This window comes from Chamaea fasciata, unplaced genomic scaffold (assembly GCF_029207755.1).
Source record: "Chamaea fasciata isolate MVZ Bird 193981 ecotype frontalis unplaced genomic scaffold, bChaFas1.0.hap1 SCAF_6, whole genome shotgun sequence".
NCBI classification, from domain to species: Eukaryota; Metazoa; Chordata; class Aves; order Passeriformes; family Sylviidae; genus Chamaea; species Chamaea fasciata.
Window position 1 is genome coordinate 8060122 of NW_027094091.1, and position 64951 is coordinate 8125072.

General features: G+C 43.4%; 2 protein-coding genes across 4 annotated transcripts; one reads left to right on the forward strand and one right to left on the reverse strand.

Moving 5' to 3' along the window:
• Positions 1 to 2832: 2832 nt before the first annotated feature.
• On the forward strand, positions 2833 to 17370 carry LOC136290930 (histamine H2 receptor-like). 3 transcript variants are annotated; one of them, XM_066185381.1, is made up of 7 exons: positions 2833 to 2875; positions 3538 to 3812; positions 5291 to 5447; positions 8476 to 8987; positions 12095 to 12271; positions 13428 to 15246; positions 17292 to 17370. In XM_066185381.1, the coding sequence occupies exons 4-6, from the start codon at positions 8731 to 8733 to the stop codon at positions 14098 to 14100; spliced, it is 1107 nt and encodes a 368-aa protein (XP_066041478.1). In that variant the 5' UTR covers positions 2833 to 2875; positions 3538 to 3812; positions 5291 to 5447; positions 8476 to 8730; the 3' UTR covers positions 14101 to 15246; positions 17292 to 17370. The 3 variants fall into 3 exon arrangements, with proteins under 3 accessions (XP_066041478.1, XP_066041479.1, XP_066041480.1); XM_066185382.1 differs by having other exon boundaries at positions 5335 to 5447; XM_066185383.1 differs by lacking the exons at positions 2833 to 2875; positions 3538 to 3812; positions 5291 to 5447 and having other exon boundaries at positions 8273 to 8987.
• Positions 17371 to 17411: 41 nt separating this feature from the next.
• Positions 17412 to 59022, reverse strand: EIF2AK3 (eukaryotic translation initiation factor 2 alpha kinase 3). Its single transcript, XM_066185384.1, has 17 exons — positions 58715 to 59022; positions 51937 to 52066; positions 37131 to 37325; positions 35369 to 35499; positions 33474 to 33708; positions 33058 to 33220; positions 32045 to 32182; positions 31379 to 31501; positions 30614 to 30834; positions 30171 to 30283; positions 29029 to 29151; positions 27658 to 27807; positions 25864 to 26632; positions 21801 to 21968; positions 21162 to 21263; positions 18860 to 18922; positions 17412 to 17806 (listed from the first exon to the last, which is right to left on the reverse strand). The coding sequence occupies exons 1-17, from the start codon at positions 58975 to 58977 to the stop codon at positions 17630 to 17632; spliced, it is 3264 nt and encodes a 1087-aa protein (XP_066041481.1). The 5' UTR covers positions 58978 to 59022; the 3' UTR covers positions 17412 to 17629.
• Positions 59023 to 64951: the final 5929 nt, after the last annotated feature.

The window sequence follows — 64951 nt, forward strand, 5'->3', positions numbered from 1 at the left end:
CCATTACCCTCCTTGTTGCAAAGGTCAGAAAGGTAAATAAACTCCATTTTCCCTCATTGCTCCCTTTCCAGGTAGCGCTGAAAATACAATGTAAAACCTGAACACCAGCAACCCATGAGACGACATCCCAGGAATCCCTGCTTGACAATATCCTTGAATTTCTAGTAAATGTTAAATTTTGTCATGGTTTTTTTGATGGTTTGTAACATGCTTGCAGGTGAAATGATCACAGATGACATTCACATGAGTGGCTGACACAGCATTTGCAGCACTCTGTCCAGACTACTTCTTCTTGCTGTTATCTCTCTCCTTTGTAATGTCTTTTGAGTTTGGTGTTTTGGAAGAGCTGCAGGCCTTTGCTATTATTCTCTACTCCATAAAACTCAGTTACTGGGGTCTGACAGCCTTCCTGGAGTCCAGGAGGACAAAGAAGGATCCGGCAAAAGGAAAGCCAGGACCCAGCTGTGCGACCCTCTGGTACCACAGACGGTGACACAGGCCACACCCACCCCCCAAGAACGGGCAATTAACGTTAATTAGAGAATGAGCCAGCTTCCTTTGGGGTTCTGGACTATTTTTGTGGTATGAATTCAAGGGAAATAGAGGAGGAAAAGTGGGTTTTGGCAAGGCCAGGTGCTGGTGCTGAACCTGGGTGGATGCAACTCCATTATCAGTCCAGGCTGGGAGATGAACAGACCCAGAGCAGCCCTGGCAAAAAGGAGTGGGGGTCCCTGTCCACGGCAGGGGTTTTGGAACTACGTGACCCCGAAAGGTCCATTCTGTGATTCTATGAGTCTACGAAAAAGTATGTTTTAGGAAGGGTCTGTAAAAGAAAAAACCAAAAGAATCCAACCCCTGCACCACCCCCCCCCCCAGAAAAAAACCAACCCAAAAAAACCCCACAAAACCCCCCAACAACACACAAAAAACCCCACAAAAAAAACCCCAAAAAACCCCACACCATCAATTAGATATTATTAAAATCACTATTTTTTCATATTTCTGCAATTATTATATTTATTATGCTTTTAATATATTCATATGATACAAAATATAATTGATATAAAATGTGTATATAATATATATTATTTAATTCTACTTGTTGATGTTTGTTTGTCAGCAAATGAGGAGATAAAAGAGCTTGGCACAAGCTTTTAAATAAAACTTCTAACCCTTTGCTTATCTTCCCTGGTCAGATACTCCTGTTTGGCTCAGTGGCATTAATGGAGTGAGGAAGGAGATCAGAAAGTGGCTTCAAGAGCTCAGCTTGCAAAGGGGCTGGTGAACCTTTTCTTCAGGTTTGAAAATTGTTCTTTTTGATCAGAAATAAAGCATTTTTGCTCAACTTTTGAGTTATATAATTTTTTAAAAATAATGCAAATTAGAAGATAACCTTAAACAAAATAATTTAAAATATTTTACATTGAAGTGGTCAAGGCTGTTTTTTTTTCAGAAAAAAATGGAAGTTTATGTTGACTGAAGTCAATGGAAACAATCTAAATTCACAGAAAACTCTGGTCCACACATTACTTATTTCTCCTGCTTTATAGAAAATATTTTGTTCTTATTAAAAGAAAATACAGGGATGAGGTTGCATTTGACTCTGACACAATTATTTCTTCTTTCTTTCTTTCTTTCTTTCTTTCTTTCTTTCTTTCTTTCTTTCTTTCTTTCTTTCTTTCTCTCTCTCTCTCTCTCTCTCTCTCTCTCTCTCTCTCTCTCTCTCTCTCTCTCTTTCTCTCTTTATTTCCCGCTTTTGCTCTTTCTTTCTCTCTTTTTTCCTTCCTTCCACTCCTGGAGTGGAAAACCCATCATTTAAAGTAGATTTTATTTTGTTCAAAGGTGAATCTGCTATTTCTGAAGCAATAAATATGACACAAAACGATCCAAACATGCTCTTCCATCACATTTGGTTGTTAATGTCAAAGACAAGCCTGAAACCTGAGAGGCCAATTGCCAGCCAGGAGCTGAGTTGTTCCAGGGAGAGGACAGTAAATCTAAGTTTCTTTATGTTCCACCAACCCTGATCAAGATATTTCCTCTCCACACTCATTGAAAAAATTCTCCGGTGTCATTTTTGGTGGTGGGTGAAGCCAGCGTTCAAAACCTTTGCAAAAGTTTCTGGAAAACAAGTGGAAAAGGAGACTGCCATGCTGGCGACAGCAATTCAGTGAGAAGAGCTGATACCTTGGGGAGTGATTTGGGGGTTGTTTTAGGACAGGAGCTATGGCCGAGGGTTACACACGCCCATCCTTGTGTGTGACATTCACCCCGGCACTCAAAGAACGAGATTTCTGCATCTTTTCTTGCCGAGTTCATTTTCTGCCAGCTGAGTGGCTCCCCGAGGAGCCCGAGAGGTGCCGGTCGCTCCCTGAGCCCGGACCTGCAGTTGGGAAGAGGGAATGCTCTTTTCTAGGCAGCCAATTCAGCCGGGCTCTCCCATACACGTGCCTAAAGAACCCAAAATCCAACACCCACCATCCCATCCCATCCCACCCAGACTCGGGCACAAGGCAGAGAGGGGCTGGGCAGGTGACATCTCACCAACATCGTGACCCTGGTTCCTCTTCCAGCCCGGGATTTTTCGGATTTTTTTGTTTAGTTTATGAACAAAACGCCCTGTTTGGCAACAGCAGAGCCAAACCCACGGAACGCCTCTTATTTTTTTATTCTTGTTTTCATGCATCAGGTCTCCGTGTGCCTGTAGCTGCCGACGGGGAGTGGGAAGGGTTGGTTCGAAAGCCGGAGAAAAGATAGCACAGTTTCCAGGGGGAGCCCCGTTTCCCGGAGGGCAGGAAGGTTTCCCGGCTGGAGCGGGGAGGAGCGGGAGCTGCGGGGCGGAGGAGAGAAGGGGGCGGCTCCTCCGCCTGCCTCGGTAAGTGCCGCCGGCGGAATCCCCATCCCCAGGCAGATCCTGACACCCCTTTCCCGGGCAGGGCTCCCCACGGACAGGGCTCCCCACGGGCACGGCTGCTGCTCCCCGCTCCGGGTGGGACCCCCTCTATCGCGGGCTCCCCCGAGGCACGTCCTGAGCCCTGTGCCCAGAGGACATCCCCTTCGAACACTGTCCCCCCCCCGGGAAGGGTCCCGCCCTCTTCTTCCCCACCTCGAAGGGAGATCTCCTCGGCGGGCAGGACCCGCAGCCCCTCCCCGGGCGGGTCTCCGCTGCCCCGGGCTGATGCTGATGTGCTCCACAGCATCCTCGGCGTCTTGCCCTACCTGGGGCTGGGGGTTGTGCTGCCCTGGGGGTTGGCGCTTTTACCCTCAGTGGTTTGGCGGGTTTGACCGAGGAAGGGTGGATTTGGTACCCCGGGGTAATGTCTTTACACTCAAGGGTTGGGTGCCTTTGCACCCCAGGGTTTGGGCGTTTTGCACCCCAGACGGTGAGAGTTTTGCCTCCCCAGGGTTTGGGTTTTGGCCCCCCGGCTCAGTTCCTAAGGCCAGTGAGCCACCCCAGTGTTTGCAGCGCGGGTTTAACTTCGCCTGGAGTTTTACTGCTGTGATGTCGCTCCGGTCTCTCCTCTCTCCCCGGAGCAGGCAGCGGCTGCCGGAGACTTTCTGTGGCTGTGGAGGAGCGTTCACGTCTGCCGAGGGGAGATCCCGAGCCGCTGTGGTGCCTGTGGATGAGGATTCCGTGTCCTGCTTCGCGGCAGGAACCATCAGCTCCACGCAGGCGGGCTGGGAGCAGCTCCGAGGGGAGGGATCCGGGATCTCTGAGAGCTGGCCCGAACCCCCGGTACCCTGCAGCCGGGAAGGCACCGCGCTCCGGGCTCGGCGACACCGCGGAGCTGCTTCAGCCGTCGATTCCGAAGGTAAGGATGTTGTGTTTTGCTGTGTTCCCAGCCCCGGGGCTGTCAGAGGGGCTGTAGGAGTCGTTCCATGCTGGTTTGGGGGTGGAAAGAAATCGTGCCCTGAGAAATGCTGCGCTTCCAACGGGAAAGTTGGATTAGAGGGAGAGTGGGGGAGAGAAGGGAACTCAGTGCAGAGGCTCACTCGCAGCACGGCCTCCTCGAGTGCGTGTTGTACTGGTGGAAGCATCCCCAGGCATCCTCCCCCTCCTTTATCACCACCCACAGCCTTCCACAGTTCAACAAACTGCTCGCATTGTTCGACAATCCCTGAGCTGTTGCAGTTTTCTCAAGGGGAGGAGGAGGGAAAGGTGTGTGAGGTAAACTCCTGGGGCAGGTGGTGTTCCCTGCTGCCATGGTTTGTACCTGATTCAGCAGAGCAGCAGAGCCTGGCAGCAAATGTATTCCCAGTAATATATTTCCGGTTTTCATCATTCTACTAAGATTTTAAAGTGCAGTCAGCCTTGAGATTGCAGAGCTTTTTTTTTTTTTTTTTTTTTTTTTTCCTTGCCATCAAAATATACCTTTTACTGATGAAATTAACCTTTAGCTTGGGATTTGTCTGCTGAATAAATTAGGTCAAACTTCCTGGATATGAAAGGGGAACTGAAATGGTGCAGTTGCTTTCCTCAGGCAGCCTCAGAGCAGAATCCATCCCATCCGTTTTTTGAAAGGAAGTAAAACTATAATATCCAAAAAAGAATAGTGCAAACCCTAAGGCATCTGAGATCCCCAGGAAACCTGGGAAGATCCCACATCATGGTACAACTGGGCATTTATCCCTTTGGTTTTACAGGAAAGACTGAAAGATTGACGTTGTAGGAAGACTCTGGTCTATCTCAGCAGTGGGCTGCTCCAGCTCATGGGAGAATTTAAAAGCTCAAATATTTTAAGCTGAGGAAGTGCATCCCTGGGAAAGATGGCATATCCTGCTTTGTCCCAATAATTTCCACAGAGAGGTTAAGATGGTATCATTCTCTGCTTTCCTATGTTAACAATTCTCCAGGTGGCTTGAGAGCAGCACTTCTTAGTTAACTTATTTAATTTAGCACACTTTGGATAAGGGTTGGCTTCTCAGTCAGAGCAAAAGAATCCAGACATCCACCCGGGCTCTGACAGGGACTATGGGTGAGCTTCCAGGGACTCTGCCTGGGGATTCTTAAAAGGGATCAGGAACAGCAGGATCCTGTTTTCTGCACCCTGAATTAGAGTTCAAATTCAAACCTGAAGTTTCAGGAATCCATCATCCCTTGTTTTTATTGTTGGAGTAATGGATGTCAAATAATGACAGCCTTATTTCCAGTCCCTCAACCTTTGTGTTGATAAAAAGAAAAAAAAAAAAACTACGACAAAAGGGTGTTTCTATAGTGTTTTGTGAGTGTGGGCACATCTGCCTGCTGGTTTTGTGCACTGTCATACTCCTGGATGTATCTTGCATTCAGGAGCCTGCTGTGAATTTTTCACTTGAGAAGACCTTTTAACCCAGGCTGGTGGCTGAGATGGTACCTGAGGAGCACAGAGAACTTGCAAAGAAGAATTCTAACAACCGTGTCCTAATTCTGCTCAAAGTTTGAGAGTGGTGTGCGTTCACAGAGCAGTGTGAGTAATGATTTCTTTAATTAGAGTCGTTCTAACACTGATACAAACTTAACGACTGTGTGGGAACAGTCATTCTTTGCAGGAAGGTGCGTCTTCAAAACCTTCTTTTCTCAGTGTTACATCTAAAAAAACCCCAAATAATTAATCCAGAATTCTCATCTATCATTCTCATCTACCAAGGAACAAAAATTTGACACTCATTTTTTTGCTCTTCATGTCTTATGACCAGCATGCACACCTGGGAGAACCTGGGGTTCACTGGGTGGTACTCAAGTGTTTAAAGTGGTCCGTGTGGTTTTCCCAGCTGGCTGTCCCCGAGCTGTCTGTGTGGAACATGCAGGGAGGAGAATGGCCTGAATAGTTATTTCTGCCAGGAAATGTGGCTGCATTGAAATCCAACTGTTCCTCAGGAGCTCATCCAGTCTGATGACATCCTCAGTGGAGCTCTTAGAAAGAACGGGACAGATTATCCTCTTTCCTGTGAATTATGGAAGAGCTGGAGACTGGATTTTTCATTTTATTTTTATAGGGTGTTTGTTACCAGGATGTGGAGTGTTGTCCAGGGAACATTTTCACTAGGACTGAGGCACTTAAGACGCCCTACAGACTTTTAGCAGTGCTGGCCCAGTGCTGTCCAAAAAACCTGCTTGTTCTCAGTGCTGGAGGAGCAGGAGAGCTTCAGGTCTCAGACAGTGACTCCCAGCTCCAGTGAGGAAGAGCTTTCCTTCTTTATTTTTTTTTTTCTAGACAGCTTGAGCTTTCTCCTAATTTTTTCATTTTTTATTTTTAACTTGAAAGAAAGGAAACCACTAAATCCAGCAAATAAACAGAAGTCAGGGGACAGATCTGAGGATTTTGAAGGATGAGTAGGTGCATGAACACACAATTACCTCCAAGGACAAGGTCACTATTGCTTTCAGAAAATGCAGCCCAGCTTCACAGTTGTATAGGAATGCTTGGAAGAAGACAGCAGGTGGAAAAGAAACACCTGGGTGGTGTGGGCTGCTTGGAATTCTGAAAGGTTTTCAGTATAGTCCCTCATGGTGGGGGGTTTTAAGGAAATGTAATAGTCCCGAGTTAAGAAGGAAGTTCCCTGTGTGAAACAATACTTGTCTGAAAGCTGACATGCAGGAGGGGCAAGTGCAGGGTGAGTTACAGAGAGGTCAGTGGCGCTCTTTACAGGGATAGGGGTTGGGATATGTGGGGTTCTAGAAATCTTCAGCTGGGAAAATCGTGAATCATGAAGTGGTGATATTTACAGGCAAAAGAAAGTTTAACCAGGGCATGAAGGATAATGTCTGACTTAATGAAGTGAAAAAACGTTTTTATGAGACTCATTGAACATTGCAGTGGAAGAAAGAATTCAACTGTGAAGTGATGAGGTTTTGAAAAGATGAGGTGGAGTTAATTTCCTAATTTCATGGTTTTTTCCCATCTAAAGCAGTGGACTCTCAGTTCCTGTTGCTGCCCAGATAGAAGACCTTCGGATGGCCACAGCCCAGTGGAAAGGTCAGCTCAGTACCACTCAAATCAGCAAATCATGGCAGGGATGGTGGTGTAAGGGGAGTAGGACAGAACAGAGATCATTCCCTTAGGTAAATCCACAGAGCATTTACCTCTTGGAAACTGGAGTTTTGGTCCATCTCAGAGGATCAGAAGAGCAGCAGGGATGGGCAGGAATCCTCTGTTGTTTCCCTGTGAGGACTGAGCAAGCTCAGATGGGGAGGGAGCTGGCAGGGCGTGACAGGGGGTGAAGAGCCCACCAGTGGCACTGAGGGAGTGGATGGGGATGGGTTGTGTGATGTCTCTGCCAATGCAAGGACCAGAGGCACTGAATGAAGCTGGCTGGTGACAGGCTCAGAACAAGCAGAAAGAGAGGTTTCTTTGCAGGACACAGACCTGAGCCATGGAAGTTGTTGCTATACGAGGTCGTAGATGCTAAAAGTTTGCTGGGCCAGAGGGGAAACAGGACAATTTCATGATTCAGAAATCACTGAAACCGTCTTAGGAGGTAATTCTGGATCAGAAGCTGCAGGAAAGACAAAGAGATGTTGGGAATATTTTGCTGCCTTGTTCTTACACTCCTCCTAAGACAAAGTTTGGCCCCTGTGAGATGAGGCAAGTTGGGCTACAGGGATGTTATCCAGGCCCACCCTTACACTTCACTCAGTAGGATGCCCTGGAGATGTGGAATTGACCTGAGGGTACTGTGGAAGCAGATCCTGGTCACAGGAGAAGTGATGATATTTAAATATAACAATTTGTCATCAGGAAATATTTCCATAATTCTCTTTTCCCCACAAGTTTTGTCTTTGTGTTTCTTCAGCTACACCAGTGAGCTTTGAATTGCTGTAGTTTTTGCAGGGTATCATTCCCACCTTCCCACCTACCTGTGACATCGCTTGGTCAAAGTCTGGGAGCTGAGATGTGGACACAAGAATGTGGATTTCCTCAAGAGAAAAATCCCCAATTAAGGAGTTGGGAGCATCACCTCCCATCTGGGCACAGAGGGAACATGAGTCTGGGGTCAGGGCTGTACCTGAGACACCACAATTTTATGATCTTCCAACCCAAACCATTCTGTGATTCCAGGATTCTGCTCCCTGTGTGCTGCTGCCAGCCCTGCTTGGCCATTCAGACTGGAGGATGGAGCTGCCCTCTGTGGTAGCAAAAAATCTCTAAACTTCAGAGCCTAAAAAAGCACCAGGACAACCAAGGGCATAGCACGGACTGAACAGTGGGGTTATGGAAACAGCCAGCCTGGGCAAGCAGCCCCAGCTGCTCTGGAAGTGGCAGAGATGATAATGAGAATATAAACCACAGAATGGTTTAGGTTGGAAAGGACCTTAAAGATCATCTAGTTCCAGCCCCCACATTATGTGGACTTGGCATGCTCTTCAGTGGGATTTAGCCCAGCTGCTTTAATTTTTTATTTCAGTTGTTCTCTTTCCCTCTCTCTGCTCTCAGTACATTTCTATTTTTTTTTCCTGGTCTCATGCTTCATCTGATGATGCATTTTCATTCACAGGAGGGCTTTTAATTGCCGTGAAGGACTTCAGTCAATGCTGCACATTTATCCTCATCCTGAGGATTTCAGACACTTCTAATGGGCTGCTAACCACGGGACAGTTGTGGCAAAGGCACAGCAGAGTTTGTGGATTTTTACTGGAGCAAATGAAGCATTAAATATTATTTCCGTCCGCCCTTCTGCACACCCACAAATCGTCATTAAAGTAATTCTGGTTCTCCCCTTTTGCCTCGCTGAGATTTTAACAGTGGGAAGATGCTGATGGACAGGAATGGAACCTGGCTCTCTAATTTCTCCTCTGCTGCCCCCTCCTTTGCAAGGGGAGGGGTGGGGCTGCAGGAGGTGCTCATCGGGCTGGTCCTCACCCTCATCGACGTGGTCACACTCCTGGGAAACACCATCGTGTTCCTCTGCCCCGTGGTGGAGAAGAGGCTGCGCACCGTCACCTACATGTTCATCATGTCCCTGGCCATGGCAGACTTCCTCGTGGCCTGTCTGGTGATGCCCTTCAGGTGAGGAGCGTCCCTGGGGTGTGAGCAGAGGACACATGTCCTTTCTCCCAGCTCTGCCTCCGCTCTTGGAGCAGGGCTGGGCTCTCCGAAGGGCTGAACCCTTTGGTGGCTCTATGTGCTTCCCTGTCTGCTCTGTTATGGATCCCCTGGTAATCCATGCAGACACAATTCCCAGAGGTATTTTTCCTGTTGGACACAGGGACCCTGGATGCTGATCTGAACTTGATTTCCAGCTTTGCATGTGGAGCTCCAGTTGTTGAACCCCCTCTTCCAGGACTAGCCCTGCATTTGGAATGTAAGGAATTTATTCAGGATAAACAGAGTAATTCAGGCTTCCCCTGTATTTCATGGAGGCAGAGGCACTTCAGAGGGCAGGTGTCCCTGCATGAGGTTTAGATTTATGGGAGCTTTACTACCTGGCTAAAAGAGTGAAACAAAACCAGAAAGCAGCTGACTTGTGGTCCTGGCTGTCTTGTCCTGCAAAGCACCCATAAGTTTGTGTAAATCAGGGAACTGCACCCTGTTTTGAGTTCATGGGGCAATATGAGGAAGCTGAACTCTTTTCCATTTCTATGCTTCAGTTCTCATAGGGCTGCCTATTCCTTTGAATTTGACACTGAAAAATATTGTCCCAACGAGCAATTACAAACTGACTTAAAAGTTCATGGTATCAGGTGAAAAAAAGCAGTTAATGATGTTCTTCTAAAAAATATTACTGCTAACTTAAATTCTATGCTTGATGAATTTTAAGTTCAGGTTCTGAAATTATCATGGAACCATAGTGTGGTTTGGGTTGCCAGGGACCTTTAGGGGCCATCCAACTTGTGCACTGAGGAGGGACCCAGTCAACTGAACCAGGTTGTTCAGAGCTCCATCCAACCTGGCTTTGAACACTTCCAGGGATGGGGCAGCCACAGCATCTCTGGGCACCCTCACTGTGAAAAAAAATTCTTCCTCCTATCTATTTTGAATCTAATTTAGTGATGTTTTACTTAAACAGCAAAAATTACAAAGGGGAGCAAAGATCAGAGCATGGTTGGTGCTTTGTGCCCCTCCTGAATGTCCCGGTGCTGCCTGGTGGGGAGACGTGCCAGCTCCTGGTGGGCCCCTGGTGAGGAATGGACCCTGCTGGCTCCACCAGTGTTGTCCAGCCCTGCCAGCACAGTGGCTGCTGTTTCATACTTTCCCACTGTTCTGACTTCACATCTATGTTGCTCTTTTGGATTTCAGTTTGCTCCTTAGTTGGCAGGTTATTACGTGCCAAAGGGAAAGAAATTATCTTAGGAGGCAGTTTGGCTCAGGAAAATATGACAGAAGGGAAAAATAACTTTGTCACTTGGTGTCTTAATTTCATAAGAGTGAGACTTTTGCTTTGTTCCTGGCTTGGCTGGTTTGCAGAAGTGGTTCAGCTGAGCTTAGCTTGTTGTCTGAGTACTCCAGCCAGTCTGTCATTTCCAAGCTGAATATTTCCAGCTCTTCTTTTCTCTGCAAGCAAAAGGGCAAGGTAGTGGTGACTTAACTGTGTGGTTTTTTGGTTTTTACTACTGCTTCTTATCCAGCATAATTTCCAAGCTGCAGAGACTTTTTACCTCAGAGAAGAGGGGTCAGGTATCCACTACCCCATGCTGTGAGAGTGTCTGCAGGTCAGGTGCATCCCACCAGGTGTATGCAGGTGAGAACTGGGCATCTGCTTACCTGGGATCTGTGTGCAAGGGTGTCCTGACAGCAGCACATCTCCTCCTGGGAGGCCAGGGCACCCCACAGGCTCTGGAGCACCTCTGGGGACAAGGAGGGCTCTGAGGAATGGCAAAATGGCACCCAAGTCCAGAACTGAACCCATGCTCCAATTCTAGTGCCTCATTTCTGCCCTGTAAAAGAGCCACGAAACCTTTCCATGTGTGTGCTGTGGGATCCTCCAGGCTGCCCAAGGTGCAGGGACAGGCTCTGCTGTAGTTTGCTTGGATTTTTGCATGGAATCCCACATAACAAAGAGCTGCTGAGGGCTGGGACCCTTCAGCAGCACTGCACCCACCTACAGCAGTTGCTGTGCTCTGGAACAACCCTTCACAAGTCGATTTAGTGAACTGGTGCTGATGAGATGTAGATCAGCCATTGTTTTCAGACATCAGGTTGAATCTTTCTCCCTTGCTGGACACCTGAGGACTGCAGCTCAGCAGCCCTGATCTCACTGCATTCAACTACCAAGCTGGGAAGTTACAAGATAATTAAAGCTTTGCAGGACTAGGGAGTTACTTATCAAATTCACTCACAATTGTGATTTCAGCAGCCTCAGGAGCTGCAGAAAGCTGGAGAAAGAAAAGAGAAGCAAATGGCATCTCATTGAATGCTATAGAAACATGCATCAGCCTTTCTACAGCTGCCATATGCTCCTTCCTTCGCTGCTCACTTCTCACAGGCCCCTCTTGACTTTGTTGGAAGTATTTTTAGTACTATGTCTGCTTTCTGCTGGTGTGTTTACCTTGCTGAGGCATTTATGAGCCACATAATGTACAAGCTGCATGGGCTTCCTCCTAGGATGTTGTTGTTTTGTATTTTTTTAAACCAAGAGTGTAAATCCTTTCTGGTTCTGAAGCATTCAATTTGATGTGAAGTGAGTTTCTTGGGGATGCTCCATGCCCCAGGAATTGGGGAGAAATCACAAAAGACTGCTGTGTCAGGCACTGGGAAAATGCTGTGATAAGGCCGTACAGATGTAAATTTGGGGAGCTTTGTGGGGCAAAGCACCTCTCTCAAGACACTTAGGCTGCAAGAAGCATAGGTTTTCTCTTGTTCAGCCATGCTCCAGCTGTGGGGTGCTCCTTTCTTGGGCTGTGCTTTGAGGAGGAATCCCTGCTGTCTGAGCTGCATGCCCATCTTTAGTACCTGTATGACAAAATAGTGCATTACCTCAGCGCAGTCACAAAGCAATAGTCACAGAATGGTTTGGGTTGGAAGGAACCTTAAAGATCCTCTTGTTCCAGGCCTGGGCAGGAAAACCTCCTGCTAGACCAGGTTGCTCAGAGCCTCACCCAGCCTGGCCTCATACACCTCCATGGGCTGCACAAACAGCCCTTCCAGCTCTGATTTCCAGCTGTTTTCTCTCCCAGCATCATTTACGAGGTGACGGGGATGTGGCTGTTCGGGAAGCTGTTCTGCAAAGTCTGGATCTCCTTTGATGTCATGTTCTGCACTGCATCCATTGTCACGCTGTGCTTCATCAGCCTGGACAGGTACTGCTCCGTGGTCACCCCCTACCACTACTCCAGAAGGATGTCCCGTGGCAGGTCAGTGCAGTTTCTCCTCATTTTGGGTCCCTCCATGGCCTACGTTGATCTGAGGCTGAATGAGCTGTTGACAGGTGCTGCTCAGAAGCAGAGATCTGCCAAAAGGAACTTTCACCATTTAAAACTGCAGAAAATGCTTTATGTGGTACAGGAGAGGAAAAGGAGGATGCAGCTGAGGGGGGTTGGATAGTGCTCCTGGGAGAGTATTTTTTGAGCTAAGGAAGGGTTGCAAAATGGGGTAGAAACCAGTGATATGGGCTGAGTTGGACCTACAAGTGACCCTTTGTAATCATTTCACAGAATCACAGAAAGGCTTGGGTTTGAAGGGACCTTAAAAGTTATCTTGTTCCATCCCCCCTGTGAGCAGGGACACCTTCCACTAGACCAGACTGCTAAAGCCTTGGCCTTAAACATTTTCAGAAATGGGGAAGGACTTTGAAGAACTTCTAAGGACTAGGTGAAAGGAGACCCATAAGGATGCATGTAACAATAGTCTTCCCTCTCTTAAACTCACCATCTTTTCTGAAGTGACATTCAGGGAAAACAGTTTCTGAGCTCCCATAAGGGTTTCACATGAAAGGCTGAAGTGAGGATTGCAGGATGGGGAAAGTCATCTTAGGGTGGGCAGAAAGGACACTGGGGTGATTTATAGGGTGGGTTCAGGCTCTTCTTAGGCATGTTTTTCCCACTGTCACTCTTGCTGTGTGTGATTTGTGGATCACAGGCAAAGAGAGGAGGGGGCTGTGTGGGCCCCCTTGCAGATTCTGTCATCTGGTGTCCATCAGCTCCACCCTCATCAGGCCTCAGAGGGTGAGATAATGGCCAGATACTAAAGCTGAAAGCAAAAAAAAAATCTACATGCTGTTATTTCAAATACTAACAAACATCTTCTGTAAACCTTTCCTCATCTTTTCTCAGCCAGCTCTGAGCACTCCTTCAGCTGACCCCAATTCTGTCAACTACACACCAATTACCCACTTGTTAGAGATATGCATGTCTGGACTTGTACTCCAGCTTTTTCCCTTCTCCACGCCCTGCTGGACTGCTCAGCAGCGATATCCCACACAGGTTACCATGGGGATTGAATCGTACTGGATGTTCTCAACTCAAAATTACTCAGACCCTCTCTCCCCTCCACATCTCTTTCTTTCTGCAGATGCATCGTGATGACCTGCACGGTCTGGGTATATTCCTCCCTCATTTCCTTCCTGCCCGTCATGCAAGGCTGGAATGAGATTCCCGGGGTGGACTTTGATGCAGGCAGAGAATGCATCTTTGTCACCAACTGGGTTTTTGCCATCGTGGCTTCTGCCCTGGCGTTCTTCCTTCCCTTTGTGGTCATGTGCAGCATGTATTTTTTCATCTACCGCGCCTCCCGCCTCAAGGCCACCCGCATCATGTCCCAGACGCTGGAGATCCACTACCACCCCAACAGCAAGCGGCAGAACCACCTGCAGCTGGAGAACAAGGCCACGAGGACCATCATCATCATCATCTCCGTGTTCGTGCTGTGCTGGCTGCCCTACTTCGTGCTGAACGTTTGGCTGGCGGCCAGAGGCGCCAACTCCACCAGCACGGTGCTGCTCGGCACCTTCAAGATCATCACCTGGCTGGGGTACTGCAACTCCACCATCAACCCCCTGCTCTACGCCTTCCTCAACAGGGACTTCCAGCACGCCCTCAAGAAGCTGCTCATTTGCAGGCGCAGGTCTCAGGTGGATGTTGGGGAGGACATGGTTTCCATAGCCACCTTTGCCAAGACTGCTCCAGATCTGGAATACAGCGTGACGGTGCCCAACGGTGCCCCAAAGGGCAAACCCAAGTCATAGGGATTCGGGATCAGTCACTGGAGGTGGTGATAGAGAACGTACTGGAGCACATCCCAATGGAAAAACAAATGGGTAGGAAAGTAGGGGAACAAGGGGCTGGAATATTACAGCTGGGGACAATACAACAAAGATGCATTTCTTCACACTCCATAGTTTCAACAACAAGGAACTCAGATATTTTAGGGGCAATTTGTTATATTAATGGAACTAATTAATTCCTGGATAATTATTTTTCTAATGAGCATTTCCCAAGACAAATTCAACCTCCATGTTGGGTAAAAAAACCCAAACCAGTATGGTATAACATGATCATAATATTTGTGCACATCCTGGTCCTCTGTGTCAGATGGGACAGTGTTTCTTATCAAGCCACTGTAGCTTCTCATCTGGAAGTTTCATTACAGATTTGACCAGTTTTAATAGCTCCACGTGTGCCAGTCTGTGTATGGGAATTAGAGGAGGGATGTGGCCAAAGAGCAGAGCTCACTTTCTAAAGAGGCATCATTCTGCAGCCTGGGCTGTTGCTTAGGGTTCAGTTCACTGGCTTCTGCAACATCTGGATATTCAGAGCTTTCTGTGAATTTTCTGTGGGTTTCATTCTTAATTCTGGAAGGGGACATTCCATGTGGCAGACCCCAGGAGATGACAAAGGCTTGCTGTAACACCAGCAGCACAGTGGTTTCAAAGCAACAGGTGGCTGACACCATCTGAAGATGGCATGTGAACAGGAATTAGTACTTGGGATGTGAATAGGAAGTAGTACTTGTGTGTACACTGTGGTATCTACCACAGAGACATTAAAAAATCATGATAAATGGAAATTATTATTTTTACTACTCCCAAGTGCTTGTCTGGACTTCCCAACTGCACTGGCTCCCTGCAGGAAAGCCACAAGTGCCTCACTGAAGTGTTACTCTGAAAAGGTAGCAGGGGACTGTCCTCAGAGGCAGCAAAATGCAGTAGGACCTGCCTGGAGCAGCTGAGCTACTGAAGATGCCAGCACAAGGGTCAGGAGTTCTCTATCAAGAGCCTGGGAGAAAAAACAGCCATGACCTGGGGTTCAACAGTGGTGCTCCTCTGAAATGACTCTCCAGGGAGAGGGTGAGGTGTCCCCGACCCTATGACTCCAGCAACAACATGGAAGTGGTAAGTAACTACACCTTTATTCTGGGGGAAGCCTCCCATGGGCACGAATGTGGACAGGGCAGGAATCCTGCTGCTGCCACCCAGGTCATTTTGATAAAACAGGACAAGGAATGGGGTTTCATTCCCAAGAGCTATGGGGGAGGAAGGGAGCTGAGGGATAGGCAACACCCTGTGAAAGAATGGGGCAGGACCCTGATGCTGCACAGCACAGCAGAACACCAGGCCAAAGCCCCTTTTGCAGGGCTGTGAGCTCACAGCTATTGCAGTTTGGGTGTTCCACAAAACACCTGGCAGGAAAGTACAGATCATTCAGAGGAAAATCTCTCAGATTAGAGAAGAGCCTTTCTCTGTCAAACCCTGGAGCAGTAAGGGACAAAGACAGGAACAACACACTCCAGTGCTTAGAGAAGCAAAGACTGACCAGGCAATTCAGAGCTGAGCATGGCCAGATGGTTTTGTGGCTGGGCAGGGACCCCGCAGGGGAGGACTCATCCACACCTTTGAGGGCAGGTGTAACATCCCAGAATATGCAGACACACCTGGTATGAACATATATGCAGGTTGTAGTACTAAAATGCTGCAGGGCCCTTGGAATAGGCAGCTACCCACATCCAGATATACAGCAAGTCAAAAATACCTTGTTCCTCACTTCCTGTGTTCCATCTGTAATCACTGAGCTGGCAGGGAAGGCAAAGAGGCTCCACCTGTGGCCATTTCACTGGGCAGCTGTAGCCGATGCAAAGAGGGACATCCAAGGGAAGTGAACACACTTAACTATCCTGCTTTAACCCAGCTAAATACAAATCCTGTTCCTGATCAGATATTCACTGCAGCATTCTTGTTTCACCTGGACAAGCCAGTATGGAGGAGAGTTATCCACAAGGACATGTAAGACAATCATTGTAATCTACTTCTGCCTTATCATAAAGCTGCAGGGTGTCAGCAGGTTTAATTGCTGGTCAGTGTCACACCACAGTGCAGTAATCCCCAGAAGGATTTGAATCCAGTATCTTTTTAGGAAACTGATCTCAGAGACTTTAACAAATTTAAGTCTGTAAAACAGAAAAATACAATGGTACAAGAACAATTCTAACAGCATAAGAATTATCCCTTCTCCCCTCTGGTGAGAGACTGCCTCCATAATGCACCCAGTTTAGAGCTCAACTCCCTTCTTTCCCCAGAACCTATCTCACTTCCAAGCAGCACATTCAGTTCTGCGTCATCACACACACTGTGGCCAGTGAGACAGGGAAGCAAAGAAGTTTCAGGAATGCAGAGCCCATCCTGTTCCCACTGCACAGGGCTGCCATCTGCAGTACACATGGATGCAGGCTTCCAACAGAAGCAACTACTATTTTGTCTTATAAATAAAAAAAAAGTTTATTACATCATTTAGACTTGAAAGAAGTCACAGTAATCAATGCACTCAACAATTACAGCAAGTGCATCCTGTACACCACCAACCCAAATGGATTGATTCTGTATTTTATAAATAAAAATTAACATATTTACAGTGAGAAATAAAAGCATGGCATTAGGCAGTTAAATTAGCAGATTACACAAATGCCTACCAGTTGTTTTTTTTAAAAAGTACAAATCTACAAGATTACATACGACACGTATGACTTAATTAGGTTTAAATTTTCAGAATCACAACATTTTTGTACATAATTTTGACTATGGCTCTTCCAACCATTGCCTATAAAACCCCCCATTTAATGGCAAAAAGCTCCTTTTCCTTCTAAACAGCTTCAGCCGTTTAAGATGCATTCCCTAAGATCTACTGTAGTGCAGAAGTATGAAATGATTTCCTCTAATGAGAGGCTATGGACAGTGACAATATGTACAACTGTGGTACTTTTTTGCTTTAAAAATAGTGCAGATTCCCAGTTTACCCACCAGGGCCAAAAATGGAGTCAAAGTTCATTTCAAAATCATCTTCATTTCACCAAAGAGCAAGTGATCCAGATAGACACTCACTAGGCTTAGAGACTGTAATTTGCTCTATAAAAATACAGTATTTTAATTCTATTTACATGTTACAGATCTCTCATTCACCCAGCAAGCTGACATCTACAAGCTTCAAAAAAACCCAAGGAACCCCCCAAAAAAGGATAATGGAGCACAACATTGGCAAGCACAGCAGCTGGACCCGTCCGCTTAGGAGAGCAAAGGTAAGGAAAATGGAATGTGAAAGGTTTGGTTACTGGGCTTCGTTGGCTGTCAAAGTAAACAAAAATCTGTCTAACACATCTTATACATTAAACATGGCAAAAAAAGCTGAAGTAAACTATTCCCAAGATAAACATTCTGCATCATAGGATCCTTCTGCTGAACAATCCCTGTGAAACCTGCTGAGTGGAAGAAGTGATCCTGAGGATAGTTATTTGCTTGGTTGTCTGGAATGTTTATTTCCTGATAGACTCATTGTCCGTGACCTCTGCCTGAGCACGGGTTTGGGTGGGAGCTCCAAGTCTTCAAAGACAGGATTTTCTATGATTGCTGCAGCCTCTGGTCGTTCAGTGGGACTTGGAGAGAGCATGTCCTTCACCATGTTGTACTGAAAGAAAACACAAGACATATTACATGAACCAATCCATGAACTCTTCCTCATTTCATGTCCTGGCTTCAGCTGTGGCTGTGTGAGCAAGTGGAAAATACCCCCAGCTGCCTTCTGAGTTATCTGGGCGTTAGTGCTTTGGCTCATTAGTTAGAAATGTACTAAATATTTTAAAATGTATCACTGTACATCTCTTAAAAGTGTCTTTACTGTCAAGGACTGAAAAGGATTTTGCAAACCAAATCATACTCAAGGTTTAATAGAGTTATAAAAAACTTCACATTATTTGCAATCAAAAGTAAATACATGATACATAATTTATATGTAGTTTTTAGATTCATGTTTAAGCCATGCTGAATTTTTCTTGTGGCAAATTAGAATTTTTACTTTGAATATCTGTTTCAGATTTAATCAGAATTTAGTGTCCTGCTCCAGCTGAGCACAGCACAGCCCCTTCTCCCAGGCAGCCTTCAGCTGTAAAGCATGAAAGGCTGGCCTCATCTGGCCTGTGGTCTGAAGCTACCCTGACCACCTGAAAGAACTTCAGCTTTTTAGTGGGGAGGTTTTGTACATCACCTCCTCTTTACCTGCAACCACATCACTTTACAGACCTGACTAATGAGAACACAGCACAATTTGCTCATGTGATTTCCCTCTCGGGACGTCCAGTTCTGGAGGGGATCCCATGCAGCCATGCTGCTACCTAGACCCTCTCCTTTACCTGTCTGAAACTCTGCACTTTCTCTTTTGGAATATGGATTTGTTGCAGGAAATTATGACAGGATGTATGTGAAATGAATGATTGTAAGTGACAAATGGAAGCCAGGAAAAAATGTATTCCTGAAGGAAAACTGTGACAGAAGTCTCATTGTGCCCATTACTGCAATGTTATGCTTTGAAAGGTAGAGAAGTACTGGGATAGAGAAATGCATCTTAATAACATGAAAGCAACCTGGTTTTTCCATTTTTACCAGCAAAGCAATTGGAAAGCAAAGAAAAAAAGCAACAATTATTAATGAAAAGGCTACAATCAATAGCATCAGATATACCTACCTCTTGTGCGTATTTCTGAGTGAACAGTGGTGGAAAATTCAAATTTCTAACATCACTTAAAGTCTGCAAAAAAAATGAAGAACGACATGTAACTTTTCCAAAATATTATTCTTTAGTAATATTACCATATCCTTCAAAACTATGCAAATTATGCAAAGAAATCAGCCTGCAGGAAAGAAAACCCTTTGCTTTAAGGAGTTGCTTTAGTGCTTAAAAATCACAACAGCTGAACAGGTGAGTTGCTGCTTCCCTATGTATTGAGCTTGCAACAGGAGGACTTGTGCTACAAGAATTGTGATCCCTGCAGTTTTAAATCAGTCAGATACATAAACTTGTACTTTCTTGTACATAACTTGTACTTTAGCTGAACAAAATCAACCAATCTGAGCACCACCCATAACTCCCAAGATGGCCTGCACCAGTATTAAGACACATGAAATGACTGTCTCTGCATTACCAATGTAAGCACCAGCCTTTAACATTTAAGGAGGAATGAGAAGATTTATCAGCAGTTCAGAGAGCAGTTGTGTTGGCTATTTCTGTGCTTCTTTCATACAAAGGCCACTGGCTCCATCTAGTGATAGTGTTTTTCCCATGTTCAACCAGAAGCACAGTATTTTTAGCACTTCAATTTTTTTGGAAGGATCTCCTTTTACGAAAGTTTGAGCACAAAATACAAGAGTTCTAAAGTTAAATCAAAATTCATTTCACTATTACTCCACTGGAAGCATAAAGTAAATAGTGATGGGCAACAGCCAAACTCCTGTTCAAGAGAACTGAGTTTGATGACATTAAAATGCTGCAGAAAACTTTTCTCGTATTCCGTCAGTTCAGTTTGCATTTAGTGATCTGCTTTGCAGCACATAATTTGGAAATAAATTGCACTGCTACTGACTAACTGCTCGCAGCTTGAGACAGAGGCAGCTCTCACGCTCCACTTCTGGGGATTTTTCCAGCCAGCTGTCACAAATTCCTAGAATTTGCTGGGTTACTTGGTGAGGCAGAGCATGTTTTGCTTCAGCAAGCAGTGCTAATGCTTGGCTGATGCCAATAAAACCTCAGCGTAACAACTCAGAAATAACTGAGTAGCCAAACTGAAGTAGCCAAAGTAGCCAAACTCCAGAACCTGGCAATCAAAGGGCAGGGGTTTCTTTTTAGCAAGAAGAGTGAAATGGCAGGGAAAATCCTGGAAAATCAGGGCACTCTTAACACTCTCTTGAAGTAAAAAATTCAAATTAGATGGAATTTAGGTTTCATTCTGACTTTTTGCTTTGCTTCTATTCTTAGGAGAGAAACTGGAAAGGCAAAGCCTGTAATCACTGTTGCAAGAGATCTGAAAATCCAGGATGGCTCTTTTCTGGGTATTTTGTTTCAGTAAAACTGATTTAGAGAAACTGAAACTGGTTTCATTGCCAGGGATTCAAATTAAACACCAATTCCTCCTCTAGACGATACTCTTTTTGTCATTAAAAGCCAGAGCATTTTAATCAAGACAATGCAACAGACGAAGCACTTGGTCAGGCTGCTGTTCAAGTTGTTTCTTACCTCTCCGCTAAACCCACTCCATCTTCACCTAAGAATATAATGACCCCAAGCACATTTAAATGATAAATACAAGTTTTAATGACTCCTTCTTTCCTGCACAGGTCACCAGTTGTCACAGAGGTGTGAGACCTTTCTGGCTGTAGCCCCTGCTCTCCATGAACTTGTTTCTGAGCAAGATGGATCTCACGTTTTAACAGCAAGCAAGAGCTGTAATGCACCATCAAACATCCTAAATTCACATTTGGTGCAATGAATGTCATCAGTTATGGGAAGATTGTGCTTGAAGCTGAGCAAGACTCACAGCTAAGACTCACTATAGGAAAAGGAACAGCCATTTTTCACCAAGTGCTCTGGGTAAAAAGCACTGCAGATGCAAACAAAGGAAGAAATAATCAAAATGCACAGCATGGTTCCAGTTCTTGAATGAAAACCAAGCTGGTAGGCTTAAAGTCACAAGCTATATTTGTTGCTTGAGTTCTTGGATATCGTAGTTCAATAGTTTCTCTTACTTGGCTTGACAACAGAGGAGCTTTGTAAAGAAATTAAAAGCCTCAATTCAACTGCACACATTAGGAAGACTGCAGTTTATTTTCAGTGATTCAGGGGGTCTGTACAAGGCTGATAAAGAAGTTGTGCTCTTAGCTGCAAGGCTTTTCTCCAAAGAAAACAGGACAGGAACCTCTTGCCAGTGTTTCACCAAGCAAATAGCTGCTTTAAACAAATGCCCAAACTGAAGATAACCCAACACCACACATACCTTGACCCTCTCCATCTGTGTGCTGAAGGGGTAGAGCAGCTCAAAGAGAATCAATCCCAGAGAAAAGATATCCACCTTGTGTGAATAGGTGTTGCCACAGATCTGAGAAGGCAAAATCAGGGTCAGGGCAATCAAGATACTCACTGGATGCAATTATCTACAAAGTAAACAGCACCCTGGCAAGTCCACCTGTGGAAGTCACCAGCCCTGTGCAGAGCTAAGAGCTGCAGCACAGGAACACTGGTGAACTTCAGCAGAGCACGAGGGAGCAAGGTCCTGATCCTCAGCTCCTCTGTGCTGCAAAGCAGAATGTTTCACCTTACTTAAACCTCATACACAAGAGTGTGTCCTTCCTCAATTAAGTGGAATCTTTTACAGTTACCTTCCTATACTGCATTAAAAGCAAGAAAAACGAATGCATTCAGTCTGAATAATTAGCCACTATTTTTGATATAACAAATATATATATTTAAATATTCATTTTGGAATTCAATTTAGCTCAAAACTCTATTTTGATGAGGAAGAATTTAAGTGACTTGATTGCAATGGTTTACTAGGAGTGTCTGATCTTAGAGCTCCCAAAAATTGAGGGCTCTTCTGGGCATTGCCAAATACAGCTTTGGAGAAGAGAGAACAAACCTGTTCCGGGCTCATGTAGAGTTTGGTCCCTACTTGTCCTGTGTGCCTGGCATAAGCTGGCATTGGGGTCAGAACTGATTCCTCCTCCTCATCTTGGTCCATAGCAGTCACCAGTCCAAAATCCCCAACTTTTACTATGTCGTCCATTGTGAAAAATATATTGGAAGGCTGAGAAAAAAAGGTGAAAAGAAAAAGTAAGTAGCAAACAGTGGCTACAACACTTGGTTCTAACTCAGAAGCTTGTCAGGCTTAAAAACACTCACTGAACTGCTGAAGGATGGCAGTTAAGAATTGTAACTATTCAAGAAAAAGGAATTAGTCCAGCATTAATCACTGTCTCTTCCTGAAACTCAGACTGCTCAGTCCTTGTCATTCAGCAGAGGTTTACCAGCAGCACACAGGTCTGCCAAGGAACACACACAGAGTCAACACTGCTGGGAACAGCACAGGTAAGTTATCCAGCCCCCCATCACACGACACTTTCACATCACATGCTGCAGTTCCATCTCCTGGGCTTTTGTATTTTAATCCCTAAGTGCTAACGTTGTTTGCTGTATTATTAACCAGCACACAGCATGTCATCTTAGTGTTAAATTATAGATACAACAGGAGCAAGGTCTGCTTTTCAGTGTAACTGTGCAGTTTAATGTGGGAACAGCTGTTTGCGTAACAGAATTAGAAGTTTATTTCTGATAGAAGCTTAAGAACTCTGCATTTTATAACAGCAACAGTAGTGATGATCTGACTTGACTCCCCTTTAGCTTGTTTGCCACACACCACCATCTTTGGCTTAGCCTACTGATAAAAGAGACTGGAACACAGATGTCACTTTGCCAGTGGTGCACATCCCAGGCAGATTTCCAAGAAATTTGCTTCCTGGCTGATGGCACACACCAAAAGAATGATTATTCCCTTGAAATATAACACTCCAGCTGAGTTACAGATAGAGTTTTGGGGGAAGAACAGACTGATCTTGCAAGGGGAAGGAAGCAGCAGGATGCTGTACAGGGCCAAGCTGCGAAGAGGCAGGTGGTGCTGGGGAAGCTCCTCTCAGAGCTCCTGGGCCCTTGGGGCTGGGAGAACATGGTCTGTGCTTTGCTGACATAAGCCCTGCGACAGGAGCAGGCAGACAGACAGAAGGGAATACTTTTCCACAAGATTAAGGACCACAAAGCTGACCTACTTGTAAGTCCATCTGACTTCCACAGTTAAAGACCAACCAATTGTGTGCACGAGAAACAGGACAGAAAAAAGGCTTCTTGTTTTTTCGTTTTTAGGCAATGGCCAGCTCTGAGGGAAGCACCAGAGAAACAGTTCCACAGTGCCCACATCCTGCCTCTGGAACTGCCTTCTGAGCCAGGTCTTATCTGCCATTGTATTTCCCTGTAATGAACATCCAGCCCCTTGGAGTCACAGAGCATTCAGGGCACAAAAGCCACAGTAAACCCACAGTGTCCCCAGGCTGTGGCTGAAGCATTTACAGAGCACCCACCCCTCAGTGCACACCCACATGGTCAAAAGTCTTAGTATCAGAATTTTGATGCTCAAGGAACAAACATCTCCATCAGGAGTTTTTATCCCATTGCCTTGATCTCCATTCTCCTCCAACAAACACAAGTCAAGATTTGTCTTGTTTCCTGGGGAAAACCTCCTCCTAACAGAAAGTTTATTTCAATATTTCTCTGGCTGGACACAGACTGTCTCTGAACAGGCTGGCACACAGTTTCTGCAAATAAGGAGAATGGACTCTCCGCTATTGCAAAATACCAGCAAAAATAAACCATCAAGATGACACTTGGAACAAGAAAAAGCCTAAGGCAGAAGCACACAGTTTTGATTTAGATCATCAGGAGAGGACAATCAAATATAACTATCCTCTAGTTTAGTTATCTTGCCACCTGCAGAAAGAAATTTGAATAAGAATTCTCATTTTTCCACAGGCAGGAATAAGCTTCTCACACATCTGAAATACTCTGTTTAATTCAATTAATGCTGCAAAATGTATCCAAGACTGTTCTTGCAGTTCTGTGAAACTGATAATTTCTTTTGAGCTGCGAAGCATGACCGACAGCTTATCCTAGGAATAACAGTAAATTCACTTGACAGACAGACTTTTGTTTCTGCACTTCATTTTCTTCAAAAGAATTTGAACTCTGACCTCTTCACTTGCCCACATAAATTCCTGCCATCTTGTCATTACAGTATCTCTGATTAGCAGGAGCCTAATTAATGCATTTTTAATGTGCACTGTTAATTTAAATATTTAGATTACTTATTGGATCTTTTAATATGCTCACATAGAAATTGGTTTTCACACAGATCTACCAGCTTTTGTTGGTGCCAATGGGAGCAAGAGCTGGCCTCTGCAATCACTGAGCTCTGTAGCCAGGCCAAGGCAACTTTGCAGTTATTCACTTGTTAGTGCTGGCATCAACTCAGGGCTGCATGACCAATCTCTTGGACAAATTACAAAATTAGATGAGATCTCTTCCTAGGAGCTTCTGAAAAGTATAGAAAATAATTAAATAAACATGGCTGTTGTTTTGACCAAATTAACACATAACGGACAAATAAACTTTGGGATCCAAGAATAACATCTATACAAGCACAGAAAGTTTTCTGAAGGAGGAAGTTGTTCATCCAGGGAAACCATTTCCAAGTTGGTTATACCAAGTAAACAAAATTAAATCTCGTGTTCAAACTGCTGCCAGCACTGAACTTTTAAGATGTTCCAACAAAACACTCCACACCTGCTGATTAAGACTAACAGAGTTTTAAGGGAAGAGCTATGTAAGGTTTACTGAACAGCGTGGAGACTGCAGAGGGCTACAAATGACAGTATTGTTAAGGTTATTAATTAACATGTCAAGCAACATATTAGTACAGGGATTTAATTACTTTTATGGTCAGTTTCTCAAGCACTAAAGATCTGTCAGATAACTGGTTCAAGGTAATTGCCTAATGCTGATGGGAAAAGAAAATACTTGGAAGGACTCATGAGTTTTTCTAACTCTGACATATCCTTTGAGGATTATTGCATTTGAACCTCCTTTTACTCCCACATCAGAGATGGCATTTTTTAGCTTTTGCTTCTGCTGATACCAAATTACCATCTGAGAAATCACAATCATTTCAGTAATTATTCCACTGAGGTAGGGTATTAATGCCTCCTCAAGCAAGCAAAGAGAAACAGAAGTGGCCAGATTTGGCAAAAAGGATCCATTTCTCAGAGCCTGGCCTAATAAAACTAACTTCAGCTGGACTCTTCAATAAAACTTGTTTATTTGGTAACACATACTGACACTTCCAGTGCTTTAAGTTGGAGGAAAATTAGGCACTAGCATAGGAGGATCATGAACAAAATGAAAGAAAAGGTACAAGTTACTCCTGACTTCAATTACACTAAACACCAGAGGTGCAAGCCACCTTTCCCAGTCCTCACTGTCTGGATGCTATGAGACATTAAAAATACTGTGAATCCTTCAGAAATCTTCATTGTGATTGCTGGCATTGGCTCACAATTCTGCTCCAGGACAGTTTACATTTCAATCCCAGATCAGTAATCCTTAATTTTTACTTTCTCTAACCAAGAGTAACACTGCTCCTTTTAGGCTGTTATTGCTGTAGAAAGAATGAAAATACCAGAATTAGAATCACAGAATTATTTAGGTTGGAAAAGAATTTTAAGATCAAGTCCAACTACAAGCTCCACACTGCCAATTATCTGCTTCACTTGAAATAGTAGAACGGGATCCAAAACAGCTTTGTCACACAGCTCAGCACTGAATGACCCTGTACAAAGAACATGAATTAAAAATACCATAGGACAAATGCCACTGATCTGTGCCAGGTACAAGAAGTCTTGCTGTAAGAAAGACTTTAATTGCAGTAACAAGTGATGAATATTTATTTCCTGGAGCACTGCACCTCCAGGTTATAGTACAGACATTGATTCAGCTTTTTTAACACCCATGCTGAGGTCATTGACAGCAGTCAGCTATTTTGGCAGACTTTGTCTCCAGTGCCACATTCCTCCCACACAGAGCAACCTACGGATACAAACCTTGAGATCCCTGTGCATTAATCCTTTGCTATGCAGAAAGTCAACAGCTTCAGCAATCTGCAGAAAGATCTGCAGACACTCTGTCCTTTCCCTCTCCTCTATGGTGCATCTTCTGCTCATCCAGTCTTTAAGGTTCTCCTTGCGGCAGAGCTGCATCTGGATGTACAGATACACCTTTGGAGAGGTGGGTTTGACTTTTTCTGCAGTGTTTTTAGAAAGGTCCAGGCTTAAACTTGTTGGCCTTGGAGGAGAAACAGAGAGGGGACTTCCTGAAGCAGATTTCTTGTTATCAGATTCCTTTGTACTTTTCCCTTTATCCTCAGAAGGGCCCTCATTATGTGAAACATCAACTTTATCTTCCTTACTAGAGGCATTTCCACAGCCAGAATCCTCAAACACAATAGAGGAGGAGGTCCCTTCCTTCATATGTACAACTGGAACAGCTGAAGAACATACTTCTAAGGAGTGTTGCAGCTCATTACTGTTGATAGTACTGTCTTCTACATCACAGCCTGTAAGGACACTGTCCTGAAGGTTTAATAGTGGATCTTCTGAGTGCTGCAAGTCCCTGTTGTCTGTACCAGAAAATTCCAGAGGGGAAAACTGGCTTCCAGATGAATCTGACTGACCGCAGGGTATCCCCACGGACCTCACCCTCTCCGATGAAGCTGCAGTAACTTCAATGTGTTCCTTTGTTGAAAATGGCTCTGTTGTGATCTTAAATGATGGGACATCCATTGGGCTGGGAGAACTGAGTGGCCAATCAGTGCTGGAAGACAAAGTTGAGAGATCAATACTAGAGAAATTGTAGTAGATTCCAACCATTCCACTAGAAATGCACTTCCAAAATTCCAGATTTTAACAACTGCTACCTGACACCTGTGTCATACTGCAACATGGAATGACTACCCAAGTGTGGGAATCACTAATATCCAGGATTTAGCATCTGTGTCTTAGCAAGGGTATTTTCTCATTGAGACAAAAGCGTTGATTAAGGAATATTTAACAAGCTCTACTGCCTGGATTCCTAATGTGCAATCAGGCTCATCTTCAGTTTGAAAAAATCCAGCCCTTTGGAACGTGCACTGCAAGGACTATTTAAAGTGCCTTGGAAGAATTACAGCTGTGAAATGTTAATTTGATGCCTGAAATATAAAGGTCGCTGTATTCTAAAAATTGTGATGCATGTTAAGATGTTATTACGAAACCACCCAGCAGTCTTGTATTAGGCCTCATTCTATAAATGCCAATATACACCCACTTTTCCTCTCTCTTCACATTCTCTAACTCCTTTATCTAATTTTTCATTTTTAACCTACTTCTACCAAGCTTCACAAATTGTCAGTCGGGTTATCCCTCACATACTTCTGCTGAAATAAATTCATTGAGTAGTGTATCAGGTCCACCTAATTCAAGACACTGAAGAGGAAGAATGCAGTAGAAAGGAACAAAGAAGGCGGAGATGCCAAAGTTTGAAACTGAATCACAGCAGCAATGCTACAATCTTCCAATCACCACAAGATTCAGTTACACAAGTTCAATTAAGAAACATGTCATGTTTCTAAGCTGAAAGAAGGACCTTAACACAAGAGAGTACCCATAAATCAAGAACTTTATGCAGAAGGGTAATATATTTTTATTTATTTACCTGTTCAATTGAAAAGTTGGCAGGCTAAATTAACAACCACCTCTCTCCTAGACAGTCTCTCCACCTTCCTGGATCCTCTACCAGTTTTCTAGTTCTCTTGACATACAATCTCACATTCAACTGTTAAAAAGAGCCCCATGAGTTACCTCTCATCTTTTAACCACTGCTCATCCATCTTTTCCTGCCATCTCTCAGGGGGAGCTTCCAGCCAGGCATTGAAATACCGAACAATCCCTGGATGCTCAAGCTTAGCCAAAGCCTTGACTTCCCTCATCACCTTTTCACGAGCCAGCTCCCTGTGGTTTGGGGTGAGGAGAAAAAGAGACCTGGTCACAAAAAGCAACAGCACAACACAAAAATTTCTGCGAAGGAATTTAATCAAAGCTGCCCCAGCATACACCAGGCCAGTAGCATTGCTTTTTACATCACAACAAAAATATGTCGCAAATTCCCCAGAGCAACTCCTTTAGCTTAGAAGTGTGGAGGAGCAGAATGTGCTCCTAATGGCTCAATATTCAGTCTTCCCTTTTCACATAATTACAGGCAGTAAAAACAGGAAGAAAAAGTTCATCTTCCTCTCAACTGTTATCAAGGATAGAAAACAGGATTTTAAACAGCAATACTCTACAGGGATGTAGAAGACACTGACACAAAAGACAGACAGCAATACCTTAGTATTTGTTTTTTAATTGGCAATAGCTAAAGAGGTTGCATAAGGACTATTTCTGTTCTGTGGACAGGAAAGCAGGCAGCATCCTGTCTTACTGAAGGAATTTATTTCTCTTCATAAGACTGTAACTGGACCAAATAAAGTCTGATGGTTTCATTTAATAGCTTTGAATATGCTTGGAAAATAAGAATTTAGGCTACCTTAAATCTCAGAACATAACCTTTAGTCTTAAATAGTCACGTTTATTTACCACATTCAAAAAAATAGTAATTCTAGATATCATAGCTTTACCCCCTCCCTCTTGCTGTTCTAACTTGAGATTTCCAGAAGCAGTGTCTCCCATCTCCCACTAAAAGGAAGTGCTGCAAGCTCTGGGTAGGGTAATTCAGCAGCATGGCTTGACCACCTATGACTGAGAGAAAAGGCAGGGGTTGTGGGACCAGAAAATGAAACAAATGGGCAAGTGGAGTCAAAAACGTAGGTGAGGGAGAGAGAAAAGGAAGAGGAGGTGGAATCGGAAAGGCAAGAAGAGAAGGAGAGAAGCACATTAACAGCACTGCAGTAACTGGTCCTGTTAGCAAAGGCTCCATTCATCAAGGAAATCCCCATGGAGCAGCATCCCCACAAAGGGATCTGCTATGCAAGTGTTTTAGCCAAGCAGGTCACCTCTGCTGGGATTGCATATGCCAAATTCTCTGTGCCAAAACTAAGTCAGCCCCCCATTAAAAAGTATGTCATTCATCCTAATGAAATATCTGGGAAATGAGTTCAGGAGCAGATGGTTCTGTGTAGGATGGGATCCCACCATCCATTCATTGTTCTGTGTCCCAGCAAACCTATTCATTACCTGTTGGGCAATCTGATCCTCTTGATGGCATAGTTGCAGTCATCTACCTTATTTCTGGCTTCAAAAACCACTCCAAAACCTCCACGACCCAGACACTGAATTGGTTCAAAATCTGTCAGATATCTGGGGACAGAGGGGTGTGAGGAAGGGACAGAAGAAGAGAGGGAGGATAGAGGAGAAAAATGCATTAGTATAGATAGAAAAATAAAGTCACTTATGACCTTGACTGAAGTAGTTCTGTACAGGCAAAACATGCTGAAGGACTTGCAGAATTACTTATTTCTTCCTGCTCACCCACTGTGAGCAATTCCCTATCTATGAAATGGACAGTTGCTAAATATGTATTTATGCAGAGTTTATCACAGGCCATCAGGATCCATTCTGCATGCACTGGACAAACTGAAGAGATTTCTCAGATCACCAGGTTGCATGCCTACTGGATCCTGAGTATATAGCCCACATTTCTATAGCTGAGTATTTTCTAAATCATGATTTACCTTTAAGCCTACCACAAATAACTGTCTCTGCAACCAGTCCTTCTAAACATCGCATCCAAAACATCACTGTCCTGAGATATCACTACTTTTCTTATTCTTCCTCATATTAAACACTCCAGTTTTTACTTTCATTGAGTTACAAATGTACAGGAAATGGTCACATTTACTCTGGAGCATAATGGCATGCCCCTATTAAGCCTTTTGTCTTAACCAACTCCTTTGTAAAACTAATAAAGGTTTTACTTCAAGTATAGACTGCTTACTCTGCAGAGTATATAAAGTGCCATCTGCTTCCACCTGCAACTGCCCTTCTCTGCCTTACACCATATACACAGGAACAGATGGAGTAAACACTGATTAAGACCTACATGGATCAATCTCCTGTGTGGCGTATCAGCAAGAATGAGAGCAATACTTCTGATCACATGTAACCCGTTGACTCTGGAATTTCTGAGACTAACCATAACTGCAATGTCCCATGAGTAATGGGGTCACAGTCTTTTGTGCCAGTTGCTGATTATCCTGCAATGTCAGAGGACTGGAAGTTCCTAGGTAAGAAGACGTGAACACCTACTCTATCTCCAGACAGTATTAACAGCCACACTGATTAAACACCCTGTTTATGTTGTGTTGAACAGACCTCACCTTGACACATATCCAGAATTCTTGGCATCACTCCAGCTGTTGTCTTTTATGTCTCCACAAGTGGGCTCATACTTACAATCAGTCTGACACTGTGTTTCAGACTCCTTCCGCAGCTAACAAGGATTTCCAAAACAAGAACAAAACAAACAAACAAACAAAATCAACTCCTTGAGTGCCTGAGACTGGTTTGTACCCTAGATATGGCATTAAATAAATATCTCCAGACACGTCAGAAGCAGTCTAATCTGCTTGCTGAAGCAGTTAAGCAAATTGTATGTGGCAGCTGGCAGCCTTCACACACAGATTAAACAATAAATTTAGGCTTTTGATTTTGTTATCTCATTAGTTATTAACTTATTAATATTACTCATTGCAGAGTCTAAACTGAAAGAAACAGCTAAAATAATTCCTTCTGTGTTTGGGACTCAGAAAAAAATACTTACTCTGCTGTAAGGGTGGGGATGGAAGAGTTTGCGCACAATAAAGGTCGTGGCCACGATACAAAATACAATGGTGCCAACAATTTCCTTCCACCAGTGAAGCAGAAGAACAGGATCCTTTTTGCGAATGCTCTTGTAATTCGTGTCATCAAAAAATCTAACCGTGATCTGGTTGCTACGTTTGTTTCTCTCCCTCTTGTAGTAGGGTAAGTAATAACCATTATCTGTGTATAAAACACACAAAGAGAACATGGATTTACTTGCAGGTACCTACAAAACAACTTTGGCTTCTCATTAATATGTCTTCTCAACAGACATGGGGTGGTTTTGTTTCCATTATCCATGATTTTAAATGGCACATCAGCAAATTCAGTTAATTAAGGCTGTGGACAGCAACTATGCCTCCCTAGCTTTAAATCAGAATAGCTTCCATATGGAAAACCTGTGACAACCATCCTGAGTCTCCAGCACTGTTAGTAAATTCTGAAAAAAGTAATTCCCAAGATTTTTTCACTCCAAACAACTCTCAGTGGCAACAGCAGCACACACAACAGCTCTTCAGTAGCAATTCCTGGCATTTTATGCTTATGTGGCACTAACTGTACCTACACCACAATACGGAAATCCTAGTTTGGGCAATAATTTCCTAGTTCATTACATATTAAAAAAATACATATATTTAAGGTCAAACAAGTGGTGATTTATTGAACTTCACAGATAATAAAACCTGGGTATTTGAAACACTTCAAAGTCTGGAACTTCACCTACCATATGGGTACTGCAGAACTGAGAGTGCTCCATTGCTGTATTCCTCATGAGAATACTTGTCATTGCTGAGACACTTATCAAACTCATCAGAGCCCACCAACACTGGAGTCCTGGAAGGAGATTCTAGGCATAGAGAAGACAAAATTTTCCTGAGCTTTATGTCAAGTACAGACTGTTAATTCTTCAGAGTATATAAAATGTCAATTGTTTGTAAAATTCTGTTCTCGCATTAATTTAAAGAGAACTTCAATTGCATAATCTTACAGAATGGCTCTTCAAACAGGCCATGGGAAGTAAATTTCATAGAAGAAAACATCAAGAAAGGTACTTTAAGGTAACAGTTACTTAATAATTCTCCCCCTTGACAAGTCAATTCACTCGTATTCATATCACTGCAAAAAACTTCTTCCTCTTAGTTGAAAAATTTGATTAGGAAGACTCAACATTTCATTGCTAAAAAAACCCCTGTCAAATCCATAGTAAAAGAAAACAGATATTAAACATTTAATTAGAAAAAAAAAATAAACACTTAATAAAGCCCAGAGACATTCCTGAAGTAGTCTACAGCTGGAAACATCAGACTAGTTTGAAATATACTGGAAATCAGAAAGATGTCCTGTCTTTTCTGAGCTAAGGTAATAAACGAAACTGTCAATTGCTACTTACGGATTAAAGGTTTCCACTTGATTTTGGGAAGAGGAATAATTGCATTATCGTTCCTGGATTCCAGAGCCTTTGGGTTGGTTGGGAATTTCTCAGAAATTCTGACTGATGACTGAAGATACAACTGGCCCCTGAACATACCTATGTAATAAAGGACTCATTTAGTCTTTAGATTTGTTTCTCTTCACCCTCGGAATAAAACTGTGTAGTCAAAATACATGGTTAAAAACATCTTTGAAAATACTCCTTCATATTCTGAGAACCTGAGATAATGACTCTGACTGCTGGCTGGATGAATTCCAGTAGTATCTTCCCTCTGTTCTAGGAAAGCAAGAGTTCAGGACATCTCATTTTTACTGCTGGAAAGCTTGTGCTACAGGAAAATGCCAGCAATTTTTAATAGCTATAAAGGAGTTTGGGATTTGCAGAGTAAGACTTCATTCAAACTTCCTACACTTATTAATGCTGCACAAGACAGCCATTACCAGGAAGGCTGGAACAACCTCCTTTCTTCCTAGTGTTACTCTTTATCTGTTATTGTAACCATTAATTGGAAAGCTACAAGGTGCAAAGACTTGGAGAAAAAGGCTAAGGCAAACCAAGTCTTAGAAAACTAAAGCACATTTACTCCCCAGAGACAGACAGCTGAGGAGGAGGAGCTTGAGCCACTCTATTTCAAATTGCCACAAACTACATTCAATGATTTCTGACAGCTGGATGAAAACTAAGCCATGTAAAATCTTATCTGAATTTTCTTCACAGTAAGTTACTGCAACCAGTGTACAAAGTAATGGGCAATAAGGCTGCTTTGTTAGCTGTCAACCTGTCTTCTAAAGTTTCAAGACTTTTAGTCATCTCCAATGTACTGAAACTACAAAGCAATGAACATTTCAGAATCAAAATGGAAAAGATTTATGGGTTTGAAATCTACCAATACAGAAAGATTTGCTTTACTACAACCTCAACAGAGAAATGAATAATGTTTACTACAAAAAATGCTGCAGTTGGTGTCTCACCCAAATAGACACTGGATTCTGTGGCCCCTCTGGCAGCTTCCACAAGGTCTTCTTCATCTTCCAGTACCTCATTATTTGCTGTGTAACTCGTGTCATCAAACAAACTGATTGGAATTACTTTGCCATCCTTAAGAAGCCATGCAGAAGCAATTGGAGTGCAAAACTGAAGGGGAGAGAGGTAATTGGAAAATTAATGCTGTATTAATCAGCTATTAAATAAGAATAATAAAAAACAAAGTGCTTAAATTTCTTGTTTAAATTTTTTAACAGATGCAGCAGCTCAAAGTCAGAACTTCAGTTAAAAAATTACAAGCAGATGTGTGCTCCTTTACAAAGACAGTGCCTGAAACCAAAGATGAAAGACATGTTCAAAATGTCTACTTTTGTGATATTTAATATTCTGTCTTTCCCCCTACCTGGTATTCCCATTCCAGATGTCCTCCTCGTCTGTTGAAAGCCATCACTTTCCAGTCAGCCACGGAGACCTTTATCACTGTGTCTTTCATCATAGCTTCCTGCTCCTCCACATCTGAAATAATTTTTGTTTCTTCTTTGTTCATATTTGATTTAAAATTGCTCTCAATGTATCCCGCTCTAGTTTCAATATCTGGGACATAGCGCAGCTCAAAGTGACCAACACTGAAATTCCACCTCAAAGAAAAAGAGAAAACCTTTGTAGAAACAGCTTTTATTTTCCAAGGAAGTCCCTAGCTCTCTGTGCAGAAGATTTCTAAACTGAATTACCTATATTTGGCCCATATTTTCACAGTAAACTCTCAGACTGTCAAATGAACAAAACTGTACCAGGCGGGGAGTACTAATGCAGAAAACACATCAAACAAGCTGAGAGATGTTGTCCAACATGATGGATGAACTGAGAAAAAAGCTGGTAAAGTAGGGCAAATGGCATTAAAAGTTTAGTGTATGAAGGGGGAAATTAAAATCATCGAGTACTACAGCGAGGTCTGCTTAGTAAGAAAACATTCTGTAGCTGACGAAAGCAGTAAAAGTACAAAGCTCTTAGGAAGCAGCATTCTAAAATTCTTCTCTTCACTAATAAAGTGGATTTAACTGGAAACATAAGATCTTTCAAACTGAGAAAGCGACAATGCTTTTTTTGTTTAACCCCACATACAACCTAACACAGATCCCTTGACAGGCACTTCATGAAACCAGGACGGCTCACGTCCCATAGGTTAACACAAAAAAAAGACAAATGTATAATGAAATGCTTAAGGAGCACAGTTTTCTTGCACAGCAAAAAACTCCTCAATTCTTGTAAACCAACAAAGATACAGATGGGAAACGCATGGCATGTTTGTCTCTTGGACTTCATGAAGGGGTAAATATTTCTTGAACAGTATATTTGGGTACCTAAAGTCATGGTAAAGAATCAGTCTGGCAACTGCCAGGAGCCCAAACTGGGTTTTGGCTCCTAAAAAATCTATGGCAAAAGTTTGGTATATTTCATGCACTCTGTAGATTTATTAAAGATGTTACATTCCATGTCACCAGGAAAGCACCTCTGTTTTCCACAAAGGAGGATTCTGGGACACAAGACTAAGTACTGTGGTTTTGACATACCTCTCCTGGCTAATAGCTGTCTCGAAGGAACACAGAAACCAAGATTTATCCTCTCAGACATCTGATCAATTAATCTACTGAATTCTCATTAGGTTCTCTCTGATAGGTTACAAATTCACAACCTGTCACATCCTGCTGCAAACAGAAGAGGGAGCAGGGGAACAGGGAATGACTGGTTCTCCACTATGTTGCTGGGTAGTTACTCGTATCTATGAACAGAACACAGCTTATTAAGTCTGTGTTTTATGAAGTGGGTTTGGGTTTTTTTTTTTCTGGAAAATTCATGTCTGTAATTTTACAGAAATCTTGATGTATTAAAACTTCAATGTGACTGTTGTTAGGAAAATCACAGATTGAACCCGTTTCTACAGCTTAGAAAGAGCAGACTACCTACATTATGGAATGAACAACATAAATTTAGGAATTATTTTAAAATATCAACTTAGAATGAAAGCTTAGGACATCATGCACAACACCACTCCCCAGTGATAGCTACTATTAGCAGGTAAAGAACTTTGAAGTGAGTAGATTATAAGAAGACTTTTAAACTGTCTCCTCTTGTACAAAAGCAACAGTTAGAACAAACATTACAGTAATATTTGCCTTGTGCAGTACAGCAGTGACAAACTTTTCCGAGCAAGGACAAGGTAAGCAACTGTGATCTGATTCCTATCTTTTCTGTCTCACCATCTCTCTGGGACTGTTCCTGAGCAGTTCTCAGACTCACTTTTCATTGCCACTGCGGGGCCCCACAGCTCGGACGGTTTTCTGGGTGCGGTGCAGCAGGAGCGTCTCCTCCTGCTCTGTCTCCTCATCGTCCCAGCGGCGGCAGCCCACGGCTGAGCAGATGTACTTCACCTGAGGGACAAGGCAGGCTCACATGTGCAACTTCAAAACAAATATCAGCAACTGCACCATTCAAAGCTAACAATCCTTACAGCCTGTTCTTGGCTGGCAAGCAATTTGGAACTTCATGACTTTAGATGTTTGACTGGAGGGATGTTGAAAAGCCTGGTTTAAGAGATAACGGCTTTTCAGAACGAAAACTTTCAAAGGATTCTAGAAAGTTTACAGTCTGTGGTATTTTGACTACCATTTGGCTATATTTTGAATGTACTTCTAACACAAAGAAATCTGAGCTCTCTCTCTATTCCCACTGTTTCTGTGGACATCAAAAGAACATTCCTGCAAGACCCACAGCATAATTCTGCTTTCATGCCATATTTGTTTCATCATAACTCTATCAGCTTCAAATGAAGTACTATTGATTTATATAATACCACAAGGTCTTCCCCCTTTGCTTTGTCAGCTATTAAAAGGAAAAGAGAATATTAATGAACTCTCACAATCACATAAGTTTCCAACAGTCCCAATCTCAAACAGAATTTGCATTATTTGGACAATGCCAGAGAGATAAAACTGCCCAAACTCTTAGGAAGGATGAGTCAGGTACTATTTCTAAGAGGCAGCTTTGAACATAAGCAAGAATCAAAACAGAAATGAAAATTTCCTCTTCTAAGCACTGGAGGAGGAGGAGCCTGTTGGTGCACAGAGCCTTCTGCTACCAGTGAGGAAATCAAAAGGAGTTCATGAACATGAATTCTGGTTTGGTGTCTGTGCTCTTTATCACCAGTGATGATTCCACACCACACCACAGAAGTGTTCCACATTAAAATGTATGGTGAAAATGAAAAAAAAAAAAAAACAAATATCACCCTGATTTTGGTGAAAACAAACACTGGGAACATCAAAATTTTTTAATTTAATCTATTTTTTATCTTCTTTTAAAATGCAATGTTTCTGAATCACCAAATGTCTGTTCTTCACTACATGAAGTATCTACAAGCACTTCAGGGACACGTGACATTTAACTTAACTTTTAAATATGACTTTAAAATATAAGGAGAATTTCTGATAGTAAACACACAACTAAAAGTCCTTAACTTTTGCATATGTTGAATTTTTTCTATCCTCATTAGTTTTGAAAAATCTTTAATTAGTTGTAAAAAAGGTGTCACCTAAAGCATTAATTGATACACAGTGAGCTGAACTGCAAAGTCTACTTTAAGCAGAGCCAGATGATAAAACTGAAGTCCTCCCACAGAAAGGGGTCATCCCTCTTATCCCTTCACTACGCTCTGGTGACGCTCCCCTGTCCCTTCCCTTGTGCTGGCTCTGACACTCCCTGACCCCCTGCTACAGCTAGCCCAGCACAAACCTAATCGAGTAAAAAGTGAACAGTGCTCGGCTGGGTTAGCAAATGGTGAGACAAGGGTTAAGGCCAGCACAGGGGGCAGTGCAGGAGCTCCCAGGCAGGAGGAAATTGCAGTGCCATGCCACCTACTGCAGCACACCAAGCTCAGGTTCTGCCCTTTTGTGCCCTGCAGTTAAACGCTTCAGCTGCAGCACAGTTTAAACCTCAGGGGTCACCTGTTTGCAAGGCAGAGCTCGAAAAACACAAGACACAAAACACCTTTTCAGGCTCTTACCTTCCCTGAATAGGAGCTCAGCCCGTAGGTGGTCAAAGACTTTCCCCCGACTAAGACAACGTCCTCACCGAATTTGTAGGATGACTCAAGAAGAGATTCAACAGTGAAAGGAACGGCTTCCATGCTCTCTCGATCCCGATCCCACTGGAAGAGGTCCCCATCCAAGGAAGGGATAATCATCTTGTTTCCAAACACCTAAAATAATTGAATTCAAGGTTAGCTATGATTTAATCATAATTTTATCAAAACACACAGACCACAAACAGCAACAGAAATGCTGTGTAAGTCCAGTACATTATGCTCCAGTGTCCTAATGGTTTTGTATCTCAGAGTCCTATTTTTCAAATTTATACTGAAGACAGAAAACTTTCAGGCATTCAAATCAGATCCGTATTTCACTATTCTTAGTTAAAAAACAGTTCAGTGTGTGACACTTCTTCAAAACATTTGAAAGCTCGATGAGTTGACAGGTTTCATCCAAAACTGCAGAAAATATGATGTGGGTTGAAGCATTCTCCAAGAGACAGGCACTGGTTAAAGTGCAAAGTTTTGCAGATTATTTGTGATAATTTCAAGATAGAGTAATTTTAAAAGTACAGCTGAGGCTGTACTATTAGACTATTAATATCTATTCCAGAATATCAAACTTTCTGTAAAGCAGAGAGAGCAATTATCACTGAGATCAGAGCTCACATTTCACCTTTGCCTCTCCAGACAGTTAAATCTGACTTCTCCTCAGAATTTCTTATCTTTAAGGACACTGCTCCTTTAAAAATTGCCTGGCTTTTCCCTAAACACACAAGGAAGAAAAAAAAAATCTTCACGGGATACAATATTTCATCCATTACACAGAGATTTTCAAGGAGATCCTAGTTCGGAAGCATGAGTCATTGTCAGTGAGTACTAAGGGACTTATTAAGAAACTCATTATCAGCATGATGGACCATAACTAATGCTGTGGAGCCACAGTGGCTGTGCCCATCAAGAACAGTGAGAAACTGTAATCCACATAATCTTAACTTCTGAGGATATGGATTAACACGGGACGTTTTAGTGCCTTTTCAGAACTTCTGTCCATTTGGGCAGTACCCGACAACATAATTACATTAAATTTAGATACTTGACACATTAGGAATTAAAGACTGATTCTGGTACATGTGTATTGGTCACTTGGAAAAAAAATATTCCTGCTCACACTCCAAGGCACAGATGTGTATTACAAAATGATACAAAAGATGCAGAAGGTTTCTTGTTAATATTTCTGGAGCCACTGTGAGGATCTGAAACCACATCTTCTGCATGATTCAAATCCCATATAACATAGAACTTTTTATTCCTCTAACTGGGTCAGAGTCAAGCAAACAGCATTAAGCAAAGTTGGGATTCACCTGACCAGGGAGGGAAACACAGATGTTGTAGAGGTGTGCATGTCATGACTAATATCTCCTCATGCATTGTTCAACACATCTCATTTAAAGAGAAAATTCAGGTGAGTTACCCTACACTGCTGGTATTTAAGATCCCTAAAGGATCCAAGACAGATGCTTTCCAGCTTTGAAAAGCTCATGATGACAGACAATTGAAATAAAAACTCCTCTCAGGAGCACAATATGTAATTGGAGAGATGATAAAAATAAACCCCTGAGACTAGCTATGAAGCTCTTTACAAAGCAAAACTAGGTGTGTTCTTTCCCTCTCAGATATTTACCTTATGGCAATAAAGGCCAAACATCCTGGAAAAGACACTGAATGTGATACACAAATGTTGTATTATGGCCTACTAGTGGGAAGGAAAAATAAACACACGCAGCCCTATATACACACACACACAGAAATAAACCAACAAAAAAATAAAATATTCTGGTGGTGGGTGGGGAGTGTCGTTTGTAGAGATCACCTGGTCGGTGGACAAATACAGCAAACAAATAAGGTTTATATAAACATTCATATTCAAGAGCAACCTTGTGGTCTTGAGAAACAAAAGACTGGGAAGATGTGGAAAACTGATTTTTAAAACAAAAATGCTAGTGCCAAAATTGCAGCTGTAACCATGGTGGAAGTACCTTGTTAAAACATTCAAGAGTGGAGTAATACCACAAAACGTTTCTGTAATATATTCTTTCAGAAGCCCATAATAATTCTGATGACAACTTCTAGCCTGTGCAGCTGTTACTTTGCATTAACAAATCCTCTGAATGGATCTGCACATGATCCATACACATGCAAGTAGTCTGAAGGCCCATGCCAGTATGTGATACTCTGCTCCAAGGGCTGGAGACCATATTCCATGGTTTGTGAAGAATGGAGACAGTGGTGTGAACTGCTGAGGAACTGCTGCTGAGCAAGAAGACTCTGTGGGCAACTGCAAGCTCTGGGGACAGCGTGACACATGTCATCTTAAGTGCCTCCCCTGTTCCAAAGACTTTGCTCCAGGGCCCGAGTAGGAAATTTCTATCAGCAAACAACACATGCATTGGCCATTTCTAGGAACCACACCCAAATTTCCAAGATGCATGCAGCTGATTCAGCGACACACACCTGTACACTCCCAGTATATGGAACAAATCAGGTTATGGCTTCGAAAATTCCCTGACAGCGGCTCTCTACCTGCTCAACTGCTAAAACCTCGGTCCCCATGAGCTGCAGAGGACAGATGACACTGTTGGTCAGCCCTGCTGATCACCTGTTCGTGCTCCCAACCTTGAGAACATCCACAGGAGCAGCACGTCCTGGGTGACATTGGGAAGAAAAAGCTGAGTAAAGACGCAGCTGCTGCCCATGAACACATCAGGAAAGGGAGCACAGGCAGCAGGAAGAGCTGTTGCAGTGAAGGAAAATGCCAGAGCAGGAGTGGATAAGGTTAAACTGACCCTAAGTGCAAGTGAGACATTTGGGTTACTAACCATCACAAATGAACTATTACACTACAGAAACAGAACGGGGGAAAAAAATCACCTTCTTTTAAGATGACTCTGTAAGTGGATTACGTGACACAGTGCTGACAAGAGACAGCACTTGATTACCGCCAAGGTCTTCTTTTAACAAAATAGCTTTATTTGAAGAATTGGGGAAGTATGCAAATGTGCCGCTTGCAGGTGCCCACACGCATGTGTAACAAAAAACATTTGTGGCCACTTGTGGTTGACATCTGTTTTCAAAAGAGCAGTTCAGCCAGAGGCTTTGGAAGGACATTAATAACAACAACTATCTATCTGAATTATGCAGCTCATTCTCTAGTACATCAGAAGCAGAAAAGGGACTTTCCTTGAAAGTACTAGCAACTAGCATCGGCATGCAGCTCAGGTAAAGGAATGACATCACCCTGTATCTCAAAAGCATTACCTCATCTCCTAATCCAAGGAGTGAGTCACCCAGGCAGTCAGCTGCAAATCTCTTGGCACAGAAAATGTAGGTTACCACGATGCACTTACACATTCCTCTGATCTGTCAATGTAAATAGCTATTTGTTCAGCTTCACCGGTCAGCAATATGGCACATAATTGTTAAGTGGCTAGTCTTTCAGAAGTAACACTTAAAGAAAGCCCCCACATTAACTGTGGAGCCCTAAAGGAGCCGCTGCTCTTTTGCTCATTAAGAGTTTGCAGCCCAAGTTCTCCATTGGCTCTGCGCGGGGCTCTGCAGCCCTATCAGCGGCGCGGGCTGCGCAATCTCCAGGCCGACGGGTGAGGTAATGCAGTTTCTAAAAAGCCTCCACAAAAAAGCAAAAAGGCAGAACGAGCCGGAATGGCATACGCTTCTAGGGAATTTGCTGTCTAGACTCTTTACTGGAAAGGAGGGCACCGTGCGCCAGGTGCCACGGCAGGTTGATAGGCGCAGGGAGCCGCTGATTTATAGCGGTGGAGAGAAGAGAAAGAAAAGGAAAAATTGTGTAAACAGAGATGAAAACAAGCTGAAGTACTAAAGCTTCCAGGAGCTGTTTAACAGCAAGCGTGACATTCTACCCCCTTCCTAAGGCTCTTTATCGTCTGAAACAAAAATCAAGCCTGCTCACGTGCAGACACATCTGAGCCAAGTCTGGTGCCAAAACAGTCAATATTATTGTTTACAGATGGGCTGGACCATCTACTAACTCCAAGGAAATAACCACGCACAAGTGAAATATCTTCCTTAAAATAGGATTTTATGTCGTTATGTTTTTCTAACACTTCTGTTTGTAGTTTTCAAGTCTTACTGTTACTATAAGCTGCAAGAGCTTCATTCCCATTACAAATTAACTAAGACCAACCTACATGATCTTAAATGATAAGGGTACCAGATTTTTTTTCCCTCTGATTATCCCTACAATAGGATCACTGTAACAAACAGGATCAAAGCCAACATCAAGCAAGCTCTTAAGAAAACTACTTCTCACTGAGAACTATGTCTTTTAAGCCTCTTTAAAATTAATCTAGGCAACATATTAAAAGTCACATATGGCAGCTTTATTCTGAAGGGTTGAAACAAGAGTCTGCACAAAGAAATGTGGGAAAGTGAAGGCAAGCTGGTATGCTCCACATTAAAAAAACAAACAAATTAAAAAACACAAACCCATAGACAGTAACATAGGTATCCCTACTGTAAATGTGAACAGATTTTTCAGGTAATAGAGATATATATAGACATACATACACACACACACACAATTTTTTGGATGTCTCTAGTTTAGGCTGGTCTGGAACTGATTTATTGTCTGCCCTTTTTTTTTTTTTTTTTGCTATGTATGCAAGACAGTTATCTGCACAAAGCCATAGGTTTATGACTTCCTTCCAACAGAAGAGGTTATGTCTCCTCTTCGCCTTAGATTTCAGGATGCTGATTCATCTGTTTTGCCTCCAGCTACCTGCAGAAATCCTGAAGCACAGGGCACTACAAGGATGACAGCGTATACTATTACTAACAGGCAAACCCTAATCAAACAGCAGCACACTGGGATGAAGGGGCCAACCAGAGTCCTCAAACTTCTGCAAGGCTCACAACATCTCAACTTTCTTAGGAGAACAAAGACCCAGACACAAGCACAATCTTTAGAAAAACAGAGGCTATTGAGCTATTCTACCGCCTAAAGCACTGGTAAAAGAGCAAATTTTCTTCAAAACATACAGGGCTGTTCAACCAGCCAGGAAAAAGAAAATTGACTGTGAAGGAAAGTCCATGATTTACATCAGTAAAATAACAAGAGACATCTTCAAGGGCAGTGAGGAAGCTGACGCAGGAAATACCAACAGACAGGTTGCTGTTTGTCTCAGAAATTTTTCATTCTTGTGAGATCTCAGCACTACACTTGTTTATGGAGTGCATACCTATCCTGACCACCTCCTGTGCCTGTTAAGCACTGAACATGCCCAAACCATTTTTGAGAGCAGGACCATGAGAAAGGCTGCAGCTGGACATCAGATAATCACTATTTTATTGAGCTGTTTACAGAGGTGGGGTTAGGTGACCTTCCTCCTCTGCAGAGGTGAGTGCCAGGGCGGCACATCAGAGAAGCCATGGAGATAGGCTTTCATCTCAGCTGGGGTGTGACAGCCTGAAAGAGCACACCAGGTCTGCACAGCAACAGTGAGCAGAGATGTTTCTCAAAGCTCAGGCTGATTTTGTACCATGAGGCTGTACGGCTCACCCAGCAACAGTTCACAGCATCTATCAAGTGACCAAACCTGGTCCCCGACTCCTGCCTACATTAAGTACCTGATGACACAAGTTTATATCCATTACAGTCTTTCTTCTCCTTCCATCATCCCCCATACTCCACAAGTTGGTAGTTTCTATTTCATTCTTCAAGAATGCACAGAAAAGAGTAATAAATTCAGCTTCTGTGGGCCTGTATTTTCTGTATGATGAGTGTGTGAAGTGATGCTGGAACCCTGTGCCTGGATGAGTACTAGAGAACTCATTTCAAAACTCCTTTCTTCTCTCTCTTCAAAGCAACACCTGCAACATCCTCCCGACAACTTTAATAAAAGACTAGAGCTGGTATCTCTGTCATGATTCTACACTTCAGATCTTAAAATCTGATCAGGTGTAAGCACCAGGGTGCCGAAAACACTGTCTTTTACACAACAGTGTAAAAAGCAACAGATGACAGCAGCACAGCAGCTTGAGACTTACACTCTCCAGCATCAGGGGCACAGTACCTTGTTCAGCTTGGGTTTGCCCTCAAAAGAATTATCCCTGCTCTGCCCTCCCCTGAAGGGCCATACAGGAAAGCTGAGGAACTGCAGTGTGCTAACTAGACCACCCCAGCTTCAAAAGGGATCAGGAACCCAATACTGCAATACTGTTTGCTGTGCAATCACACAGACCCTTCCCCTGAAGACAAGCAAACCGAAATACCACCGTTACTTTAATCACAGTCAAACAAGCCTTGAGGTTTTGAGATACAGAGATGCCAGCCTGCTCTGCTGCCATGGTAACAGACTTTTAAAAACTGTTCTCCTTAATAATAATAATAATAATAAAAAACCCCAACTGCACGGTGCTTTAAGAAAGACTTTATTTTGACATTATTCCATCCCCCTCTTGTACATGGCAAGTTTTATTAATAAGACTGCAAGTCTTCTGAAACTTAAGAGCAGTGCTTTCTGAGACAAACTGGTGCTGCTGCTACCGAGCCCATCACTGAGCTCCTTTAAACTAACAGCACATAAGGGAGTGGATTAGTGGGAAAAAAATATCCGAAGCTTTGCCTTTCCAGAAACAGGCCCTACACGGAAGTTCATCAGCCACCATGGCAAAATTGGTACTTGTATTTGGTTTGCATGGCAAGGCTTTGGTAGTGGGGGGCTACAGGTGCGGGAAGAACCCCACATTGGAGCAGGGGAAAAGTGTGAGGGGTCCTCCCTGAGGAGGAAGAAGTAGCAGAGACAACATATGCTGAACTTACTGCAGTCTCTGCGCCCCATCCCCCTACCTCACTCTGGGGAGAGAAAATCAGGATGAAGTTAAGCCTGAGAAGAAGGGAGGGGTGGGGGGAAGGTCTTCTTCAGATTTGCTTTTATTTCTCCTTATCTTACTCTGGTTTTATTGGTAATAAAACTGGTTTCCCTGAGTTGAGTTTACTTTGCCTGTGGTGTCTGGTGAACGATCTCTCCCTGCCCTTATCTTGACCAAGCCTTTTCAAGAGATTTTTCTCTCCCCTGTACAGCCGGGGAGGGGATGTGACAGAGTGGCTTTGGTGGGCATCCAGCATCCATGCAGGGGCAATAGCAGAAGTTTGTGGCACTTGAGGAGACCAGGGTTCAAACTGATCTCTGCTGGACCCTGTGTGTTTCTCCCCCTGGCCCTGCATGAACAGAATGCTTTTGCAGATAAGAACACAGAGTCCATGTGAAAAACTAAGTCACAGAGCAACTCCTATAGGAAAAGAGCCCAATACAGGAGGAGAACAGAACATGGCAAATCACAGTCTCCTCTTTCAAGGATGCAAAGAAAGAGTGCACGAAACATTCAGTGAGTCTGACAAAGATTAATAGTTACCTCCTTACGGAGCACAAAGTCCAGAAGAAATTCGGAAATGAGATGTCAGTGGCTGTGCTGCTAGAGGAATGATTTGCTAAACTGTCTAAAATGCTTAACCCTTGAAATGGGCCCTTCTTTATATAGATAAAGATATAGCCTGAAAGTTAAAAAAAGCTCTAGGGCAGAATAAATTTCTTTTTTGTGTATTGGGCAGCTGAATTCCAACTATCTAAGTTATCCACTGTCTGAAACTGATATTTGTCTAGGTACTAGAGTTGATCCATTTCAGTATCTGTAAACACCAGAACTTGCTCAACAGCCAATACAAAACATGCAGTGGGCCATACACAACTAAATCACAAGCTCTCTTCCTGCCCTTATCTCAGCCCAGGAGGTGAAGGGTCCAGACCACAAGACTTGCAAGAAATGGCTGAGGGAGCTGCAGTTAGTTAGCCTGGAAAAAAAAAGGAGGCTCAGGGAAGACCTTATTGCTCTCTACAACTACCTGAACAGAAGTTTTAACCAGGTGAGAGGAGTCAATCTCTTTTCCCAAGAAATAAACAATAGGACAAGAAGGAACAGGTTCAAGTTCCATCAGGGAAGGTTTAGATTGGCTGTAAGGAAAACTTTCTTCACTGAAAAGATGATCAAGCATTGCAACAGGCTACCCAGGGCAGTGGTGGAGTCACCATCCCTGGGGAGATGTACAAGCCTTGTGGATGTGCCACTGAAGGATGTGGTTTAGTGGTGACCTTGGCAGTGCAGGGTTAACACTTGGACTTGGTCATTCTGTAATCTTAGAGGTCTATCCCAACCTAAACCATTCTGTTCTTCTACTATAAAGAGGATAAAAACCCAGAGACAATGGGATGGTAAAAAGCCTTTCCAATATTTGGAGCATTTTGACTATGGCTGTGAGCATGAGATGAAAGCTGGTCACACACAGAGCGACTCTGAGAAACTTTCCTGGCTCTGTCAAGGCAGAGCAGCACCTGAGGACTTGAGAGCTCGGGTATCACAAAAGCCACAATATCCTGTTCTGTAGCTGCACATGTGTCCCCTAACGAAGTTGTCATCCTCCAGAAGGTCCTTAAAGCACAGGGAAAGGACACGTGTCAGCACCTCCTCAGGGCAGCGGTGCTAACGACAAGCGTCAGCAAGGCAGCCATCGAGCTGCAGCTACAGGAAGTCTTTTGGGTTTTTTAATTGAACAGGACACCAAACTAAGAGGACTGAAGATGTGCAGTTTTGATAAATACATAACACCACTTGCCTAAGCAACAGCCCTACATGTGATGATGGTATGATGGTGCTGCATCACACTAAGCACCAACTCAGCTCAGGCAGCTGTCAGCAATTCCCCTTTTCCTCAAGTTTACCGTTTCCCACTAAAAAAGTTGGTGGTGTTTCCTATAAAAGCATACTTCCAGCTATCAGGGTACTTTAAAACAATTACTCTTTTGATGATGACTTTTTGTCCTAAAACATAATGACTAAACAACATTAGAAGTTTATTTTCAGGAAAATTGAAAATTATGTTTCAGTTTCACCAAGAAAGCAACAAAAATCTGTACTCAGAAATCCACAGGTCACTCTAGTGAAGTTGTTGCCTGTCACCTCTTCGTGCACGAATGTGCGTTTCCAGCAACAGAATTGAAAAGAACCACTTGTGCCATCAGGAATGCTAATACATCCATGTAGTAAAAGAGTAGTCACATCCATTCTCTTCCTGCAAAACACAGGCTCCACTCCCTTTGATAGCCCTAACAAGCCTCCTCTGCCTCAATTGCAATTAGAATTTATCTTCCTTTGAAGTACAATTCTGGAGGCTCACTTCTTATTCATTATGAGCTTTACCAGGACCATTTAAGACACTAATCTCTCTCTCTCTACCCAGAGGCAAGGAAGAATCACATTTCCTTCCCCTACAGTGGAATGGAGATGGCAGCTGATAACCTGTCATGAGATATCTTCGTACAGTTTTCTCAGTTTTAAACTGGTCATCTCCAACCTTCAACAACAAAACCACTGTTATCAATCCCCACATCTTGTATTTCATTTAGCACAGTTTAATTTCATGCCTATTATAGAAAACCTGTATGACTGAGAACCAGCTGATGTGCCAGTCTTTCTCTACAGGAATGACACCTCCAACTATGTAAGCGTCTGCTGGTTTTACACATCTCAGTAGTACACAAAAGTAAAGGTCACTACAGGACACTAGAATACTCTTTCAGACAACTAAAATGATACCAGTTTACCTACAAGGAAACATTTTCTCTGGTTTAATGACCTCAACAACCAGACCAGTGATTTACACTGCCTGTGAAAAGAATAGAAATTCAGTGCTTTACATCTGCTCAGAACACATTACAGCTGGAAAGTAATTTTACAGCATAAATAGATGTTTTAAAAATTTTATTTTTTGTTAGGTAAAACTGTCCTTTAAAAACCTTTTGTACACACTCAAAAAACACCTCAGAGAACCAACCTGCTGTTCTCTGTATGTGAAAGTCTGACCCCTCCTGTGAGCTGCCTGGATGGTGCACGGAGACTCTTCCAAGTGCTAAGCAGGAAAGATTGTTTCTGTTGCTGGCATGTCCCATTCCAGATGTTTTAAGATGCACCCAAGATTAAGAGTTAAAATTACTAACAGTGAACTTAGAGGCATTCATTTTTAAGCAGAATTCAGAACGAAGACATTTTCTCAGAATGTCTGTGCAGTTTGAAAAGAATCTCATTTATGTTTGGCCAGTGAATGTTAGAAGAATCAGAACAATTTTATGCAGGATTAATATAAATTCCTAATATTCATCACTACATTTAACAGCTGCTATAATAACCTTTTCAGTGAAAACACTCAAGTGTCTGACAGTCTTAAGTGTTCCCCACCCATATCCAAGACAAACACTATCAGCTTTTCCTTGGATGATATTTACAGACAGTGACTCAACCAAAAAATAACTATAATAGAAAGCCATCAACCAAATAAACACATAAGTTTTATTCAAACTAATAAAATACTGCTGCAGCAGTGCCATTAAGTGGTGGATGAGACCTCCCTAATTCTTTCAAAGACACTGTTAAATTATTTACCCTCCCCGAACCTCTGGGAAGGCACATTATAGAATTCACAATTCAAGCCCCTCAAAGGGCATTTTGACCTCTTGCCTTGCCCTGACCCATTTCAATGTGGATTTTGCATTTTCTTCTATTCCAGAGTGCAAGAGGTCAAAGGATGGGAATTGCTGAGTTTCCTCCCGTGTTCCCAAAGCAACCCAAGACAGATCTGTGCTCTTCTCTGGCTTGTCTGGGCACAGAGGTTGCCTTATCCAAAGTGCAGCAAAGTGCAGGCAATTCAGCACCTCAAAGTGAGTCCCAGTTGTCTGGACACTTCACAGCAGAAATCTGTATTTCTTTTGGGAAACCAAAGCACTGAAAATTTGGAAGGGTTTATGATGCAGATAAAGGGAAGTAAAAAGAAAGAAGACACACTCATACTGTACATTAAATCCAGTCACTAGTGAAGTTTTTTGAGATTTCAAAATCCTTTTCCAACTTGCTGCTCTAAGCAAATAAGAAGCAGTCTGCTCAAAGTCTCTATGGGTTCACTTCACCAACAATGCAGTGAGTTTTCAGATGACTTCAGTACACAACTTCTTCACCTCTCCGTATTTCTCCAGAGAAACAAACGTAATACTAGGCTATTCCATAAAAATATGCCACTTCTATGTCCAAAACAGATGACACAGATATCTAAGTTTGTAAAAAAGTTGATTTTATGTGGCAGTCACAATAAAAAAATATATATTTATGTTTATATATATAAATGCATACATACACACAATGCAATACAAAGGTCATGAGAGTCTTTATTGGAATAAGGATGTTGGCAGATTTGTTGACATGGCCTAATCACATTATTCCATTTTTCCAGGATACAGTGGCATGTTTACTCTGACTGCTATAAATGTCAGCCTTGTGAGCTGAAACTGATTTTGTCCCATGATCTTCAATGTCTCAAATAAGGAAATAAGATGCTTACTTAGAGATTAGTCTGTAACAGCCCAAGCCTACCAGGTACTTTCATGGAGTCCATCCCAGTGTAGCCTCTGCCCAGAGCACTGAAACAACTCTGACTGATGGTCATTAAATAATTGAGTATAAAGCTTGCAGGTAAAAGAACGATTTGCTCCTCCTCATCAGCAAATGATGTGCTATGAACCGAATTTCCCACTGCTTCTGAAGCAGTTCTCCACTTTCACTATAATTAATCATCATTATTTCAACAACGCTGCTTCTCCCAAAAGTATTCTTTTCCAAGTATGGACAGTGTATTAATTACAAACCTAAATTTTAAAGAGCAAAGTGTTTTTATTAAAATTAAACACTTCCTTTTAGGGAAGTTGCGATTCAACCACTTTACTGTGAACTTCATCAGGCAATCCTTAAGTGCAGGTAACAGGAAAACCTGGAGTTGTAACCAGGCTTTTATAGAGAAAGCTTTCCTATTTTAAAACAATGGATAGGGAACCAGAGTTTTTAAATTCTCACGCACAAGCCTGAACCGCAGAGTCAATTTTTCAGCATTGGCACCCCAACCATGGTTTGTTTATGTTGGAGCTTAGAGCCAAGGAAAGAATTTTAGCATTTTATAGTTACCCAGACACACAATTAATACTTCAGCAGCCTTTCCTTTCTAATTGATCTGTTCACATGACAAATGATGAACATCTCACTTGTCAGTGTCTTAAGCAGTAGTTTCAAGATCTGAAGCGTTTGACAGAGCTGCTGGAACATTTGAAATTTCACTGCCTCACTTTCCTAATTAACACACGAGCTCCAGACAGCCAGGTTGACATTTTACAGTTAGGCAAAGGAAGTTAACGACAGTTCTGTTAAACACTGAAAGTTTGAAGATCTAATGTCTATTCTTAAAAGGCACTTGGAAATTAAATTCATGCTTTTGCACCAGGACTTGGAACTGCAGTTCATTATATTCACACTTCAGATAGTTTAAAAAACGCTCATCAAAACAATTAAGACCCAGCAGCACACACTTGCCTTGCACTGAAAGAACACAAATCTTTGTCACTGCAAGTGTAACAAGAGTTTCTTATCTGCCATTTCTTGCAAGAAGAATTTAACAGCTTACATAATGTTACTGCTTTATGATGAATATTGTGGTTGCTAGCACAGAAACCTTTGTTACTTCAAAAATGCTGGTAGAGGAAGGAAAAGCCTCAAGACTCAGTTTGAGAGAATAAAACTCAACAGGTCACATGCCCACATCAGTATTTTGACCCAAACCAGAATTTTCCCAGCAATTTTAATGAGGTGGATTACTCAAGTAAGTATCTAGATTCACTCACTGCATGAAGTCTTTCAGCTGATTACTGACTGCAGATTAAACATTCAAATATTTAAATGCAGTTTATTCAGAGTATTCATCACTTTTCATCATGTTTCTTGTTAAATTGTCTTAACAGCATTTGTTTACATGACAGTTAGAAGTCTAAAAAGGCCCATATTCATAACGCTTAACAGCTTCTAAAAGGCCAAAATTACCTTTTCCTTCCAAAATTAGTTATCTCATAGGCTCTGCATCTTAACTGCCAAAATCCCTCAGTAACTTTGGCCACAGCTGTAGAAATTAAACAGTTTGAAAGCCCATGTGAAAGCCCAACTTCCTCTCTCCACAAAAAACACTCTTTAAAAATGTATTTTTTATGACTGCCACACCCTACTGACTTGTATTCACAGAAAGGATTTAAATACCACATGGACAAACTGCAATTTTTGTTGTCTAAACCCCTTTTGTTTCTACAGTCATACCACATTGGAAAAATATCAAAACTCTGGACAGACAGTTGAGTGACAAAATCTATATCTGCAAAAACACATCTATCATTGGAAATGCTTGCACTCCCAAATCTTTCAAAACTTGGGCTTGTGACTTAACTTGCAGTGAAAAGTAAAATTTATATTTGCACAGATTTCATTTGTGTGCTGTTCATAACCACTGGTTCTATTTTCATGTGGTCATCAAACTATTTACAGCAACAGGTAACAGGACCAGTATTTTATGTATCTACTACTGAGAACATTTGTGAAGGATCACTCTACCACTGACTTCCACCTCACAGGGCTCTTTACAGTTCTCTCTTCTGTATTCTTTTTAGTTGTGTTCTTAAACATATTTTGAGGGGAAAGTTCTTCTTTCCTACAGTGTTTTTTCTAAACCACAAAACCACACCTGAACAACTCTCACAAAGTTGCATCCATAAATAAAATTCTCCATCAGAAACAAAGGAATGTGAGTAAACGTTCACATTACTTCTGCAACCTGAGATACTCATTAGCAGCTCTCACTGAAACAGAGGTAATGGCCACAGACAGCAACAAAGAACCACAAGCAAGAAAGTCATGCAGTGTGAATAATCCTGAACTCAACTTTCATTCTCTGATGCTCATTGTGCAAAAGCATGATACAGGACTGGTCATCAAACCCCACAGTCCCTGACAGGGAAGGACTGGGTACTTCTGTGGCATGTTATCATCATAAATTACCTCTTTGTCAGTGTCTTTATTCCTCCTAATTCTAGGAGAGAATGAATCGAAGATCTGCCCAGTGCAGGAAAAGAAAAAAGAAAAAAGAAAAAAAAAAGAAAAAAAAAAGGGAAAAAAATCCCCTTCCTTCTAATTTTTAGCCTAGTTTATTGAAACTCATGGTGGCCAATAGCACCAGATAAGAAACTGAACTCTAGATTTTCTTCTTACAGTTCATCAGCATGAAGTGATGCAACCCTTCACCATTCAGTACTTCAGGGTGACCTTCAGCACTCTGTTTAATTGCTAACACACTCTATTTCACAGGAAGCCTGCTTATCTAGTCTAAAACACCCAAAACAATCCTTTGTTCATTATTAAGTCACAAGGACTTTTGCTTTTCTTGAGGGGAAAAAAAAAGCGAGTACTTGCCAAGACATAGTCTAGTAATACAAAGCAGATGATCCTTTCATTTGCTTGAAATTACAAGTAACTTGTTTTCAATCAGCAATTACATACAAATCCCCAACTCAGTTACATCATCTAGTTTGATAGTTATCAAATACATCAGTCCCAAGGCTGAAATGCTGACACACTCCGGTTTGAAATGGCAACATGATGTAAGCACTCAAAAAAAAAAAAAAAAAAAAAAAAAGTTTGAGAATAGTACTGACAAAGTTTCGTAGGTGTTTGCTCCATTATTTAACACCTACCAAACAGACAGGGAGGAAGCTGCAGTTCTTTTATTACAGACAACTCTACTTTTAAAGATTTAGTAAGGAAAGAAATCAAGCCTTACCTCTGGTTTACTGAGGCTGGATGACACAAGAGAACCTGATCCCACATCCAGATCCCACTGTTTTCTCCCACTGTTTTCTGGATCCAGTGCAGCAATTCTTCCATCCAAAGTGCTGATAATTACTAGAGATCTGCAAGGTGGAAACATTCACAGTCAAAACTACAGCAGGATGGACTTCACCTGTTAGCTCTCTTTTATGCTCAGTAAAATCCAACTCCAACCCTTAAATCTCTATATTCTGCAGAAAAGCAATTCAACTGGGTAGCTCTACCCAGACCCACAACAGAGCAGAGGAGCTGAAGTCTCTGGCTGGATGTCATAAACTAATTTCCATGTTGTAAGACACTCTCAGAGTTGAGATTCAGGGGAAGGCAGTTGACTTTTTGCTCTTGCATGCTGATGTTACCACTAAAATACTGAATGAGATCATCTTTCTGGAGATATTTATACAAACAGTATGCATCCCAGTTCTTCCAGTCCCTTCCAAACTGATCTTTAGCACATCCTTTCAAAACAACCTAAACCCGAAACTATTAACCCAGCCAATCAGGATGTAAAAAATACTAAGTTGCAACTAGGTTTTCAATGATTTTGGACAAAACATCAAACTTCTGGGATATTTCCTAAGTCTCTGAATAAAACAAGTCCCTCCAAAGGCACACACAGGAGACTACAACCAACCTTCAATGCCTGCAGACCACAGAGCAACCAAACTGGCTTTTGCAGCTAAGGCTTTAGGTACCCTGATGTCTAGGAACACAGGGCCATGGCAGGCTGGCTGCCGATTTCTACAGTGCCTGAAGCTCCTCAATTTCAGTAAATCTTGTTTCTTACAGAGCTGTACAATTAGAATAAACATTTCTGGTTGCGCTAGAGCTCCAGCATTAAAATAAACAAACGAACAAAATAAACAACACATCAGAGACAAAGCACTGACAAGGCATTTCTGAAAGGCCTTTATTTTTCCTTGAAGATTGTTTCTCTCTGACCTGAAAAAGCTCGGATTGTGTTGTCAGCTTGGCTTGCAGCAGCTCACCAATCTTCAAAGGCAGAGGGAGTAGAAGTTGACCATTTAACAGGCTGCTTGCACTGAGGGGGGCTAGATCTAGTGACCCGGAAGGACCTTTATAGTCACTGGTTTCAATGAGAACAAGGAACTGTGCAAATAAACTGATGGGGAGATTAACCAGTTTCAGGTGAGGGTGAAAGGGCAGGGGGCTGGTAGTGCACACACAGACATGTATATTAATCTTTTCTTTAAACAATAAGGCACATTAAGTTATTGTTTAGAACTCTGGCCAAATATATTCACTTGTCCCAAGTTAATGGTGTAGTAACAAGGAATTTAGGGAGGAAATGATGGGGGTTATTAGTTTGCTTTAAGGAGGAAAAAACTGAAATCATGATCTAAAAACATGTTCAGGGAGAGTGGCTCATTACATCACCTCTAACAAAGGTCATGTAAAACATGGCTGTTTTACATATTAAAGTAACCCACAGAATTTATAGGATTTTATAATGCTTATAGCACTAATAAACATAAAAATAAAGATATCTTTAACCTTCCAAAAATGCCATAGCAGCTCCTACTTCTGAAGGTGGCTGAGCATCACATTCCTCCAAAAGCTAAGTTTAAGAAACTGTTGAAAAATACCAAGTGTGCAAATATTTGCACAGCACAAGATGTAAGTTTTCATAAGCTGATTTCAGACACTTTTTCCAACTGTACAGAAATGAAGACTAGGTTAATAATAAACCAGATTGCAGGAGATTGACTATTTTCAAGTACTGTAAACAAGTGCTCACACACGGCCTTGGACACATATTTAACACAATCTGTTTGCTTTATGGTAAAGCAATTTATCTGAAACCCTCTAGCACTGCATAAAAAAATATTATTCCAAGTGGGTCTTGTTAAATTTTATGTTGATCCTCCTGACAACTAGGTTATAAAAAGAGGTAGAAATGCAGCAAGAATGAAGGGAATTTTGGCAGCCATACTGCAGAGAAGACAAATCCTAAAATTGTGCTGTGAAATGTTTTCTTCCCCTGTACTCCCATTGTTTTCCTTTATCTAATTCTTCCTGTTTTGACTTCTCCCTCAAGTAACAAATGTTTCATGCCTTTGTATCTTACATTTCTGTATTATCTTTCCCCACCAGATGCAAACCTCAACCTTCCCTAGGAGTCACCTCACTATTTAAGCCTCTCCACCACCACGGCGGTTTTGGAATCTGTACCTGCACTCTGACCTCCAGCCCCGCAAACCAGGCTGTAACCACACTCCAGTTTTCAGTTCAGCTGATTAGGTAAGAGGAGAGAGAGGAGTGTGGGGAACCTTTGTGCCAGCAGCACACATTTGGAGGAACTGGTTTAACCAACCACTTCTGCACACTCTAAAAATCCTGCCTTTTCTTGGGTGCAGTGGCACTCAGGGTTTGTCCCCAGCTGTAGAATGGACTTTGTTTCACCTACTGAGCAAACACTTCCATGAGACATCAGCCCAGCCATTTCTAAATCTTAGGTGTGGCTACCCTTAGCACTGGGACCAGGTGTAAGAAAAACATCAGCTTCCCTCTGCTTTTTTAATAAGTGGCTCATTTTCAGCTAAATAGCCACATTTCCGGTTCCAACTTCATCTTGCTCTTCAGCAATACCACGTACCAGGAAAAAAAGAGCTATAATTCCTTACTCTTCTGATAAAATCCTTCATTCCTTACTCTATTTGTCTAGGAGTTAAAATCTTAATACCTGTTCTCTTCTCTGATGGATTCCAGTAAGTTAAAACCCCATCACTTGAACTCTGCTTGGTGTAAGATCAGAGGCTCGTGCCCAAGACTCTCTCTAGTGTTACACTTTCTGACTGTCAGATTTTCCCTTCCCTTTCTCTGTGAGATTCCAGTGCTTGCAGCTTTGTGTACTGGGAGCATGGAGTGGTGACAAGAGATCTTTCTGTTGCTCAGGTAGTCTAATCAAGCACTAAATTAACACATTACGATAAAAGCAATTTAGGCAACTTCTTCAAGAAAATATTTCAGAGCTTAAAAACAAGCAGGCAGGCAACTTCCTTTTTGTCACTCCACAATGCCACTGTGGGTTTACTGCAGTGTTTTATGCCAATTCTTACATCAAATTCTTAGAAACACAAGAAGAATACAGCCACAGTTCCAGAATAAAGGAAGTCCTTTCAGCCACCTGTTTGCCAGCCTTTGCAATTCCTGTAATCCCATTACATTAAACTGAAAAAGCAATATTTTTGATGCGTCTTTGGGCCAACCGATTGACAAACTGAAAGTAAAAGGAATTCCTGACTCAATTTCTATTTTGGTTAGGCTTGGTAAACTCTTTCATTCTCTGAAAAACAACACCTTGTCCCCTGGCTTTATCTACATCACTTCCTGACAGGAAAGCTGAAAGACTGCCTTGACCAAAGAAAGCAGCTTCTAGGAACACACAGGTTTTCTGAGAACACTGCCAAATCACATTCCCTTCTGAGAAGGGAAAACACAAAGTATTACCCAGCTTAAAGTCAAAAGTCACAACTATAACACCAAGGAAGCGAGGAGGATAGAGACAAACAGCATCAGCGCTGTGTCAATACTTGTTGACAGTAAATGGCAGACTGTACTAGGGAGTGAATCACACCACAGGGATACAAAAGGAGGAGAAAAAACCCCCAATGACCAATACCACAAAATCATAATTCAATAATCTCCACAAGCTTGGACCAGAACAAAAGAGATACAAAAAGAAATTATTCAAAAGAAGGCAGTCACCTAAATCCCAGGATCCATCACCTGAAAAACAAACATCGGCAAAATGAAGACCTGCACTCCTCCTTGCCTTGAGCTGCTGGTCCTGAATATATTGTGAACCAAGGGATGGAGCAGGCAAAAATCCCTTCTGGGCCCTTACAGATGGTCAACAGCAGGACTAAAAGCAAGGGGCCAGTTCATGGAGCATACAGAGATATCAGTAATTGAAGCAGCTGGCAGAGAACAAGCTAATGTTGTATAGTTAGATTTTATTTGCACTTTGTCACTATTAAAGCATTTTTGGACACACTTCCCTGGCCCAAACCATCTACAACCAGCCTCTATGGCTGAATGAAACTGTTTTCTTACCAGTTCCTATCTTCTTTTGTTCACAGACAGGAACTTGTTATTCAAGGGCAGTGATAATGTTCCCCCTTGAAATTATTCAAAATACCTACTGCAAACTTCCACATATATGGACAAAAGGCCAGTCCTGGGCCTTAAAACCTTTGTTAGTGTCCCCTAATGAACACAGGCTGCTTTCTGAGATCAAGAGGCCTTAGCACAGCGCTGTTCTACCTTACAGAAGCGAAGGTATCATCTACCTACAAACAAAAGGGAAGATAGCAAGGGAAGCTGTAAACAGGACAGAGGAGGAACACTTTTCTAGTTCACCTACACCCTTTCACTACATCAAACTTTGCATTTATTCAAGTTAGTTGTTTTGGTTAGGAAAACAAAGCAGAACTTATCGTCATCTTGGTACATTTACCACCGTTCCTGTTTCAGTTTAAAAGAATCATCAAATTTAAAACACTCAATCCTCTAAAGTCCATTGGGACATTGCAAATACGGCTGTTTCTTAAACTTGAACTCTAAGCACCTATTCCAACAGCAAACCCTGCATGTTTGTATGTAAAGAGCATAAGAAATCGCTAACCCTCCTATTTTCTTCTAGAAAAACAAACAAAACAAAACAATCTTCAAACCAAGATGATTATATTCATTTGCCTACAGCAAGGACAGTTGGGGTTTTGGTTTTGTCCTTTTTTTTTTTTGTTCCATATTATGTTGACCTCTATATTGCCTGGGTGTTGCTGAAGAACAATTAGCTGAGATGAGTGGAGATCTCAGAAACACAAATTAAAAGAATAAAGAAATGCAGGCAAACACTATGGCCAGGCAGCCATTCTATTTTTATTTGATGACAGCAAATCTGTTCCTACATACTAATCAATTACAGAGCAGCTACATTTAATCTCAGGCTTAATTTACTACAGTGAACATCTTTAGTGTATTCTACTTAGCTCTAGAAGGCAAACAGAAAATGTATTTTTAAAAATCTTCCAGGCTAAATAAACAAGGGTCCTATCAAAACTGAATACAGCAGAATTGCAATAAACAAGGTGGTATTTTGATCACCTGATACACAAAACAATGATCCTGTTGCTAAGTGGAGAGACTGTCCTCCAAGAAAACTGGGTGCCAAGTTACCAGCCAGTTTCTTGTTTTAAGTGAATGCTTGGGCATAATAAGAACAAGCTTTGGGCTATTAATGTTCATGTTTTCAAATACAGCAGGCATTTAGTCATGCTGATTTTCCTTTAAACTCAGGCTGTGGCTTATCACCTCATCATTCTCAGCCAATTCAGAAACAGACTGGAATCAGCTCAGTAACATTTCTGCACTTGAGTCATTCATCTAAGTCTTCCGTTTGCCGGAGCTTCTTGCCACACGCAGTTATTAAGTATTTTATTTCCCCTCGTTATATTCTGAAACTTGCTCATCAATTTGCCTTGCATGTTTGGCTTCCCCTCAGGCACACCCCAGTGTCTGTGCTGAACAGACAATTCAAGTACGCGGGGGAACTGCATTTTCTTCAAAACAAAACGATGACAGAAAGGGACAGCGCGCTCGGAACAACTGTGAGCTGCGGGTATTGGGAAGAGTTCAGACTGCAGATGCTTTCGGGTCTCCTTCCCGCAGGCACAGAACTGCCCCACGGGACCAAGGCAAAGGCAAGGAAGGGATCGAGACTCGGTATTACCGGGTAAGCAGACGGGCCAGATGTCACATAGCGCGACATCCGGCAGCTTGTTTGTCTAAGAACTAAGACACTCTTTCTCCTTGCTAACAACCGCGTGAAGAACAAGCACCTCAGCGCTGGTGAGATCCCGAAGTTCCTTTTCCTCATTGTCACCGCCTGCCCTCGGTCCAGCTTGTCCATCCCTGCAGCGCTGCTCCAGCCCCGCCACGGGGCTCATCTCTCCCACCCCTTCTCCCTGCACCTCTTCTCCGGCCCTGGGACACTTCCCTGAGTGTCCCACAGTCCAGCCCCACGCACCAGCCTGCGACACCCTTATTTCACCCCTTTCCCAAGCACCACTCCATCCACGATAACGCCACAGCGCAACTCTCCCTCGTCCCCTCTCCACTCTTCCCACTCCAACGCTCCCGACCCATCCCAGCGCTCTTCCCGTCCAAGCCCGCTCCGGCACTGTCCCCTCCCCACACACGACCCCCGGGACGCTGCAGCCCTTTCCCCGTGCCCTGCCCCTCCCCGACACCCCCAGCTGCTGATTCCCAGCCCAGACAGAGTCGAGTCCCCCGCAGCACGCCCAGACCGCGACCCCGGACACTGCACCCTTCTCCCCTGAGGCACTGACCCCCGCCCAGCACCCCACACCGGAGCCGAGCCCCCTCCCCGGCACTGCCACGCTGAGGTCACTGACCCCCACCCCAGTCACAGACCCCCTTCAAGAATCCCAGACACCGACCCCCATCCCAACCACTAATACTTCCCCTAACCAGACCCAGACACTGATTCCCGACATCTCTCAGCCTCTCCAGGCACCTCAGTCCCCCCACACCGACCCTCCACCCCGACATTGACCCCCCTCAGGAACCCCAGTCACCGACACTCTCCCCAGGCAGCCCCCGGCATGACCCTCACCCCAGAAACCCATCCCACACTCTCACCCAGGCACTGATCCCCACCCCAGTCACCGCCTTCTCCCGCTCACCTGCTGCCGGTCCGGGCCTCTCCGCTGCCCTCAGCCTCCTGCTCTCCGGGCGCCGCAGGGGCCACACCGCCCTCATCGTCCTCCACTGTCACGTCCGCGGAACCAGCGTGCAGAGCGGCAGGAGCGGCGGCCGCCCCCAGCCCGAACGCGGCCTCCACAGCCGCGACATCGCTCGGCGGCGGTTCCGGGCCGCCCGCCGCCACCCCCAGCAGCACCAGCAACGCGAAGGCGGCCAAAGCGCTGCGGCCCTGCGGCCCCCGCATGGAGGGGCCCGGCTCGCCCGCCGCTGCCACCCGTTAGGACATGAACGCCGCTGTCGCTGTCCCCGCTGTCGCCGCCACAGAATGGGCGCCTGCCGCGCGCACAGCCCTGCCCGCCGCGCCACGCCCGCCCGCCACGTACCGGCACCCCGCGCACACCCGCCCCTGCGAGGCGGACACGCACCCCATTGGTCCGCCTCCACGCCGCTCAGCCGGCCGCTTCCTTCTGATTGGCGCGCCTGGCGGCGGGGGGCGGGGAGGATCTGGGTGTTTGTCAACAGAGCCCGCCGGGCCAATCGGAGCCACGCCGCTCTCTCCCCCTCCTTTCCCGCCACGCCGACCAATCGCGGAGCGCATGATTCACCGGCCCGCTCGCCGATTGGATGCCGGCTGGCGCGCGGGCGGTGCGGCCCCGCCCCTTCCTCAGCCGGGCTGGAGACGTGGCTGTTCCTCGGGGCCGGCAGGGCGGGGCCAGCGGCGCGCACCACCCGGCGCGGGGGGGCAGGCGCAGAAAGTGCCTCCCCCCAACCCGGAGCGGAATGGGCTCGTCGGGCGGGAACCGGGCCGTGAGGGATGGACCGCCCGCGGGCACCGAGGGAACAGTGGAAATGGCACTGAGTGCCATGGGGCTGTTCGGACAGAGGTGGGGCTCGGTCAGCTCAGAGGGCTCGTCCAGCCGAATTGATTCTGTCATTCGGTGGTGCCCCCCCGGGCTGTTCTGGGCGGTACAGGTAACCCTACCCCTGATACCGAAATCGGCCCTGTGCTGACCCCAAGGGACGTCACCCCAAGTGACCCCACCTCTCTGTGCGCTTGTTGTGCCCACCCACCCCAGCACACACAGGCCCACCACCGGCAGCCACTTTGGCCAGGTGTCGTAGCAGCCCCAGAAAGGCCCTGTGGTATCTTAAACTCGTGTTCCCTCCATGTATTCTCAGATCTGCCCTGGGAAATTGTGAATGCCCCGTCCTTGGAAGTGTTCCAGGCCAGGCTGGATGGGGGTCTCAGGAACATGGTCTAGTGGAAGGTGTCCTTGCCAGTGGCGGGGAGTGGAACAAGATGGTACTTGAGGTCCCTTCCAACCCGAGTCATTCTGTGGGTCTCTGTTTATGGTACACTTGATATAAATTATATATATATGATATATAATTGCCCCGTTCAAGGTTAGTTTTCCCCAGTTTTTTCCAGACCCAGTTTACCATATTTTGAAGAACAGTCCTTGTCACTGTGATGGTACCACCCGAGTGATGAGGCTGTCATCTGCAAATTGGATTAGGGCTGATTTTGTATTTACTTCCAAATGACTAATGAAAATATTGATTATGTATGTGTGTAGTACAGCACATACGATCCTGGAGGGTCCTATTAGAAGTAGCCTTATTCAACAGTGATTTATAACCACTTATAAAAAAATAATCTCTAACCAGTGTTTAATATATTCTTCACTGATGCTTTATTACCCTGTGTAATTAAAATGTTGTGCAGTTCCAAGTAAAAATGCTTTTAAAAGTTTATTACACCTTTTGGAGGCAATTGAATTATTTGTTGCCTTTCAGAAGCATGAAATGAGATTTCTATTAGACCTCTGACCGGCATTACTAATCCTTTAATGAGTGACATAACACCCTTTTTTTTTGGTATTTATCCTGAACATTATCCATAGATCTGATGTTATTAGATCTACATTTACTCCATGTCATGCAGCCTCCTTTCCTGAAGACAGGCACCAAACCTGGCACTTTTTTAGCCTCCTAGAATTGCCTTGATCTATCAAGGTTCACTAAAGAGGAACATCAACACACAAGGGGTCTTTGCAGTCAGCTGCTTCCAAACTCCTGGGCCACAGTTATCCCTGGAAGACAACAGCACCATTGGTCACTAATGCACTGAAATCAATCACATCCCTGTCTAGTGACCCTCCCCCCCCACATGTATCTTCCTGCTTCTTTACAAACATACATCATAAATGTTCAATGAACACTTCTGCATTGTTATTGACATTTTAATCATGTCCATCTAGTAATGGGCCTGTACCACTCACTTCTAGGGTTTTCTGGGATTTAGCCTTGCCAGATATGGATTTCCTTTGATGTGCTTCACTTCCAATAACTACTCTGCTTCTCACAGCTTCTCATTTATACTATCACTTTCTTATTTCCTGCTTTCTCCATTTTGGCTATTTCTTTTTTAATTTTACTCACACTCTCCAGTCCACAAATAAAACGTTTTTTCTCTCTTGATTTTGAAGTTGTGGCTCTTTGATGTCCCAATTAATTCTTTAAAAAGAGCTCATAATTGTAATTTTTAGACTTCTACCTATTTTTTTCTTCGTGGTGCACTCCTACTTTCTGATGATTTGGAAATACAGCTGTTTTAGAGCACCAAGTGTATGCAAACTGAGGTCACAAACACTGCTCCCCAGCCAACCACTGAATTGCATTCCAGGGATCTTTGTTTGGGTTTTTTTACTTCCTTCATTATAACGAAGTCCAAAAGAATTTACCTTGTGCCATATGCCAAATGGAGCATGTCATTTTTAGTAACTTAAATGACATTTTATTACTGTATCCATATGGTCTTGTGATACTATTTTCTTTATTTAGATAACTCCTCTGTCTTGAGTGTCTACCCGTTTATATGTTTATAAAGAGTAATCAAATCCCTTGTTTCTCTAGGCAAATCAAGCCAAAGGCTTTTATTCTTCCCTTACACATCTGGCTCTCTGCTCTAATTTGCCCTCCCCTGGACCTGTCTCCATTTAAATTTCTTTTTCTTGCATGGTGATGTTTTGAACAGTCACATTGAAGGGTAAGTTTAGTTAAATTTTATACTCCATTATATTTCTGGACAATGAAGAAAAGCTAACTCTTTGCCATGCTTTTTACAGTAACGTATCTCTTGTCCCACTAGTTATTTGAGGGACTCAGACACATAACCCCAGAAAGTTCCAGAATATCGGGATACGTCACGGCTACACTTGCACTCCTACCTTTGTGCTGGGTCACGAAGGTTTATTACACCTAAGGCAACACAACAACCACCCGATGCAGGTGTCCCTCTCACACCCATGAGCATGACCTCATTTGCTCGTGTCCCCTCCCAGCCCCCGCCCCAGAGCAGCAGCCTTCCAATTGCAGCCTTTCATTCAGGGGAGGATCCGGCGGTTTGCACCAGAGCACGCGTTTTCTCCTAGACTCCTCCTAGATTCCGTGGCACCAAGGAATAACGAATAATCAGAATGCAAAAGCTCTTATTCTTCTTGTTTTGGAAACATTTCTCCAAGGGATGGACAACGTTATTCTCGAATCCTTATGACAAACGTGGCAATACGGCCCTATAATTTTCTCTCTGTATTAAAAAAAATTGTGCCAACAAAACCAAATTTCCTGCTTTTTGCAAAGCATGACTCACATCCTCCATTCTGTTTTGACTGACTGACATAAGAGATCTATTTCAGTCATATGACAATAACTTTGAATCTGACTAGCCACTTATGTGGAAATCAAAACCTGTTCTTGCAGGATAGATAGATGTTAACAGGGATGGTGTTTTACATAGCTCCACTGAAGATCTGCCTGCTTTTCCCGAATAACTTGCTCCTGGAAGAGCGAGGCGCGGCAGTGAAAGCCCAGCGTGCCACCTCGTGGCTGCCCTGTGCTCAGGGCCGTTCCCAGTGCCTCCCTTTTCCCGAAGAATCCGGACCTTCCAAAAGCTGCGTATGTTGTAATTAGCATTCCGGTACCCCTGGTGATGCCTTCTCTTCTGAATAAAACCGAGTAATTCTTCACCCGACAGATCAAACCAGAGACAAGCAGGGAGACAGGTGTTACTGAGAGGAAATGTCACCGAACTGGAGTTTGCAGGATAAAAAATTAGGTTGCAGGAATGTAAATTACAGGGATGTGGCAGGCTTGGAGTGCTGCTGTCAACCAGAAGGAGAGTTTGTCTGGGAAGTTCTCAGTCTTCCACTTCGTTTCACCAGTGTGTTGGTGAAGTTTTACTTTCATGGCTCTTGGATGTTAGCTGTTTCATGCCTAATCAGAGAGAGAGGAGTAGAGAGGAGTACAGTCAATTGGATCAACACAACTGCCACCCAGAGGAGCTGTGCCATCACCGGGATTTCACCCAGCTTGAATGGACTTTTCTAGCTGGTTTAGGGTGGGTTAAGCCTACCATGGAAGATGGTCCCACATCCTTCCCTCTTCCCAACTGACTGATCTTGCTGCCTTCCTCAAGAAAGGTCAAGGAAAACTCACCTTGATTTTTTGGCTGCTTTACCTTTCAGAACAGCCCTCTGCCAACACAAGGAGGCAGCAGGAAAACTTGGCAAGTGATGGACCATAAGGTGGGAAAGCTCCTTTTTTTTTTTCTTTTTTTTTCTTTTTTTTTTCTTTTTTTTTTTCTTTCCCGTTTTAGACCAGGGCAGCTTAAGCCGGTTACAACATTTTAAAATTCTCCTTTCAGGGAGATATATTAAGTTTGGCTGACCCAGTTCAACCTCACTCACCTGGCAAGAAGAAACTGCCTTTTCTTACCTGCATGGCAACGTGAATCAGCACAGGGTCATGGGAATGCCAGCACCAGCATAAACTCTGTACCCAGGCTGCATGTGGATGGTGGCTGAAGGGAATGAAGAGCAGGCTCTTCCCTTTTTGTCAACAGCAAGCTGTTATCTCAGCTACCATGTAATTTTCCTACCATGTAATTTCAGCCTCAGACGCAGAATTCAGCACCCGGAGTCACGCAGTCGCCCTGAAAGGGCTTAGCTGCTCCATTCCTTAGAGTGGTTTTTGTTGGGGGTAACACCTTGCAGTTGCCACCGTTTGACAGGCAGAATGTCTGTTCAAAGCAGGTTCAAACACCTCCTCGGACTGATGCACAGAGGGTGAGAGTTGGCTCCTGGAGAAGCTTTGACATGGGACAAAAACAGGCTTGTACAAAAGGACTTTGAGCTGTTTGCAAACAGAGCTGGTTGTTGCTGGAATTCACAGGAGATCCATTTCTGAAATGTCCAATACCAATTTTTTTGAGCACAGGCAAGGCTCAGCACAGCATAAATGAAAGATTTTGTGCTTTCGCTGGAGCTGTAACTCACCCAACAGATTGAGATAAATTGCTAACAGAAAAGTAATTTTCTAGAAGTGGAAATGTTTGTGTTTCCCCAGGCACTGTAAGATGTGTTTCAAGCCAAAGCTATCAGCCGCTGATGTGAGGGTACAACAGGTTTATCACCCCACACTTCTGCACTAACACTCCCCACAGCAGTGGGATTTGAGAAGCCCGGGATGGGCTTCCTGAGACAGCATAAAACCCTAATGACTATTCTTCATTTCAGTCAAATACTAAGGATACTGAACAGAATAATCATGGAATCACAGAGTGGCCTGGGTTGGAAGAGACCTGAAAGACCATCTCGTTTCAACCCCCTGCAGTGGGCAGAGACACCTTCCCCCAACTTATGTTGCCCCCAGAGCTCCTTCACAACCTGGCTTTAAACACTGAGGCAACCAGAACTTCTCTGGGCAACCTGTTCCAGTGCTTCACCACCCCCACAGTATTTTTTTTTCTTAATATTTAAGCTGAACCTACTCTCAGTTTGAAGCCATTCCCCCTTGTCCTGTCACTACATGTTCTCGTAGTGTCTCCCAAAGCTCAGTCAGCTGCTCCTTCAGTTTTACCCTTCTTGCACCATGGAAGAACACAGAGCTTGAGTCTGATTCCCTCTGACTATATATCCCACTAGATGTGTCTATTTATCCTTTAAAATGGGTAACGTGCAGGAAAAATCGTTGCCAGCTGGCAGAAACTACTGAACCACTGCACAGAACCACGTGCTGCTCTTAACAGCGAGTCACTCAGTCACTCGCTCTGTACAGAAAGGTAAGGCCTCACCGAGCTGAGATAAGCCTGGGCAATGATAATAGAGTCTTTGTTGAAATCTCACTCCATTGTTCAAGGACTGATGTACCCAGCCCGG

Excerpts from the sequence above, each read along its gene's own strand:
- LOC136290930 (XM_066185381.1), top strand. The coding sequence starts at position 8,731 with ATGCTGATGGACAGGAATGGAACCTGGCTCTCTAATTTCTCCTCTGCT. Across the intron at positions 8,988-12,094 it reads TGTCTGGTGATGCCCTTCAG|CATCATTTACGAGGTGACGG; the intron begins GTGAGGAGCGTC and ends TTTCTCTCCCAG. Across the intron at positions 12,272-13,427 it reads AGAAGGATGTCCCGTGGCAG|ATGCATCGTGATGACCTGCA; the intron begins GTCAGTGCAGTT and ends TTCTTTCTGCAG.
- EIF2AK3 (XM_066185384.1), bottom strand. The coding sequence starts at position 58,977 with ATGCGGGGGCCGCAGGGCCGCAGCGCTTTGGCCGCCTTCGCGTTGCTG. Across the intron at positions 35,500-37,130 it reads TGAGCTCCTATTCAGGGAAG|GTGAAGTACATCTGCTCAGC; the intron begins GTAAGAGCCTGA and ends CTTGTCCCTCAG. Across the intron at positions 17,807-18,859 it reads CTCAGAAATACGCACAAGAG|TACAACATGGTGAAGGACAT; the intron begins GTAGGTATATCT and ends GTTTTCTTTCAG.